The sequence below is a fragment of the Gymnoscopelus microlampas genome, assembly GCF_963454915.1.
Source record: "Gymnoscopelus microlampas genome assembly, chromosome: 3".
Classification (NCBI taxonomy): Eukaryota; Metazoa; Chordata; class Actinopteri; order Myctophiformes; family Myctophidae; genus Gymnoscopelus; species Gymnoscopelus microlampas.
This window is the reverse complement of record NC_139940.1, coordinates 13384038-13455330: the sequence shown is the minus strand read 5'-3', so window position 1 is coordinate 13455330 and position 71293 is coordinate 13384038. Positions and strand designations below refer to the sequence as shown.

The 71293-nt window shown below is 42.9% G+C and overlaps 6 protein-coding genes across 17 annotated transcripts in view; 4 read left to right on the top strand and 2 right to left on the bottom strand.

Annotated features, from left to right (window-relative positions):
• The window catches only part of chd4b (chromodomain helicase DNA binding protein 4b), a 41341-nt gene extending 30278 nt beyond the window's left edge, over positions 1-11063 (bottom strand). Inside the window, exons 1-10 of the mRNA XM_084052805.1 lie at positions 10768-11063; positions 10145-10278; positions 5709-5960; positions 4678-4793; positions 4371-4470; positions 3796-4006; positions 3234-3355; positions 2920-3043; positions 2393-2565; positions 333-587 (exon numbers count right to left, since the gene is read on the bottom strand). Coding sequence (XP_083908931.1) covers positions 333-587; positions 2393-2565; positions 2920-3043; positions 3234-3355; positions 3796-4006; positions 4371-4470; positions 4678-4793; positions 5709-5960; positions 10145-10278; positions 10768-10831 — 1551 coding nt within the window. The 5' untranslated portion in view covers positions 10832-11063. The remainder of the gene's footprint in view (positions 1-332; positions 588-2392; positions 2566-2919; positions 3044-3233; positions 3356-3795; positions 4007-4370; positions 4471-4677; positions 4794-5708; positions 5961-10144; positions 10279-10767) is intronic.
• Positions 11064-27273: 16210 nt separating this feature from the next.
• wnt4b (wingless-type MMTV integration site family, member 4b) lies at positions 27274-31342 on the top strand (the record flags this gene model as incomplete). The annotated part of the gene is made up of 8 exons (XM_084053006.1): positions 27274-27362; positions 27862-28015; positions 28678-28762; positions 29033-29164; positions 29375-29517; positions 29767-29907; positions 30572-30734; positions 31173-31342. The coding sequence occupies 8 exons, from the start codon at positions 27274-27276 to the stop codon at positions 31340-31342; spliced, it is 1077 nt and encodes a 358-aa protein (XP_083909132.1).
• Positions 31343-32768: 1426 nt separating this feature from the next.
• cdc42l (cell division cycle 42, like) lies at positions 32769-40843 on the bottom strand. The gene is made up of 6 exons (XM_084052056.1): positions 40769-40843; positions 36470-36574; positions 35537-35609; positions 35308-35417; positions 34259-34456; positions 32769-33860 (listed from the first exon to the last, which is right to left on the bottom strand). The coding sequence occupies exons 2-6, from the start codon at positions 36572-36574 to the stop codon at positions 33771-33773; spliced, it is 576 nt and encodes a 191-aa protein (XP_083908182.1). The 5' UTR covers positions 40769-40843; the 3' UTR covers positions 32769-33770.
• Positions 40844-41517: 674 nt separating this feature from the next.
• Positions 41518-49193, top strand: mlf2 (myeloid leukemia factor 2). 5 transcript variants are annotated; one of them, XM_084052101.1, is made up of 8 exons: positions 41518-41816; positions 42434-42542; positions 42668-42703; positions 42886-42951; positions 43576-43731; positions 43980-44139; positions 46947-47160; positions 48603-49193. In XM_084052101.1, the coding sequence occupies exons 1-8, from the start codon at positions 41773-41775 to the stop codon at positions 48613-48615; spliced, it is 798 nt and encodes a 265-aa protein (XP_083908227.1). In that variant the 5' UTR covers positions 41518-41772; the 3' UTR covers positions 48616-49193. The 5 variants fall into 5 exon arrangements, with proteins under 5 accessions (XP_083908227.1, XP_083908230.1, XP_083908229.1 ...); XM_084052104.1 differs by having other exon boundaries at positions 41520-41816; positions 42886-42939; XM_084052103.1 differs by having other exon boundaries at positions 41520-41816; positions 46947-47167.
• A 3142-nt stretch (positions 49194-52335) lies between these two features.
• On the top strand, positions 52336-63858 carry LOC311040427 (gamma-enolase-like). 2 transcript variants are annotated; one of them, XM_084050709.1, is made up of 12 exons: positions 52336-52451; positions 53577-53672; positions 53914-53972; positions 54967-55036; positions 55391-55524; positions 56528-56750; positions 57568-57765; positions 59649-59725; positions 60803-60927; positions 61480-61588; positions 62333-62391; positions 63732-63858. In XM_084050709.1, the coding sequence occupies exons 1-12, from the start codon at positions 52340-52342 to the stop codon at positions 63799-63801; spliced, it is 1332 nt and encodes a 443-aa protein (XP_083906835.1). In that variant the 5' UTR covers positions 52336-52339; the 3' UTR covers positions 63802-63858. The 2 variants fall into 2 exon arrangements, with proteins under 2 accessions (XP_083906835.1, XP_083906836.1); XM_084050710.1 differs by lacking the exons at positions 53914-53972; positions 54967-55036.
• A 3455-nt stretch (positions 63859-67313) lies between these two features.
• Positions 67314-71293, top strand: part of atn1 (atrophin 1) — a 15232-nt gene continuing 11252 nt past the window's right edge. For all 7 annotated transcript variants that reach the window (XM_084053114.1, XM_084053109.1, XM_084053112.1 and 4 more), the window contains exons 1-2: positions 67314-67560; positions 70964-71090. In XM_084053114.1, coding sequence (XP_083909240.1) covers positions 71064-71090 — 27 coding nt within the window. In that variant the 5' untranslated portion in view covers positions 67314-67560; positions 70964-71063. The remainder of the gene's footprint in view (positions 67561-70963; positions 71091-71293) is intronic.

Genomic DNA, 71293 nt, shown 5'->3' with positions numbered 1-71293 from the left:
ACACACAGGGAAAGGCTCTGTCTTTTTTTCTTTATCTCCTGCACGAACGTGCGTGAGATGAAAATCTGCAAGCCACATGCACTCTCCAACACGCACAGGCATACAAGGCTCACACGCGCACACACACGAGCACTCATGCGCACAAACAGAGACGTGCAAATACGCAGCCCCCACACTCGCACGCAGGCTCAAAGGCAAACACATTAAGATACTGCACATTCAAGCTCACGCACAAACGCACACTGGCACCCACCCACCCCACACACACACACACACCCACATGCGCACAGCCGCACGCTAGAGTCTTGCACGCCCCAGTGCACATCTCTCACCGTGCAGCGGGGGCAGATCCACTCTCCGTTGGGGATTTCGGGTAGGGGGGGGTTGAGGCAGTGGATATGGTAGGAGGAGGGGCAGGTGTCACAACACAGCAGTTCCCCTCCGTCCTTGCACACCCGGCAGAACTCGATGTGGTGATCATCCTCTTCTTCCACGCCGGCCTCCTCGCCTCGCCTCTCGTCCTCATCCTCGGCCTCGCCATCGGACGGCAGTTCCTCTCTGGCTTCCCACTGGATGCCTTCCTTCTCCTGGAGGAGGAAGGTATAGCATGTAAGACAGAGACGGGAAAAGATTGAGAGAGAGAGAAAGACAGACAGAGGGAGCTAAAACACTCTTGTGGCTTTAAAAAAATCTTAAGACCTCACTGTAGACAGTAATGTAGACAGATCACATCTAAGTCATTTTTTATTCAAACAATAATCCGCAAATCAACCTAGTTTAGTAATTTCCCATACTGCTCTAGCAATGTTTGGACCTGTTTAACAGACATGCCGACAGTCATAGCAATTGAAACAAGGAGAGAGGGCGTTGTGTGTGTGGAGCCGGGGGTGGGGGGGGGGGGGGGGGAGTGGGGTGCACACAGACAGGGAAGGTATGCGGAACGGAGCGCGCGCGCGAGAGAGAGAGGGGGGAGGGAGGGGGAGCTGTTGGTGCGAGGAGGTTTCAAAAGCACCGGGGAGGGGGGGAGGGGAACAGAGCAGGCACGCGTGCACGTGTGCGCGCATGCATGCATGGGCGTGCACGTACCGCAGAAATGGAATGGGTGTTCAGGGGAGGGCAGAGGAGAGGAAATGGGGGGTGGGGGGAGATGGGGGGGGGGGGGGGAGAGCAAGGCGTGTGGTTAGGAATGGGAGACTGGAACATGAGTCGGGATTGGGGGCTTCGGGGAGGGGGTGGGGGGGTGGCAGGGTATAGCAGTGAAGGACAAAGAGCTAAAGAGGGCACATGTAGAATACCCCCCCCCCCCCACAAAAAAAGGTCAAATTTACAATTAACCACATACTGTATATCCTTGAGTCCCTAGTCTGGGGGCCAACATTCTGTGAAAATAGCAGATCTACAAGATCACGTGTCGCGTTGCATTGCGAAGCGTTCTGGGCTTGTATATCAGCTATGTCCGGTAAAGAATAAAGGAGGGGGCCTAGTATAGAGCCCTGGGGGACTCCAGTCAACTAAGTATATAGGGTTTATGGTTTAAGTGGTTAACGCCAATTATCATCTCAGACTATGGTCAATTAAAGGGGGGCATTTCATCTAAAAATGATTTATTCAGAACACAGCACAAAACATCTATCCCTAACACAATTACCCATCTTGACCCAACTCAGTTGTATTCAGTGTCAATGAGCTATTACTTGTCCTCAGGAGGATGCGTGTTCCATGTTATGTTAAATACAGCTCAGTGAAATCATGACAGTGAACAAAAATAAATACATCCCGCTAAAAATAACAGCATGGCCTGAAGACTTTACTGAGAGATACCACTGGGTTAGCACTGTGACTTGATCTTTTTACACATTCAAATAATAAAACAAAATTTAACAGTCGAATGCCCAAATTAACTACTCTAATTAACTTCCAATTATAGCGAGAACCTCTCACATGGATAATCAATTACGCCACATAAATACAGATTATTATAATGACCCACTACAAGCAGGGGTCATATTATATAAGTCATGCTCTTTCATTGACAAATAGCCCAGAAGCAGATACCTTATACAGACCAACTATTTCCCTGCTTTGACTAATAGGCTTCATTAGTGTGTGTGTGTGTGTGTGTGTGTGTGTGTGTGTGTGTGTGTGTGTGTGTGTGTGTGTGTGTGTGTGTGTGTGTGTGTGTGTGTGTGTGTGTGTGTGTGTGTGTGTGTGTGTGTGTGTGTGTGTGTGTGTGTGTGTGTGTGTGTGTGTGTGTGTGTGTGTGTGCGTGCGTGTGCGTGCACGTGTGCGTGTGAGATAAACATGCCACATTTTTTCCCTTGGAAATAACTTGTTATCGGCAAGCGACGCCACCATACAACAAAAAATAAACAATTCGGTTTACGGTACTCACACAATGCGGGCAGCTCCATTTGCCCTCAGGAGCCTTCTCCATGTCAGGGTCCAGACACACCATGTGGTACGCCCGAGGACAGGTGTCACACAGAATGATCTCCCCACCCTGCTGACACACCTCGCAGTAGTCCTGGTGGTCCGTCTCATAGCCATCGCCCTCTTCTGTCTCCACTGGACGCAGGAAACATATATGACACGAATAGTCATTTTAACCACATGAACCCTAGCGTCCCAATTCTGGGGTGAACATTCGGCAAAAATAACAGATCTACAAGTATATAGCCGGTTTAAGTGGTCAAGAGACCCTTCGTAAATGCAAGACCACACACAACTGTACCACTAAGATTGACGTCTTCTTTTACCAGACCCCTAGGGTTTACAGACTCAACTACAACATTTATAATCTCTTTACACTTATATTATCTTGTATCATACTGTATGTGAGTCCAAATAACAGATATGTGTGTCTAGTATGTGCATGCGGATATGCGATCAGAGTTTTTTTAAATGTATTTCCATGCCAACCTTTCTTCTTCTTCTTGGCACTTTTGGGCTTCTTCTTGGAGCGGTTGCTGCGGTTGGAACCGTCCGACACGGAGAAGCTCCCGTCATCAAAGTCGCTGTCTGCATCTGGCTCCTCGTCATCACTCTGTCAGAGAGGATGGTGAGAATGGTGAGAACCTTTGATGGTGTTCAGTATTTTGTTTGCGTCTTTACAGAGGTGCCTGAAAGGTTCACGACCACGTCTCATACATCCTCCTGTCTAAACTCTAACCTCACTTTTAAGACCTGTTTCTGAACTGTCAGAATTAATAAGAGGGAAATAATTAGATTCTCACAGAAGAACGCTTCCTCTTGCTGTTGAAGCCTCCCAGTTTAATCTTGAGCGGAGCCACCTTCTTGGCTTTGGGTTTTGGTGGTGGTTTAGGAGTGGGCTTGGACTTTCTGCGAGCATTGGGACCTGAGTGAACACATCCAGAAGATAGGAATTCATACTAACATTCATCCCCACATCACAAAAAAACACAGAGTAAAATGGCCATTCCTACAAACCACTATGGAGGGACTCTTTACTAGTATCTATATTAAGGTCAACATAAAATATAGTTTTTCTTTTGGACATGGATCCTAACTAACATTTTGTTTTACATTGTGCTAACTGTGTCCTCATGGTATGTATGCTACCTTCACCCTGCTTTATCTTTTGAGTATGGGAAATACAATTTCAGAAAGGTAAAAATAAATGTACACAAAACATTTTAATACAAAAGTGTCTCATGTCATGAGATCTTCTGAAAGGGATATGGACATAGAATAGTATCATCAGAATAGTCATATTGTGTTTGATTAATTCATCCATTCCTGACATCCAGCATGCAACATCCAACGTGCAACATTTACCTTTGCCCTCTTTGGTTTTGGCCTTGCGTAGTGGGGGTGCGGGAGGTGCCGGGGCTGGGGGGGCAGCGGGGGCAGCAGGAGGGGGTGTAGGTGGGGTGGTGGCTGCACCCCCTTCAGCCTCTGTCCCGCTTTCTGCCCCTGCCCCGACCATGTTTTCTACAGTCGCAGCCACGTTGGCTGCTGCCAAGGCTGCGTTGGCAGTGGCACAGCCCTACAGAGGGAGACACTCAGAGAGTCAGAGACATGCATAGAGAAAGTCAGAGACACAGAGTCAGAGACACAGAAAGAGTGAGAGACAGAGTCAGAGACATACAGGGAGTCAGGGACAAAGATAGAGAGTAGGAGACAGACAGAGAGTCAGAAACAGAGAATCAGAGACACAGAGAGTCAGAGAGAGACATTCATAGAGTGAGAGTCAGAGACACAACTTTCCTTCTATGAAACCCGCCAACCGAAAAAAAAAGGGTCAAAGTATAAATTAAGCCTAAGTGTAGCCTCCTCAGGCCCTTTATTTAGAGGAAGTAGACCTCACAACCACCGCCTACTCAACAGTGATTCTACAAGTTTAACAATACCTTGAGTGGGTTGTTGGTGCTGAATTCCCTCCACTTGGCCATCATCAAGGTCATCATCTTCGATACAGCGATCTTGGGGTTCTTAGCTGCAATGAGTGGCCTACAAGCATAGCATGGGGAAGACGATAAGAGGGCTTTTGTATTTGTACATGCCAAGAATATGGTCGACATCTAGGGAGAAACTCAATGATTTAACAGTTGATGGTATTTGGAAGAAAAATAAACCGTTAACACACGCTAATATCAAATGTTAGCCAGCGAGGAGGAGCTGCAACACCTCGACATGAGTGGACATGAATGTCCGTACCTGACAAACTGGCTGAAGGCCTTGTAGTTGGTGAGAGAGCTGTAGTCCTCCTGGGTGAAGACGTGGTCGATGTCCTTCATCCCCCACGATTCAAACAGCTGAGTGGAGCTTTTAGGCTGAGGGTGGGGTGCAGAAGAAGGGGAAGCCACATTGTGGAGGTTAGCTGGAGTTTCAATTTTAAAGCTTAAGACATTTTCACTCAATGCCCACATCAGTCAATGCACTGAATGCAATCAAATGTTCCATTGGTCTTAACCCAGCGTCATAACCCATATTTGGACCCATCAAAAATAAATGTCCATTATATAATGGAAAGAAACATAACTAATATATAAGTAACTACATAAAATAAAACAACATGTACATACGAGGATGTTGAAAACACAATATAAATACTAATGTAGTATATAGTACAGTGTATACTTTATGCTTGCAGCTTTTTCAGGAACTACAGACAGTTGCATCTACATTCTAAAGAAATGCTACTACAAAACAAAAGGGCAATACACTACAACTAAGCCATTATATAAAGTGTTATAGTGTATTCTACTCAACTCAAAGCTTAAGCCATGAAAATCACACAGTGGTCCATGATCTTAAAGCAGTGGTTCTCAAACATTTGTCAAGGATCCGCAAATTATGTATTATAGGCCACTGATCCCCATTTGAAACGATGATGTACTGTAACAGGGACCCCATAAGAGAAGATTTTTATTGTTAGATTAAATATATAATTCTACAAAAGTACATACTGTAGGAGGTGGAGAGAGAGAAACCTATGATCTGAATAGTCATTCTTCTTATACATTCTCTCCTTGGGCTAACTTCTAGCCGTTTAAATAATAGTGAAATTAAACATTAAAACTGTTCCTCATTTTGCTGGGAAACCACTGGAACCACTGGAAGGACCCCTGGGGGTTCCCATCCCGGAGCACACTTTGGGAACCATTGTCTTACAGAAACCAGAGAATTCCATTTCCACAAGAAAGAGTTACTCTGTCCATCAGAGTTGAGTTATCCTTCAGTCTTACCTGACTGTCGTCTTCATCCTCATCTTCCTCTGGCTCAGGATCTTTACGTTTGCTCTTTGAGCTTGACACACTTCCTTTTTCTGCTCCCCCCCCTCCCTTCTTCTTGTCTTTGGCGGAGCTGGAACGCTTCTTCTTTTTCCTCCCGGGGGCGTAATCGCTTCCTTCACTCTCCGACCGCGCCCCTCCCTCCTCTGCATCCCTCTCTGCTCCCTCCACTCCTTGCAGGGGCTCTGGGGAACTAACTGGCAACTCCTGCAAGACAGGAGCACAAAAGAGTAAAGGTTGCTTTTAAGGCGGTTAAGATAAGATAGAATATTTATTAATACCACAGGGAAAATGTAGCAATGCTGGATCATTTCACATCACAAAGAACAGGTAGAAGAGGAGAGAGGGAAAAACGAGGTGATATGTGACACAGACACACAAACCAAATCTGAACCCACATAATCGCGACTTTGGCTGTGTCTGCACCTGGTACATTGTTCATTGTTTTGATCATTGATCATTTCACATTAGGGCTGCATAATTGCTTATTAACTAACTAACTATTACTATATACAGTAATTAGCACTACCAATATTTATAGAACACTGGCTGATTACCAAATAGTGAAACTATTTATTTCATTTACAAAGCTATACAAAATATAGTAATTAATAAAGTAATTGAATGCACTAAATCATCCAGGTTAATCCAGGTTAGGTTGATCCCAATTACTTTAGATTTATAGTTATTTTTTTCTGATTTTGATTCTATTAGCCAACCGTTGATTAGGTTGACTACTACGGTGTTTCAGTTTCCAAGGGATGTAGATGAGGACATATGGGCAGTTTTATCATGATTCATTTGACCTAACTACTACTACTAACCACGAACTAACCATACCTAAATGATTTAGGATGTTAAATTTATGCCAATAAATATATTGTTTAAAAAAAAAAGGATGTTAAATTCAATGTACTGACATTTGTGTCTGTATTTGACACGGTAGCTAGTCTGGGTTTGTTAGGTTGGCTTTACACAGTTAAACTTTCATGCAAATGTAGTTGCTTGAAACTTAGCTGAAACCAAGTTGTACTGTTCAGTAGCATAGTGTAAAGCCCTCTGAAACACAAAACTTGCAAACATCTCTACTCTGTGAAGCTAGTTTCATGCAACAGCCATTCAAAACGCTGGTATGATATACCAGGTTATGATGTCAGACTAAATGACTATTGAGTGTTGATATCACTTCAAGCGGTTGATTTTAACTCAACAACATATCTCATCTTAAAATAAATGCAAGGAATCTCTGTACGTAGTACGTACTTATGTACGCATGTACGTCTGTAATCCATGTATCTTGAGACCGTTCCACGACCGACTTCAAATTCGCCACGCACGTTACAGATGACCCGAGAGAGTGCCGTGCCCGGCGTCGAGTTGGTCGGATAGGTGGTTGTCCAGAACCGCCAGAAAAGGCTCTGGCCATGGCAACCCCAGCCTAAGCATCGGTGGAACAGCCCGCCGGCCCGACCTCTGATGTCACGCTCATGTCACCATGACTCAGCCATAACCATATAAAGAGTTCCCAATGCAGCTACGCCCAAATATGGAGTGTGTTGTCTAACCTAAATGTGTCGTCATGGCATCAGTGATAGGCCGTTGTCTAGAACCGCCAGAAGAGGTTCTGGCCAGGCTCTGGCCGTGGCCCAAATGAGAAAATGATGATTGCCAATAGCAACCCCAGCCTAAGCGTCTGTGGAACGGCCCGCCGGCTGGTCCGGCAGACCTCTGACGTCACGTCACCATGACTCAGCCATAACCATATAAGGAGTTCCCAATGCAGCTACGCTCAAATATGGAGTGTGTTGTTTAACCTCAATGTGTCATCATGGCATCAGCAAACAAATCAGTCAGCTCCATATATGGGCACAAAAGGGGGCATGTCCATATATACTATTACTGATGACATCAGGGATCTCCATCAGGCATAAAAGGGACAAGGACTGACAGATACAGAGATATCCATACATGGGCATGAAAGGGACTCTCCATATATGGCCATAAAAGGGATTGATCACTAAGTCTAATGATCAATACAATGTCCTGATGTGAAAAACAATATTTCAAAATAAGAAGATCAAAAATAATGTAATGTATATGTGGACAATCAAAATGTGATAGAAATATTTTATTTACAGGTGGTGTTATGATTAAAATTAATGTTCATATGCCACACTGACTATCAAGAAAATAAAAACATGCCACTTCATGTCAGAAAGGTTGCCGACCCCTGCCATATACTCATGTCATCAGAGAGCTCCATGAATGGGCACAAAAGATAACACACAGATACAGAAATCTCCAAATATGTGCATAAATAAAACATTGCATAACTGGGTGGGGCATGCATTTCCAACTTGCATCTTTCCCGAGTAGGTCGGTGGCCGTTGGTCTAGTTACCAAAACTTTAGCTAATTGGGACGCCTCTTTTTTTGTATTCACAGTTGACATTATTTACAAATGATTCAGGTTTTCTAGCTAGCTGACAGCACCCTCATTGTTTAAGTCCTTGACCTCTTTTGCTGCTATGGTCTCTGGGTAGCCACTAGCCAGTCTTTCACCCACACTCGTTTAGACGTTTTAGGCCATTTTCCTCTAGCACATTGACAAGCATTAGTACACTGATAGCTCTCTCTCCCATTTCCCGATACAACCATGATGGAACAAAGTGATATGACACGAATGAAATGAATCATCCAGCGTGAAAACAATACAGAAGCTGCATATGTACTGTAGCTACAATGACACATACAATATGATATCATAGAAATGATAGAAAATGATACGATGGATGAAGAAAGTAATACCAATCTAGCAACAAAAGAAAATGGAATATTATATTAAATTTAAGGGGTAATGTGAATTATTCTTTTTGAGATGATTCAAATAACTGTCATGTTGCATAATCTGCAACTAGCCAGTCCTAAGCCACACCACTCCTGTCATCCACTTACATGGTCAATGAATGATCGAACATAAAATCTAATGATAAGAGCTTCTCAAGTCGTCCCACATTTGTCAACTACTCACAACAGCTTTAAACAACTGGAATATAACCCAACGTCAGTGGCAAGTGGAAAAGACACAAGCTTTTGACAAGACAAGGTGTAGCGTGGCACAGCAAATTACAAAACGTTGTGGCTCTAGTACTTGCAGTATCATACAGTAGCAGTATCATAATCCACGATGGACTGCACGAGCAGATAGACCTGACCTAAGTTCAGGCATAACGTTAAAATGGTTGTGTTAAGGCATTGTTAGGGATACCCCTGAGACTCAGGGGTGTTTGAAAAGGTTTGACACTTAACTTAAATTTTGGGTCCTGGAATGAAGCTATATTATTCTTCCAGGAGCAGATTTCAGAGGAAGTGCCGTTCCACTGAATTCTTTCTAAAATCCAATTCTGAATGGAAGCACTCCTGACAAACTGTCGCACAGTGGCATTGACGCAATGACGTTTACCTGAATGTAAATGTCATAGCTGGTGTAGTTGTGCAGTTGATCAGGAACGGGACACTCGCACAGCAATATTCTCGCTGAGGATGTCAGTCAAATTTAAAGTAAGAAATTGGGCAACTGCACAGTCAAAACAACATGGATAATATGTATTTATTTATATAAGACCATCACCTCAGAAATGGATCTTAAACAGCAAACGGCACTTCCAGGGAAATCTGGTAATGTAAGAACATAGGCTCGCTCTAGGAGCATCAATACAACCATGTAGAACAGTTTGGGTCTCCAAGGCTATGTCAGAGTTTGTTACGTTTAGGTATATATAGTTTTAAATTGTGTTTAGGCATGCAAACAGTCCCGAGGTGAAAAAGGTGACAACATGTTGGGTTTTTTTCGGGTCAGGTGTCACACAATTGCCCTAATTGGATTCAAAACGGCTATTGTAGCTGAAAAGCTACAAGTTTGCATGTCTGCATTAGGTTCGAGGAAGATAGGTAAGTTTAGGTATGGGTTCGGTGTGGTTATAAGATCTGGGAGGGTGCACGCCTGCACGGCCAAACTCCCAGATTCTGAGCTAGTATAAATTGTCTACTGATACCCATTCAGGAGCCATGATGATCAAACAGAAACCCATCACTTGTCACTAGGGTTGGGATCCTTTAGGATTTTGACGATTCCGGTTCCGGTACCTACAGGTCCATTTGGTTCCATTTGAACACTGTCAGAGTCATGGTGGTCCTTGCAATTAAAACGTTTGAGAACCACTAGTATTGCACTTGTATAGCAGACGTGAAGTCCAGCTCTGACAAGTGTGATCAAAGCGGTTTCCGGACAACGGTTCCAAATGTGTCGGAACCGTTGGATCCTCCGGTTCCGGATACCCAACCCATACTTGTCACAACCTGTCGATGATGACATGACAGCTCCCTCCCTACCTCTCTGATGACGGGTCTCTGTCGCTTGCTGCTCCTGCTCTCCCGGCTGCTCTTCTTCGCCTTCTTCTTCTTCTTGCTCTTGGGCAGCTCCACGGCCACAGGCTCAGCATCCTCCGGTTCATCCTCCTCCTCATCTGTCAAGTGATACAGATTCATTGCTGTCAAAAACACATATATATTCTGACACTCCCCCTGCACGCTGCTGGACACGGTGCACCACTACACAGTCTGCTGTGCGTGCACCCGCACAACTTAGCAAGCAAAATGGTCGTGCGCGCGTAGCTCGCGCGCGCGCGCTGATCCACCACCACGCGCGCACACACACTCACGCACGCATGCACGACGCACGCACATACACCGTGAATGACACAACAGCGGCCGCGATACAAACTTAACAACCTTTACAACGTTCGCGTTGCTGAAAGTTTGACACTTCGCACTGTTTCCACACCATGCAGCACCGGGTTATCCCGCTGGAATGACTGTAAACAAACTATAAACACCAAGTTATAGGCTAAACTAATCTATCATGGCCGACGGCGGCTAGCATTAGCTTAGGCGAGCTTATGAGTCAAAGAGATGTAACCTTTATTTGTATTATTATTATAAAAAATCTGTCTTACCGTGGAGGAGTGAGTCTGTCGGCCCGAAGTCCAGACGACTCTCCTCATCCTCGCTGGCCGACATTTCTTTTTAGTGATTGATTCTATATCCCAGCGAAGAGAATTAATCCCCTCTCTCTCTCTCTCTCTCTCTCTCTCTCTCTTAAACCTTGCTCTCTCTGGCAGGGAGGAGGGAGAATGACGTGGGGGTGTCCAGGAAGGGAGGGAGGTGTGCGCGCGCGAGCGTGTGTGTGTGTCTGTCTGTGTGTGTGTGTGTGTGTGTGTGTGTGTGTGTGTGTGTGTGTGTGTGTGTGTGTGTGTGTGTGTGTGTGTGTGCGCGTGTGTGTGTGTGGGGGGGGGCTGTAAGAGAAGAGAATATTAATATTAATCCTCGTTCCATTTCCTTCCCCGATTCAGATAACTCAGCCTTGCTAATTGGACACCTGCCTGCTCAAACAAGTTGGTTAAATGGATTATCAATATCAACACATAATGACATAAATGGTTATTGATTTCATTTGCTGATTGAAGGAAAAGTGTGGCAGTGGGACACCCATCCATCATGTTGACAGACACTCACAATATAATAGGGAAAACTTACAAGTATTGAAACTTACTGTAGTGTGTGTGCAGTCCTGCGGTCTCTCTCTCTCTCTCCCCCCCTCTCTGCAAGAATAGGCTACAACTGTGGTGTTACCTGTTCATGCAGCTGTTGCTACTATTTAGAGAGATTATATTCCATAGGCTGAATAATCTGCAAGGTAAAAAAAAAATGACCCAAACACGTTGCTCCGTCCCCCTTCTCTCTCTCTCTCCCCCAGCCTCAGAGGCAGAGCTTAGCTAACATCCTCACACAAACACACAAAGGGGGCAGACATCCCATAATAATCCCCCCTCCCACACGCACAGAACTCTGCATAGTTACCTCGCAACGGACAGACCATAATACTCAGCCTGCCTGCCCCCACCCCCTCCTCCACACACACGCACGCATGCACGCACACAGTCACACACGCACACTTCAACCAGACGTGCACACACACATACACTCCTTCCCCTTTCCACTAGTCCCAGCCCCTTAGCAACCCCGTTGTCATGGTGACGCCCCCCCCACCCTCTCCGACAGACCATAATACTCCAGCCAGCATACATCCCATAATATACAACTCCTAAAAAGACAAGAAAGAAAAAAAATACCAGTCACATGGTCTCCAGGGAAACTCTAGTCCACTGGTGACAGCCCATAATATTCGCTCAGCGTCCACCTGGCATGTGCGCGGCTGCACCCAGGAGAACATCCAAGATCACACGCACATGACAGTCTGCACTTTTACTACCGTTACTGGAACTAGTACGCACACAGGTAGTCAACACACTGTAGTTTACACCACTTCTCAACTGGTGGAATCACAGTGGGACAGCGGTACTGACCCAAATAATGTGGGAACCCATATATTAAATATAGTGCAATATGCCTCTGTTAAATTTGTTCTTCCACAAGTGAAGTAAGAACATTTCCCAACCCAATTTTGGGGTCCTGACCCACTGGTTGAGAAAACGTAAGTGGTATACTGTGTCTCTGGGTCAGCTGGCCCCACTGAACCTAATTGGAGTAGGCTACACACCTAATTCAAGGATGCCTTGATGCTGCTTATGATTCCTATTCAGCGCTTGTATGTGGGCCAGGCCTACTGTCAGAAGAGCATATTATTACGAAGTGTCATTGTTGGATTTTGAACATATTTATTTTGATAAAGAAGTCTGGAATCTATCTTATCTTATTATTACCTATGCTGCTGCGTTGTCTGAAGGAAGCTGAACAAAAATAAGTTTTACTCTTATGTACCTGTACTAAATATGTGACAATAAAACACAACCTTGAACCTAGTCCATCCTGCCCACTCCTACCAGTCCTGAGAGTTGATTTCAAGAATTTTGTAGCCCACCAGGTTTCTAAGTTCATCACATATATTGCACCCACTAAGATAATAAGAATGCTTGATATCTTATGTTGTTCCAAAAGGCCTCACCGGATATCCAGGAGAAATCTAAGAAAAATCAAATCTAAAAATCAAAATATAGCTGCAAGCAGCAATGAGCGGTTTCGAGAATAATGGCAGACTGGCAGACTGTGACAGAGTGGCAGACTGGCAGACTGGCAGACTTTGACAGAGTGGCAGACTGGCAGACTGTGACAGAGTGGCAGACTGGCAGACTGGCAGACTGTGACAGACTGTGGCAGACTGGCAGACTGGCAGACAGACAGACTGTGGCAGACTGGCAGACTGGCAGACAGACAGAGAGTGACAGAGTGGCAGACTGGCAGACTGTGACAGACTGGCAGACTGGCAGACTGTGACAGAGTGGCAGACAGACAAACAGACAGACTGTGACAGAGTGGCAGAGTGGCAGACTGGCAGACAGACAGACAGTGACAGAGTGGCAGACTGGCAGACAGACAGACTGTGGCAGACTGGCAGACAGACAGACAGTGACAGAGTGGCAGACTGGCAGACAGACAGACAGTGACAGAGTGGCAGACTGGCAGACAGACAGACAGTGACAGAGTGGCAGACTGGCAGACAGACAGACTGTGACAGAGTGACAGAGTGGCAGACTGGCAGACTGGCAGACAGACAGACAGACAGACAGTGACAGAGTGGCAGACTGGCAGACAGACAGACAGTGACAGAGTGGCAGACTGGCAGACAGACAGACAGTGACAGAGAGAGAGAGAGAGAGAGAGAGGGAGAGGGAGAGGGAGAGGGAGAGGGAGAGGGAGAGAGAAGGTGAGAGAGAGAGAGAGAGAGAGAGAGAGAGAGAGAGAGAGAGAGAGAGAGAGAGAGAGAGAAAAGAAAGAGAGAGAGAGAGAGAGAGAGAGAGGGAGAGAGAGAGAGAGGCAGTGAGAAAGAGAGGCAGTAAGAGAGAGAGCGAGAGAGAAGAAGTGAACATGCATTAATTAACAAAGTCATGATTTTTGTTCAGTAAATTATATTTGGACCGGTTAAATTGAGGTTTGAACCAGGGACCTATAGACTTGTGGGTAGACAGTGTAAAGGATAAGGATAATTCCAGGTCCGTTCATGAAAGTCCTTGCGGTCTTGTTTCCAATGAGGGCCTGTGAGCAATTAGGGGTTAAGAGTCTTGCTCAGGGACAAATTTCATTTCATCGACACATTTGCTGGCCTGACCTGGAATCGTACCTGGGGCAACCAGGGCCTCTGGCTCCCTAGGTGGGCTCACTAACCACTCAGCTATGGCCACAGTACAGACTGAGCCATTGGATAGACAGAATTGGATTTCATATGTGGTAAGTTATCATACAGCATGGGTTGCTTATTATATACATACAAGCTCATAACGAGTCACATTGTAGATCGGCTGTATGTGGTTACTGTAGGTGTTGTATTAATAATTACATCTGCAAAGTAACAAGTAACTAAAGCTGTCATCTGCTGTAATTGCAGTAGAGTAGAGTAGTAAAGTAAAAGTACCTAAAAATTGTACTGTGCATGTGTGATTGGTGATGAGTGAGAGGGGTGGATCCAATCCATGGGAATAGGGGGAATTCCAAATGATGATCACCTCAACGCATTGTTGGGGACAGGGATCGAACCAGCGACCTATGGATTCACAGGCTGCCTCTCTTCTCATTGAGCTAGAGATATGGCCTCCCTGATGGTGTCTGTTGACACTCTCACACTCTACTGGTGGAGCTATTGAATCGACAGCATCAGATAGTGAGAAAGGAGAATCCAACAACACAAAACAAAAGGGCAAATGAATTACGTCATACATTGAAATTAACTACTTTCAAGTATGCATTTCTCGTTATCTTTAACAATTGCACATGCATTGATACAGTCATGTTGTGTGCAATGCAATTGAGTTGAGGTCTGCATGAGGTGAGATTTGAACCAGCGACCCTGTGGTATCAAGGCAGATGATTAAGCCATTGGGCCAACAGACCCGAACTGATGAAAAAGGAGTTCACACACATGACACACTTTCACGCAAATTGCTCAGAAATGCTGGATTTAAATGTTTTTCAAACTGCTCAAAATTGCAGACAATCTAAGGGCGGAGCTTACTGGTCAAAGTGATAGATATGTTCCTCATTGATACAGTCATGTTGTGTGCAATGCAATTATAATGAAGTCTACCTGAGGTGGGATTCGAACCAGCAACCTTGTGGTTTCAAGGCAGATGATTAAGCTATCAAGCTATTGAACTTACACACCTGAACTAGTGAAAAAGGAGTTCAAACACATGACACACTTTCACGCAAATTGCTCAGAAATCCTGGATTTAAATGTTTTTCAAACTGCTCAAAATTGCAGACAATCTAAGGGCAGAGCTTACTGGTCAAAGTGATACATGTGTTCCTCATGAGTCAAGGCACATGTGTAAGCAGGTTTAACGGCTGTCGGCCAAACGAGGCATGACTTTTGCCTGTTTAAAGTTTGCATTTTCAAAAAATTGCTATAGCGCCCCCCTTTGACCAATTGGAGTAAGATTGGTTTCAGTGATACTTGGAATGACCTTCTACAATATTGCAAAGTGTCAAACAAATGCGAGTCTGCATGTATGTTTTAGGGGCAGATGAATAATTGTCATAAAACTGCAATTTTCATTGGCTTATAAAAAGCTTAACGTTTTCACTTATGGAAAATCTGCTTGCTCACGTCTGTCGGCATTGGTCATTCATTGATACAGTCATGTTGTGTGCAATGCAATTGAGTTGAGGTCTGCATGAGGTGAGATTTGAACCGGCGACCCTCTGGTATCAAGGCAGATGATTAAGCCATTGGGCCAACAGACCCGAACTGATGAAAAGGGAGTTCACACACATGACACACTTTCACGCAAATTGCTCAGAAATAGTGGATTTAAATGTTTTTCAAACTGCTCAAAATTGCAGACAATCTAAGGGCGGAGTTTACTGGTTAACAATTGCACATGTATTCATTGATACAGTCATGTTGTGTGCAATGCAATTATAATGAATTCTACATGACGTGGGATTCGAACCAGGAACCCTGTGGTTTCAAGGCAGATGATTAAGCCATTGGGCCAACAGACCTGTACTAGTGAAAAGGGAGTTTACACACATGACACACTTTCACGCAAATTGCTCAGAAATCCTTGGTTTAAATGTTTTTCAAACTGCTCAATATATTTCGGAATGGAAACTAGTGGAAAATAGTCGATCTACAAGCTCACAACGCGTTGCTATCTAAAAAGGTGTGAGATTGTAGATCGTCTATTTTCACAAGAAAGTATGTCATACATAAAAAAAAACTACTCTCAAAAGCATTTCGTGTTATTGTCTAAACATTGCACATGTCTGAATTAACAGGGTCATGTTTTGTACAAAAAAAAAATGCAATTAAATGTGAACTGTAATAAGTGGGATTCGAACCAGGGACCTTTGGCACATGAGACTCACACTCTACTGGTGGAGCTATCCAATACACAGCCTTAGACAGTGAAAAGGGAGAATCCAACAAAACAAAACAAAAGCGCGAATGAAGTACATCATACATTGAAAATAACTACTTTCAAGTATTCATTTCTCGTCATCTTTAACAATTGCACATGTATTCATTGATATAGTCATGTTGTGTGCAATGCAATTATAATTAAGTCTACCTGAGGTGGGATTCGAACCGGCTACCCTATGGTTTCAAGGCAGATGATTAAGCGATCAAGCTATTGAACCAACACACCTGAACCTGTGAAAAAGGGCCTCAAACATGTATTTGACACAGTTTCATGCAAATTGCTCAGAAATCCTGGATTTAAATGTTTTTCAAACTGCTCAAAATTGCAGACAATCTAAGGGCAGAGCTTACTGGTCAAAGTGATACATGTGTTCCTCATGAGTCAAGGCACATGTGTAAGCAGGTTTAACGGCTGTCGGCCAAACGAGGCATGACTTTTGCCTGTTTAAAGTTTGCATTTTCAAAAAATTGCTATAGCGCCCCCCTTTGACCAATTGGAGTAAGATTGGTTTCAGTGATACTTGGAAGGACCCTCTACAATATTGCAAAGTGTCAAACAAATGTGAGTCTGCATGTATGTGTTAGGGGCAGATGAATAATTTAAAAAAAGCTGCAATTTTCATTGGCTTATAAAAGCTTAACGTTTTCACTTATGGAAAATCCGCTAAGTTACGTTTGTCGGCATTGGTCCAAAGTTCATGTGTATACAGTTTCGTACAGATTGCTCATAAATCCCAGGAGGAGTAGGCTTTTTACTGCTTTTCATAGAATTCGAAATGGTGGGAGATCTAAAGGTCAGAGGTCAAAAGTCAAACAGCGAAAGTTGTTAGGCATGAGGAGACGCATGTGTGTATCGAAGTTTCATGGCTGTAGGTCGAACAGGGCATGAGCTGTACCTGTTCAAAGTTGGCATGTTCAATTGAGTGCTACAGCGCCACCCTTTGGCCAATGGTTGTGAGTTTCGGGTTTTCGCCGTTTGGCATAGCCCTCTACCATATTGCCGAATTTCATAAGAAGTGACCAGGCGGTTAGGCCAGAACTGGCAAAACCGGCGGAAGAATAATAATAATAAAGATAGCTGCAAGCAGCAATGAGCGGTTTCGAGAATAATGGCAGACTGGCAGACTGTGACAGAGTGGCAGACTGGCAGACTGGCAGACTTTGACAGAGTGGCAGACTGGCAGACTGTGACAGAGTGGCAGACTGGCAGACTGGCAGACTGTGACAGACTGTGGCAGACTGGCAGACTGGCAGACTGGCAGACTGTGGCAGACTGGCAGACTGGCAGACTGTGACAGAGTGGCAGACAGACAAACAGACAGACTGTGACAGAGTGGCAGAGTGGCAGACTGGCAGACAGACAGACAGTGACAGAGTGGCAGACTGGCAGACAGACAGACTGTGGCAGACTGGCAGACTGGCAGACAGACAGACAGTGACAGAGTGGCAGACTGGCAGACAGACAGACAGTGACAGAGTGGCAGACTGGCAGACAGACAGACAGTGACAGAGTGGCAGACTGGCAGACAGACAGACTGTGACAGAGTGACAGAGTGGCAGACTGGCAGACTGGCAGACAGACAGACAGACAGACAGACAGTGACAGAGTGGCAGACTGGCAGACAGACAGACAGTGACAGAGTGGCAGACTGGCAGACAGACAGACAGTGACAGAGAGAGAGAGAGAGAGAGAGAGAGAGAGGGAGAGGGAGAGGGAGAGGGAGAGAGAGAGAGAAGGGGAGAGAGAGAGAGAGAGAGAGAGAGAGAGAGAGAGAGAGAGAGAGAGAGAGAGAGAGAGAGAAAAGAAAGAGAGAGAGAGAGAGAGAGAGAGAGGGAGAGAGAGAGAGAGGCAGTGAGAAAGAGAGGCAGTAAGAGAGAGAGCGAGAGAGAAGAAGTGAACATGCATTAATTAACAAAGTCATGATTTTTGTTCAGTAAATTATATTTGGACCGGTTAAATTGAGGTTTGAACCAGGGACCTATAGACTTGTGGGTAGACAGTGTAAAGGATAAGGATAATTCCAGGTCCGTTCATGAAAGTCCTTGCGGTCTTGTTTCCAATGAGGGCCTGTGAGCAATTAGGGGTTAAGAGTCTTGCTCAGGGACAAATTTCATTTCATCGACACATTTGCTGGCCTGGCCTGGAATCGTACCTGGGGCAACCAGGGCCTCTGGCTCCCTAGGTGGGCTCACTAACCACTCAGCTATGGCCACAGTACAGACTGAGCCATTGGATAGACAGAATTGGATTTCATATGTGGTAAGTTATCATACAGCATGGGTTGCTTATTATATACATACAAGCTCATAACGCGTCACATTGTAGATCGGCTGTATGTGGTTACTGTAGGTGTTGTATTAATAATTACATCTGCAAAGTAACAAGTAACTAAAGCTGTCATCTGCTGTAATTGCAGTAGAGTAGAGTAGTAAAGTAAAAGTACCTAAAAATTGTACTGTGCATGTGGCAGGTGTGATTGGTGATGAGTGAGAGGGGTGGATCCAATCCATGGGAATAGGGGGAATTCCAAATGATGATCACCTCAACGCATTGTTGGGGACAGGGATCGAACCAGCGACCTATGGATTCACAGGCTGCCTCTCTTCTCATTGAGCTAGAGATATGGCCTCCCTGATGGTGTCTGTTGACACTCTCACACTCTACTGGTGGAGCTATTGAATCGACAGCATCAGATAGTGAGAAAGGAGAATCCAACAACACAAAACAAAAGGGCAAATGAATTACGTCATACATTGAAAATAACTACTTTCAAGTATGCATTTCTCGTTATCTTTAACAATTGCACATGCATTGATACAGTCATGTTGTGTGCAATGCAATTGAGTTGAGGTCTGCATGAGGTGAAATTTGAACCAGCGACCCTGTGGTATCAAGGCAGATGATTAAGCCATTGGGCCAACAGACCCGAACTGATGAAAAAGGAGTTCACACACATGACACACTTTCACGCAAATTGCTCAGAAATGCTGGATTTAAATGTTTTTCAAACTGCTCAAAATTGCAGACAATCTAAGGGCGGAGCTTACTGGTCAAAGTGATAGATATGTTCCTCATTGATACAGTCATGTTGTGTGCAATGCAATTATAATGAAGTCTACCTGAGGTGGGATTCGAACCAGCAACCTTGTGGTTTCAAGGCAGATGATTAAGCTATCAAGCTATTGAACCTACACACCTGAACTAGTGAAAAGGGAGTTCAAACACATGACACACTTTCACGCAAATTGCTCAGAAATCCTGGATTTAAATGTTTTTCAAACTGCTCAAAATTGCAGACAATCTAAGGGCAGAGCTTACTGGTCAAAGTGATACATGTGTTCCTCATGAGTCAAGGCACATGTGTAAGCAGGTTTAACGGCTGTCGGCCAAACGAGGCATGACTTTTGCCTGTTTAAAGTTTGCATTTTCAAAAAATTGCTATAGCGCCCCCCTTTGACCAATTGGAGTAAGATTGGTTTCAGTGATACTTGGAATGGCCTTCTACAATATTGCAAAGTGTCAAACAAATGCGAGTCTGCATGTATGTTTTAGGGGCAGATGAATAATTGTCATAAAACTGCAATTTTCATTGGCTTATAAAAGCTTAACGTTTTCACTTATGGAAAATCCGCTAAGTTACGTTTGTCGGCATTGGTCCAAAGTTCATGTGTATACAGTTTCGTACAGATTGCTCATAAATCCCAGGAGAAGTGATTTTTTTACTGCTTTTTACTGCTTTTCATAGAATTCGAAATGGTGGGAGATCTAAAGGTCAGAGGTCAAAAGTCAAACAGTGAAAGTTGTTAGGCATGAGGAGACGCATGTGTGTATCGAAGTTTCATGGCTGTAGGTCGAACAGGGCATGAGCTGTACCTGTTCAAAGTTGGCATTTTCAATTGAGTGCTACAGCGCCACCCTTTGGCCAATGGTTGTGAGTTTCGGGTTTTCGCCGTTTGGCATAGCCCTCTACCATATTGCCGAATTTCATAAGAAGTGACCAGGCGGTTAGGCCAGAACTGGCAAAAACGGCGGAAGAATAATAATAATAATAATAATAATAATAATAATAATAATGAAAGTGTAGAGATGTAATAGGGTTCGAAGCCTTACAGGCTCTCGAAACCTAATGAAAGCCAAGGAATGTAATAGGGTTCGAAGCCTTACAGGCTCTCGAAACCTAATAATCCATAATACAGTGTGACTCCAGTCATGCTGTATATGAGGATAATATTCTGTGAGAGAAACTTGCTTGTTGCTCCCCCTCTCTCTCAGAATCACACTTTGCTTTCTCACACTAAATCTGACTTGGGCGTGGGCGATAATATGATGGGAATGGTACCAGCACCATGCTCTCCTCCTCTTCTCCTCTCTCTCTCTCACACACACACACACACACACACACACACACACACACACACACACACACACACACACACACACACACACACACACACACACACACACACACACACACACACACACACACACACACACAAACACACACACACAAACACACACACACACACACACACACACACACACACACACACACACACACACACACACACACACACACACACACACACACACACACAAACCTTCAATCTCCAAAAGATCAGCTTTAAGTGACGACTATGCATTGTTGTAACAATACTTAATTAATCCATAGGTTTCATAACTAGGAGGGACATATGACTATTTCAACTTAAAATGCACACATGTTCTTTCAGAAAGGATTATAAAGAATGCAAATCAAAACTATTGGACTATGTTTCTCCAAGGTTTCTCTCATGTTATACACATTAACTAGCATTAGTTTGTTGAAAAACAGGGTAGGTGATCAACAGCTTCATCCTTGAGTGCTTCCAAGTACAGATAAAGCGAATAGAAACTAAATTAAACCCAGCAGCACAGTAAGAGAAAATGCTTACACACGGACATACGGACATACATACATACATGCATACATACATACATGTCATTTGACCGACAGACAGGGAGGCAGGGAGGACTGAACCAGACAGGGAGGCAGGTATAGGCAGACAGGGAGGCAGGTATAGGCAGACAGGGAGGCAGGTATAGGCAGACAGGGAGGCAGAACAAAAAGAAGGAAAGCTGATCTGACACAAGGAAACAAAGATTAAACCTGGAAGGAATAGCTGTGTTGGGCAGCATGGCCTGGTATAGTAAATGTGTCCAGCTGATGCTCAGACCAGTAGCGCTGTGCTCTACTCCCTCTGCAGGTCAAGGATATTGATTGCTCTGTTAGTGCTTGTCAGCGCATCTAAGGACCAAGAAAATGGTCATATGGAATTTAAGCAAATGAATCATCAATTTGTTATCAGGTGTGCGTAGTGTTACATCTGACAGTTTTTATCCGATAAAGGATTTTATGCATGTTTATTTTTTTGTTTTGTTTTTCAAGTAGTTTTTCAAGTAATTGAGTATTTGCACAACCGTGGAAAACAACATGCTGGTAAATTGATATAAAATCTAAAAGGAATGAGTTGATTGTGATATGGATCTTCCTGGGTCTGAAATAAAGACGGAATTGGATTGAAAAACTGCTTGTCAAGGTAATACAAAATAAAACCAAGGGACTTATTTACAAAAAAAAACAAAAAAACATTTGACCTCAAAACAAAACAGTATTGTAATGTAGGCCTGAAGAGGCCATCTCTATTCCATTGCTTTCTGCACAATATTTTTTTACTCTCTCAGTGTTAATTTAACTCTGAGAGTGTAAAGAAATGTACCCACAGATCCATCTGAGTCCATTTTACACTCAAAGAGTCAAATGATCACTATGGATTTTACAGTGTGGTGAAATGGAAGCTCCATAATGTTCTCCACTGTACATGCAGATCGGATGGCAACAAAGGCCTATGTCTGGCTATTGTCTGTTACTGACGCTTGGATGGCCCACACACACACACACACATGCATGTACGCACGCACACACACTCACGTGCACTGTCGTCACAACCCCCCCCCCCCCCCCCACTCTCTCTAGCGCTCTCTCACACTCTCTATCCTATATTCACAACAATCTTTCCACCTCACGTGCACAGAAATATCTCCCCCCACCCCCCACCACTTCACCGCCCTCATATATTCTATAATATTCACGGCTCGTCCCTTCCCCTCCACGCGCACACCCCCCCCCCATGTGTGCACGCCGCTCCTCGCCGCCCCCTCTGCTGCCACCCCACCACCACCACCACCACACTTCCCTGCCTGACAACACTGCCTCCATCCCATAATATTCATGCACACGCACGCACACACACACATACACATACGCGCGTGCACTGACTTGCTCCTCACGCATTCATGCACAGCAGTGCACACAGCCCCTTTGTTGGCAGGAGATGCCTGTGCTGCGCGCGAGCGAGCGAGTGAGCAAGCCTTTTTTATTTTTTTCATATGCACAGCAGTCATGTCTCTCAGCCAAGATATGACTGTTTCATTCTCACTCCAGGTGGACAACGTATACGTGCATGTCCCCACCGGAGTGAAGGGAGGGGAGTGATAAAAGAGGGTTGGGACAGGGACATGATTTGAGGGTATGGGGGGGGGGGGAGGGCAGGGAGGAGGGGAGGAATAGGGTGGGGTGGGGGGGGTCACATCTCTATCCCATAATAACCTTGGGGAGAGCCGAGTCCATGGAGCTCATAGTTACCAGAGGCAACCATTTCAGAATGAGGTCAACGCTGTATGCGTCCCATAGCGGAGCGTTTTGTAGACCAAGTGAGATGGGCTCGCAGTCACCCCACCTCGCGAGGGAAGTGTCTCACAGTCTGTTAAATCTACACGTTGTTGCATGCCGATAAGACGCTCACTGTACCCTGTGGGCCCTCACACACACACTGCACAAAGGGGGTATACAGCATGTGGCCTTGGACTCCATCCTGTTGGTACCAATTCCTTCACCCTTCATCCTCATGTCTCTGTCACCTTTCTAAACCTCGTAAATAAAGAGAGAGAATGCAAAGGGAGGTGTATGACTCCTCCACCCTTTTATTTACTAAAAGAGGGAACTCAAGTCAGCCCTACCCTAACCCTAACCCTACCGAGATGCAATCGTAACCGCTTTCAACCTGATGTCACAGTTTTTGGGCATGTCATTATACAGTAGGTGAACATTTTCAAAATTTGTAGGCAAGATTTTTCAAGTTTTCAAACATTTTCCGAAATGGCAAGAATAGTAGATCTACAGGCTTGCAGATCAGCTATTTTCGCCACGCAACACCATACGACAAAGCAAAAAAAATAGAGCTTTAGTGGTTAATGCTTTAACGAGCATCCCATCAGCCTCTGTAACCTGGCTACAGTCAATCGGGTTTGAGGGCCATCTTGGCATGATAAAACGGTCACCAAAAAGGGGGGGGGGCAGATAGAGGGGGAAAAAAAGAAGAGGTGAAGTTATTTACGAGAGAGGGGTGAAGGGACGAAGGGATGAACATAACGGAGGCGCCGGACGTGACAGTGGCCAGCTCATCACCATGGCGTTGCCGTGGGAGACAGCGGAAGACGTCACCGGGAGAAAACGGAGGACACAAAGGGGGAGTACGACATGGAGAAGAGTGAAAAAAAGAGAAAGAGAGAGAGAGGGGGACAATGAAGGAAAACTGAGGTGTAGAGAGGCAAGTGTGTGTGTGTGTGTGTGTGTGTGTGTGTGTGTGTGTGTGTGTGTGTGTGTGTGTGTGTGTGTGTGTGTGTGTGTGTGTGTGTGTGTGTGTGTGTGTGTGTGTGTGTGTGTGTGTGTGTGTGTGTGTGTGTGTGTGTGTGTGTGTAAGGGAGTACCCAGTGAGTATTTATTCATTTGTTCGTAGTGAACTGGGTGTCAGAGAGTTCAGGTACAGACAGACAGGCTACCATCCAGCACCCAGCACCCAGGACCTGGACAGCTACAAATGTAAATGTTTGTGGTCAGCCCCACTCTGACTCATCTGATTCAACAGATGAGCTATTAAAAGAGGAGTGAAATCGTTCCAATCAGGTGTGAAAGCCATGTTGGTTGACCTTATGGGGCCTGGGGAGACTCATTGTGTTCTGAAAAACTCTTTATTAAAGTTTTAAGACAGTTTGAAGAACTGTATGGCCTTCCTTGTGGAGATATAAGGAGCATGACATGCTTTCCTCATAAGTGCAAGGAGAGATACAATTTGCCTGAAGTCTTCCTTGTAGTATAAATTCTATTCTTGGAAGTCTTATGGAGCCTCTGAAATGTTGCATCAGCAAGGGCTGCAGAAATAGAAACAGACCAAGAGCGAGGGTTACAAGTAAAGAAATTGCAGACAGTTCAGTTTAGTTATTATTTTAATTCAGGAAAATCTATTTTGCTGCAAAAAAAAGAAAAGAAAACATTATTAGGGGCCTGGTGGCTCAGCCAGACCATAAGCTCCTAGTGAGTTCAAGGACCCACCCGGGTTTCAATCTGATCCCCGTCTTGTCTCGCATGTCTCTCCTCTATCTTTGCCCTTTCCTGTCTCTCTACCCTGACCTGTCAGCTGTGCCCTTCCGTCCACAACAAGAAACCAAAACTTCATTGTCATTATCAGTTTCAATCACCCTTCTCAAGCATACCTCCCCCTTCCTTTTGGCTGAGTCTACCTACAGCCATAGTCTTCTGCACATACCTGTACACTACCCATGTGCGGAAGAGCCAATTTTAACAAGAGCTTTGCTCTGACAGTCATATGGGCTTTAAATAAGTACTGTGACATCCTCTCAAAGTTACAAAATAATTCACTCTTTCTTTATAGAGTCAATCTATGACAGTGTCTCTGTTGTGTGACCCTTGTAATTAAGTATATCAAGTGTACTTTGTCTAATTCTGTCTACTACTATCTATCTATCATTCTCAAGTCCATATTCATAAGAAAATGCTTCATATTTTTCTCAAATGCACATCTCTGACAGTGCCCCTGTTGCCCCTTAAACGCTCCTCCCTAACCCCAGTTTAACACCCGTGTCCCTTTCTACACCCATCCGCTCTCTCTCTCTCTCTCTCTCTCCTTCTTCCCTCAGTCTCTCCTATCTGCTGATTTATTTGCCTCCGTTCCAATATTTGTCAGTGGTGTGTTTTCTCCTGCTTGTCTAAATGTCACCCCTTCTTCTAAGACAATATAGGGAGTGGGAGAAAGGGAGAACGAGAGGGCAAATGCTGGGGGAAGAGAGAGGGGGAGGGGGACCTCGTAAAATGAGCAACAAAGTTTGGGAAAATTAAACATGAGGTAAGGTACTTTCTCACATGCATATACACGTATAGGTGGAAATGTGCTGTGTCACAACTCACAGCTATTATGGTATGTGAATTGTATGCAATGCAATATATACGCACGCACGCACGCACGCACGCACGCACGCACGCACGCACGCACGCACGCACGCACGCACGCACGCACGCACGCACGCACGCACGCACGCACGCACGCATACAGATATATATGTATATATATATATATGTATTTATATATATTATATATATTTAGATAAGTATGTGTGTATAAACAGTATATATAAAATAGTATATATTGAGTATAATTGATATTGTGGGGTATATCGTAGGATATTAAGGTATTAATAAACGATAACAAATGCACTGTAACACATTCACACAAACACATTATACATAAACCCATACATGCAGTACACACAAATAAAGATACTAATAGAGATAAGCAAATACACACACTTGCTTGCACACACATAATAGTATGCACATGCATCCTCACACTCACGCACGCGCACACACACACACACACACACACACACACACACACACACACACACACACACACACACACACACACACACACACACACACACACACACACACACACACACACACACACACACACACACACACACACACACAGAGAGAGAGTTGTTGCACAACATAACAATTCAGCAGAATTGTTTCTGACGCCATCTGTGGATCTCTGGCCCGGATCACATACTGTGTGTTGTGCTAAACACGCCTAATGAAGAGCATGCCATTTCTCAGTGTCAATGTACTGCAGTGTAACTATCACCCTTCACAATGTCCACCGTCCCCTCCCTTCCGCTCCCTCCATCATCCTCACATCACTCCTGTTCGCTCTCTCTACCCCCCCTCCCTCACTCTCTACCTCCTTTATAACCCATTACACCCATCTCACTGTTCTCAGTGCTTCTTTCTTTCTTTTACGAACTGGACACATCCGTTTTGTTGGGAAAGGAAACCAAGCGGCCAGTAACAAAGAGGCATAATGCTTTCCCCAGCGTAATGACATTAGTTCTACTTTGGAGCAGTTTTGGTCGTTTGAACCTAAAGTAATTGAGGAAAGAAAAAAGTACTTTGGATATGTGGATTTCATTTTTGGGTCTTTAAAGGATAACCTTTGCCGTGAGTTTCTCTTCTAAGCATGCTTTTGCAGTCAGCACAGAAGAGGAAATTGACAAACGACATTGACACAGTTCACTGAGAATTTGGATTAAATTACGTTCTGAACTGCATCATTTTGAAGACCACAGCAATTGGATATCACAGGACACAAGACGGGTAAGAGGCTTTGTTATTTGTGGCTTTGGGAAATGTTTGAAAAAAATGAACATTAATTGAAGTCATGAATAATACTTGGATAAATTACAGGTCAGTTTATTATGTTAATAAAGTGACGACTCTCGCAATGCTGCTGCTGTTTATAACAGTCCATTTATGGGTGTTTTTGTGTTTACTATGTCTTATATGTATTAACTGTGCTGACAGTACAGATTAAATATGCCTGTTGGGATGTGTGTGATCAACTTTTTCCAACAATGACTTTCATCTCTAATCTCTGCCTTCTCCTCCTATCTTTCTCCTAGGACCTTGGAGATATGCGGGGATCATCCCCAACTTCTGGTCCAGAACTATAGACCAACGATTGTAGAACGTACAGACATACGGACGGACAGCACACCCTTGGGACCGGGCAGCCTGTCGTCCAAGGACCTAGCAGCCTGACACACGGAGACGGACAGACCGACAGTCTGATGCCAACTGTCTCCGCTGTCAATCTCACGGCACCACTCCTCCTGCTGTTGCTATGGGCAACCCACCCCACCATGGCAACCAACTGGCTGTAAGTCTGGCGTGCAGGGGAGGAGGAGAAAGAGGGAGTTTTGTTTGTCATGCTATAACTTTTAAAAGATGGCGACGTGTCTCTAAATCTTTTTCTGTCGCTCCCCCCTTTTCTCTCTCTTTGTCTCTCTGCTCGGTGACCTTTTCTCTTTTTCTCTCTCGCTCTCGTCTCTCTGCTGGGCCTTCCCTGTCTCCTTTGTCTTGACAGTCTTTCCCCTCGTTTCCTCATGCTCTAAAAACTCTCCCCATCGTTACCTCCTCGTCCTTTTCTCACCCTTTTCTTCCTTTCATTGCTCTGTCCTCTTTCTGTCTCCTTCCTTGCCCTCCCTGCACTTTTTCACAGCATCCCTGCACTCCTTCGGTATCCTCCGATCTCCCTTACTTCTCAATAACACTCCCCCTGAACAGGGTTCAACAAAGGCACACGGTACAGCTACACCAGTTCCTGTGTGAAATGATGAATGTGTCTTGACTTACAACCACCCCATGTTATATCCTAGCTCCCTGGCGAGGCTGCCTCGCTCAAGGCCCGTGTCCGGCGCTGCCCCCTGCGCGCGTCTGAGGGGCCTGTCGCCGGGGCAGGTGGGGGTGTGCAGGGCGCGGGGGGAGGTCATGGAGTCCGTGCGCAAAGCAGCCGAGATGGTCATAGACGAGGTACGAGAAGAGGGCTCCACAGAGCGGAAAAGCTCAGGGGACATAACCTGGACTCATCAATATTGACATCATCATCATCATCATCATCTTCATCATCTTCATAAGCAGCAGCAGTAAAATCACTACCATCATCATCACTATTATCATCATTTTCATAGCCAGTGTCTTGTCCATATTTTAGTCTCTTCATCAGCCTCAGCATCAGTGGCAATGTTATTGTGTTGTTGTTTTTGGTAAATACAGTATGTATGCAGTACCATCAGAGCCATATTTCTTCACATCATAAGTGCAATTAATTATCTAAGAGCAATGTTCACTATTAAATTAGTTCAATAGATGTTTGTTTAATTTTGATTTCCTAAACAAACATAATAGATAAGTGGAAATCCTCAACATCTGAGTAAGTAGTTACCGTAAGTACATTTAAAACAATGTTATCAATGGCCTCAGCTAGGCTTAGGTGGGCCATTTGAAACTCATTTACACACAAATGAATGTAAATTTGTGTAAAACAGAAGTGGTTTACATTACATTATGAGGGAGATTGTGTGCATAATGAATCTGATGTGTTCTTCAGTGAAATGCTTGTTTGTCAGTAAAAGGATGCTCAGATTAGAGCCCCCTGTCAATTTGCTGTTTTCTGTGTCTCTGCTTGTTATAAGTGCCAGCACCAATTCCGCAACCGTCGTTGGAACTGCTCCACCACCCCACGTGGAATCAATGTCTTTGGGAGAGTCATGAATCAAGGTACTACACAGGATTGTGGAGTACAAAATCAAAGAGATCGCAAAGGAGTCAAAGCCATACAGTGACCATGTTTGATAAAAAAATGATATCTAAAATGGGCACAGTATTTTATTTTGTGATGCCAATGTCATGTGAATGTGCATTGCATTAAATAATTGAGTGTTTTTGGCCTCACCTGCAAGAAATTGCTATTTTTTACTAATGTATTTAAGATTTCTGTTACTGTATTTGTCGGTTATTGTGCAACTAAACTGAACTGCACCAAACCAGGGACACGAGAGGCTGCCTTCGTGCACGCTCTGTCCTCAGCAGCTGTGGCGGTGGCTGTGACTCGAGGATGCAGCCGAGGGGAGCTAGAGAGATGCGGCTGTGACAGGAAGGTCCGGGGAGTCAGCCCTGAAGGTAAAGCTGTCTCACATTTTATTATACATTTTGGAGTCACAACTGCCCTGCATAGCCAAAGAGCAGGACTATATGACTAGTGAAACTGAGGAAAATGTGTTACATTTACTGCTTGTTAAGCCTAATTTAAGTTTAACGGGCAGTAAAATTTCCTTTTCACAACAAAGCAGACCGTTTTCATCAGCCTTCATCAGTTTAATTTCCTCCCAGGTTTCCAGTGGTCAGGATGCAGTGACAACCTGTCCTATGGTGTGGCTTTCTCCCAAACTTTTGTTGACGAACCAGAGCGGGCCAAGGGGCTGTCAGCGGGTCGACCTCTCATGAATATTCATAACAATGAAGCTGGTCGAAAGGTTAGTTCAATGTTGGGGGACATCATCACTGATATTCAAGTTTGACTGTTTCACAAGACTTTCATCGTTGTTCTTTTTGTTAAAAATGAGTTGTGAGACAAGATACAATAAGACAGTGCAACATGAAAGTGCATAGCATATGCCATGAAAATATCGGGGTCTTAATTGAACACATTATGAGAATTACTGAACAGTGTTAAGTGTCCCTAATACTCCTGACATGGCTTCCTTCCATCTCTCCATCTCCAGGCCATCCTCCATAACATGCAAGTGGAGTGTAAGTGTCATGGTGTCTCTGGCTCCTGTGAGCTGAGGACCTGTTGGAAGGTCATGCCTCCATTCAGGCGTGTCGGCGCTGTGCTCAAGGAACGTTTTGATGGAGCCACAGAGGTATTAGACACAGCTCACCTCTTTGACTCCTTACACTTAAAGCCTTATGCATACTTTGTTGCACGACAGTGTCGGTGGTTTGTGTTGTTACCTTGAGAATGGGCACATTAAGGCTGTTGATGGCCACTCTAACTGCTATGAGGATCAAAACTATCAACTGACAGTCATGGGATCGTTCCTCTGATGGCAAGGCCTGGAGGCCACCCCTGTAAACATTTCTGGCTTATCCATGCAGAGGCGCCTGATCTAAAGCTCTGGAAGCTCTGATGAAGCCACTCATATGTAAACTAGACATGCACAATTACGGTTTAAATGATACAACTATATTGTTAATTGAGCTAAAGGATGCAAATTGAGTGCAAAACTATTGCAATGGTGCCATCTAAATGATATGTATGTAACGCAGTCTGCACATTTGTCCACCAGAGGGTGCTGTAAATGCATCACTAGATTGCCTTGTATTGTGATCACTGATTAATCATAACTCATGAAGTGGGCACTTACATGAAAACATTTGTGTCAACCATAGCATGCATTCTAAATTAAATTAAATCCCCAATATTACACAATTCTAAATCGTATAAATTCAACTGCGATATATATGATTGATTGTAAAGCAGCTGTGTTGTTGAAGACTGACCTCTTTTCCCAACCATCACCCCAGGTGCGTCTGACTCGAATAGGCTCCAGGCCTGCTCTCCTGCCCCGTGACCCCCAAGTCAAACCCCCCGCCGCCAGAGACCTGGTGTATCTCTCTAGTTCCCCAGACTTCTGTCGCCTTGACCCTGACAATGGTATCCCTGGGACCGCTGGCAGACGCTGTAATGGTGAGAACAGAATTGCCTTATGGCAATAGATAAAAGACTCAAGATAATTCTACCCCAGGCTACAAACTGTGTGTGAAAAGAGTCCATGAATTTAGATCAGGAACCAGTCCTGCACAGGTACCAAGCCTGTGGTATCTCTGCAGGATTGGCCCCTTATTTTAAACATTTTAATATCTTATTCAGAATGGCCAATGGTTGTATGATTATGGTTAAGGTTACAGGTCTTATCTGAAAGGGTAAATTCATAGTTTCATCACAAGATGCAACAGTATATTCGCAACAAGTGACTCCTAATAATCAAAATCAAGACGGAATGGAAACATTTAACTTTTACAAACCATAATCTTCTATTTTTTAGAGATATGATAACTAACTTAACTTCTCATTATACGTTTATTTTAAATATATCCCTTCCTCGGTTTATCTCTTCCATCCCAGGTACCTCTCGGCTGGCACCAGACGGCTGTGAGCTGGTGTGTTGCGGGCCGGGCTACAAAGCAGGCCGGGCTGAGGTGGTGCAGCGTTGCTCCTGCAAGTTCTCCTGGTGCTGCTCGGTCCGATGCCAGCAGTGCAAGAACACGGTCACTATCCACACCTGTCGAGTGTAAGGGGGGAGGGGGACAATGATCCTAAAATCCCGAACAAACTCTGTACGCAGCAGCAGAAAGACCACCAGACAGACACTCCTGAACACCAGACTACGGTTGCACGATATTGATTTTTAAGAATAAAATAAAAAAACATTGCAATAATAAGGAAAGACAGTTTATTACGCATAAGGTAAAAGAATGAAGAGTGGGGAGTGCTAATACTTAATCTTGTTCAAGTTTGAATATGATAAAAGACTATTTTCCTCTTAAGTAGGCAACAACTTGATTTTGTTTATTTGTTTTTTACATTTTTTTTGTTGCTTTTTTATGCTTTGTTTAGATAGGAGTGTAGAGACAGGAAACCTAGGGAGAGGAGAGACATGCGAGGCATGACGGGAGTTGGATTCAGACTCAGGTCGTCGAGACCCACATGGAGCATATACTGTACATGGTCAGTGCACGAACTGGCTGAGCCACACCAGGCACCCCCCGGCCCCCGCAACTTATACCTTTATTTTCTTTTGTTCTTTCTTTTTGGCAGTTTACTGTGCAACTATACACAAGACCAGCATTACCGGAATACAATGTGGTTTTTCACACCACTTATTAGCAGTCTTCAGCCCTCGGTCAAGAGTTCCAAAGCTTTTTTTGAGCTACGTTTTAAGCTGCAACATTTAGCTGAGGGCTTTTAAATAGAATTTAATTGTTAACCTGACAAGTAAAGTTAGGGCAAGAGTAAAGCAGTAAGAATGTATACATACGTCATGATGTCTTCCCTTACATTGACATAATACTCAAGTTAAAATATGTGCACAAACAAGCAGGCAGACAAGTGCATGAACACACACATATATACTGTTAATCTCACCTGAACTGACAAAGCTTATAAAGCTGAAATTAACCAGAACTAACAGGGAAATATTACGGCTTACTTTTGTTTAATGCTCGTCTGTGGTTTGTGTTAAGCATCATAGGCTAGCAATTCTTTGTACATTTGCTGTATTTATGTCTTTTTGCCTTTGTTCTGGCTTATTTATTTGTATATCTGGCATTATGAGTCTTTCCTCCACTTCTGACTCCATTAGAGACATCTAAACAGCAATAACTTTGACTTATATCAGTGTCTGTCTTGCGTTTGTCGCTCACCCATGCTTTGTAATGTCACTGTGCATCTACTACTTTTAGAAAACACTGTTTCAGAAAACTAAATTCAATCATAGTTTGTTTATCCAAAACACCCAGAGATGTATTTTAGGACTTCCTAATATACTGTGCATGCCCAAGATGTTGCCATTCATTGACATTGTTTAAATATGTTGCTGGCTGACAGCAATCTGTTTAAATGGAGCGCCTTTCTGCAAAGTTAATCTGGTCAAATAAATGTGTTTTTTTCTTTTATTTATGGTATGCCATGCTGTGCATTTAATTACAAAAAGGATATCTGTTTTATGTCAGTTAAACCATTTTATTACAAACATCCTGTGATTACAAACACCCAGAAATTTTCTAGCAAAAGGTTATCATCTCATCATTTCTATCCAGATGAAGATCTATCCAAAATATTACAGCTTAATTTGTTATCAATCACTCAAAATTGGTAGCCTAGCAATAAAAAAAGAACAGAAGATAAAATAAAAACTCAAGTTTCAAAATGAATAACTGCTAAACATTTCCCAAAAATAACAAGTCATAGAATTAATACAACATACACAAAAAAGAATAAAATATTATAAATTCAGTTCAACAAGTTACCTGCGAAAGGCAAACTGGTGACAATGCACTTGGTTTTCCCATAATTCACTGGGAGTTGGAAGAGAGTAACCGCTACCTGCCCTGGCTAACATGGAGTGAAAATAAACTTGCGTGCTGTCTTCATCCAACTCAAAAGTGGCAAAAAAAAGAAGAAAGAAATCCAGCACCACTTAACATTAAGTTGCTTTTAAGGGTCTAATAACCGTTGTCCACTAGAGTAGAAACTTAATGTTGAGTGGTAGTAATCAGTTCTTCCCCAATTTGTAGGGAAGCCCAGATTGGCCACAAAAGTCAGGCAAAATTCAAAGGAAGGCAAATGCAACCATATCTTTTCCAAAGGGGAGGAGCAATGGTGACAGGCAGGGGGGCCCGCCCCACCCAAGTTTCTGTAGGGAAAACACTGCAAAACACTGCCATTTCTAAAAGCTTTAAGAGAAAGGGAAAAAAAGGAGTGAATGTTATGTTTCTCATCCTGCAGATTTACTGCATGAGGGGAAACCACGTTCTACTTCCTCTCACCCGAAGGCACAGTCAGCATACAAGGTATTTGAGTGAGTCTTGGTGCCATTTTGTCTAACTTGCCCCATTGTTTTGTCCTTTCTTATGATGGCCACTGATCCATCTCTCTTATGATTTGAATTCATCCCACCCATATCTTACTCTTCTTCGCCTCCACTTGCTGTCCTCTCATAATCTATAGCAGAATACAGCGCTTCTTCGTTTTGGTCTCTGGGGGTTCCAGGGCTGCCAGGATAGCCTCATCAAACACATTCTTCAGTCCTCTCTGAGATAGAGATTAACAGGAAAGGTGTGAGAGAAAGAGAGAGAGAGAGAGAAAGGGGGGGGGGGGGACCATGTCAATGTCTTATAATTGAAACCCTGTGCAACCTGTAAATTAACATTGCCATGATGCCTCAGGCCACACCAGTGTACAGGTCAAAGAAGCAGGATTGTGAAGGTCACTGGGCCAGGTGGGAATGTCTGGTTGGGGAAAGGGGACAACACCCTGACCCTCCCTCTAATAAGTGCACCTGAGAAAAGCACTTCCACTGATGCTGCTTGGTGGTCAGCAGTAGAAGACTGTGGTTATACAGGCCAATGTCCCAGTTGTGTCTGTCTACACATGGTCAACTTCCCATGACTAAATAAAGGCCAAATGAAAAGAGCTTGGTGGTCCCATACCTGTGTGAGGGCAGAGCACTCGACATATTTGACAGCCCTGAGGTCACGAGCCAGCTTGTCTCCACTCTCAGGAGACAGGGGGCGCTGTTTGTTCTTGGCCAGCTTCTCCACCGTGTTGCTGTCATCTCTCAGATCCACCTGCGTGCCCACCAACAGGAAGGGGGTGCGTGGGCAGTGGTGAGAGATCTCAGGAACCCACTGGAAAATTAGAAAAAGACAGTTAACCACTTTCAACCTGGTGTCCCTATTTTGGGCATGTGATTATATAAATTAGCAAAAACAGCAGATCTACAAGCTGACAATGCACTGGTCTGCAACGCGATGTGAGCTTGTGGAAATTGTGGAACTGCTCTTTTTTACAATTATGTATAGAATAGGGCTCAAAAGAGAAGTTCACCCAGAAAATTACTTATTTTATTTTATATCAATTACACACCCCATGAAGCCTTGGATTCATCGAGATTTTTATTTTTGTCGCATTCCTAAGCCAATCAAATTATTGGTTTAGGAATGCATCAAAAACAAATAAGTCTCCATGAATTCAAGGCTTCACGTGGCATGTAATTGATAGAAAAGAAGTCACTTTTTGTGTGAATTCCAAGTGGTTAAGATGAATACCGGCGGTTCAAACAGTTACACAGAAATAATCACATCATGGATTTAAATTTAGCTTGCAACCTATATTGCACTGTCACTTCACTCTCCTTCTAAATACACTTTCTTGTCTGTCTGACTGTTATCTTTGGAATTATCATTAATTTTCATTGCTACATTGCTGTTCTTTTTTGTTTTGTTTATCTTTTAACTTTGTAATGTAATAGAAAAGGTGAGGTCCTCCTATAAGCCATTCGAGGGTTTCTCACCTCACCTGCACAACTCATTTTCTACTTGACTCTTTCTCGTGAAAGATTTTACTGTATATTGTACTTACACTCATCTTGTTGTGCAAAACAATAATAATAATCACAAATCCCAGAGAAATTCCAATAACATGACAATGTTTACAAAGAGTAGTATAAGCTGAACAGCAGTTAAATTGAGACACTGACCTTCTCTCGGACGTTCTCAAAAGATGAAGGTGAGACGACGGAGAAACAGACTAGAAACACATCCGTCTGTGGGTAGCTGAGAGGACGCAGCCTATCATAATCCTCCTGACCTGAGTGGACAATCAGAAAGATTATGGACTGCTAAATATTTATATTTGATAAATGGATTAACAGATTAAAACAGACAAATGAACAAATAGAGAAAGAATGGAGAGAAAGGGGATATTACCTGCGGTGTCAAAGAGGCCAAGAGTATAGGGCTCACCCCCAATCATAACCGTCACAGCATAGTTATCAAAAACCTGTGGACACAAAATAAAACACACAACCACAAAATGCTGAGAAAATGTGTGTGATACTGTGATTATATTTACTTTTAAGCATAGAAATACACCTAAAAGGGATGAAACCACTATATCAAATAAATCAATTAGTCAATTGACATAACATTTTAACCGAATAATCAGATTAGCGATAGACGACTGCAGTTGATTTATAACACTTCCGCTCGTGTCCTCGCTATGAAAAGAAAGGGGACGATATCACTCAAGTTCTTACATTGTTACACTGTCTCCCTGTCTGTCAAAGAATTTATTTCAAAATACTACTGCTGGTTTATAAAACATTGAATGGTTTAGGGCCAAAATATATTTGGGACAGGCTTGTTTTCTGTCCACTAAATGTGGAGACGCAGCATTACATTTTTATGCACCATATCTTGAACAAACCCACAGAAAACTGCAGGTCTACTACGAATCAACTAAATTATATTTCAATTAAAGCTGAAGACGTATCTGTATTTTACTTGCGTTGTCTAATCATTTTCTCTGCACTGTAATTTTATTCTCTTATTTTTCTGTTTCATAATTATTGAAATGTTTTATGTAGCACTGAAATGCCTTGTTGAAATGTGAAATGTTCTGTTTTTGATTGCTGGGTAAACATTTCAACATGTTTAGGTTCAAATAACTTGTGATGAGCATTCACTGTATTACTTAATTTTTATGACATTTTATGGTGTCTAAATTCAACTCAAACATAATTAAAAATGACAAATATGAAAGAGATGACTACAATCCTAGATGTAGTAAATCAGCTGCAGAAACCCTCCAATGACAGCAGTCAACATGAGCCCCCCCCCCTCCTGTACGAGTTCTCTTACCGTGGGCACATACTCTGATGGGAACTTGTTGGTTGTGTAGGAAATCAGTAGGCAGGTCTTTCCTACAGCACCATCTCCTACCACTACACATTTTATAGTCTGCATCTGTGGTGGAGGGGACAGAACATAAACATCAGGACTGTGACAGGAAGGCCAACAGACAGAGACAGACACTCACGCAGACAGAGGGGAAGTGATAGTTCTACACTACAGTCAGAACCGCATGTTTCGTTTTCCTACCCGAGCGTAGAAAATTGGCAACGCCCCCTTGTGTGACGCATGTGGAACTGCTTCACCCCCCTAGTCACTGCATAAGTGTCATTCCAAGAGGATAGCACTGGCTGGCTTTCCTCCGTATTGGAAAATAGTGCTCTGCGCTGGCACAGCTGGGGGGGCAGGTAATTTTGGATTCTGTCCTATCGGTACATAACTGGAATGGCACTGAGTCGGCTCTTGTGGACTTCGCAACGTTCAGCATGACGACTCGCGGAGCGGCGGTGCCTCTCGTTGCTAAAGGCCACCAGAGACGGCACGCCTCCGTCGTTGTAACTGTTTTTTGCCTAATTACTTCCTAACTTAATATTAGGGGCTGCTGTAGTCCGTTCTCACCAAGTGGGCCGAGTAGTCCACATCACTGGGGGCAACAAAAACTATGGCTAAACCTAACAAAATAATTTGCGACACATTTTCGATTATATAAATAAACAACAGCGTGAGAGGTGAGAGGGATTCGATCCCGGGCCACTGGGATTGGAACATAGACTGTATAAATGAGATGGACAAACCCACTCCGCTGCTTTCTACAGACCGAAAATGAAGCCGATTGTACCACGACTGTAGGTCCGCCATCTTTCAATATCGCGTCAGAATGAGACCAGACCATTATTGGTTGGGTAGCTTGTCAATCAAGAGCGGGGGGCGGGGAATGAATGCTATTGGTTATGTAGCTTGTCAATCAAATCATCCCGCCCCTCCTAGAGAATAGCCTACTTTATCGTCAATTTTAAAATAAATAGGACCATAATTTAGCAAAACGCATATCCTGATGATTGAAAGGAGACTTTAAACTAGCGACTGGAAGCATATAGAATTTATGACAATTTTTATTACAGTAAGAAAATCTAGTCTAAAGTTTGTCAAAAAACCCATTCACTTGCGTTAAAATAAATTATTTCTGACACCGCAGGTCGGCGCAGGGTAAAACAGCGCCACTCTGGCCATTTTGTCGGCCTCATCGTAAATATCTAAGACTTGCCCCTTGGATTGGAAGTCTAGTGCTTAACGTTGCATGCCACAGAACCATGTGGTATTGCAGGGGTTTGGGGGTTATTTGAAGCCGTCCGCTCATGTGACGCGTGCGTCACAGAAAGGGGTGTTGCCAAGTTCCTGCGATCAGGCAGTAACGTCAGAACCTTATCTAATCAAGGACATCTTTTAGCGTTCCCTAGTGGCTCCTTACACTAATTACGCCTTACAATGGACAACTGCCTTTCTCCGTTTGAAATTCAAGATATAGGGTTTCAGTTTCATTATTAATCACACACATAAATTCTGTTAAATGGTATTTTAATTTAACACCAATTCCTTAGGAGGGATGTGAGGAATAACTTCGAAATCATTTTCCTAATTATTCAGAGAGTTGCTGACAAGACCGTGTCGAAATGTATTTAACCCCTATGTGATTTTGTATGTTTTTGTTAAAATAATTGTTAAATAGCTCAATATTCTGATTGTTTGTTCAGTAACAACTCCCTGTCTCTCCTGCTCTTTAGTAAACAGCAGTGTTTCCCCTATATGCATTAAGCAATGGCGGGCCGCCACCCCTTAAATCCGACTGCCACAGTATGATTTTTTCCTCTTAAAAATCATGGACATATCCGTGATTGGCAGGTAATGTGTTAAGTAAGAAGTGTGAGTACTTCTTCCACCACTGTCTTTTTTGTTATGTATGACAGTTTGTCTATACTACTTGGTCTAATAAAAGTATATTTTCCTAAATCTGGAGACAATTCATATGTAAACTATACAGATATTTTCCTGCTCATCACTGTGCACATATACGATATAAGTCTTCGTGTTTGAGCACAAATATGCTTTTTGAGAGCCCCAAAATGCGCAAAGTGCGCATCCTCCCCCACACCTTCAGCTTCTGGCTAGGGGAAACACTGAACAGAAAATACATGCTCTGGTCAGGTCATACCAGTTTGTTTTCTACAATCAGGAGACAGAAGTCATACAGAAGGATACAGAATAAACAAGTGAAATTGGAAGTGTTACACTACTTCTGACCATTTTCCAAGTAGGGCTGTCACGATTACAAATAAATTTATGTTGCCAATTAATTGTCACGCAAATAATTGTGTTTAATTATGTAATTGTGTTTTTGGCACTGAACATTGGAACATTTTTAAAACAGTTTGTTTGGTTTTTAGGCTTCATAATCACACATTGCACTGGGTAGACATGACAATTAAATAATTTAAATAATATACAAAGAAATTACTGACATATTTTAATAATATACTTTCAAAACATTTTAAAATAGCAGAAATAGCTATTTCTCCTATTTTTGGAAAACGTTTGAAAATGTATGAAGATTTTTCAACATGGAAACGATTATGACGATTATGCAATAATTATTACGATTATCTCAAATAATTGTCATTAGACGATTATGTAATAATTGTGACTGGCTTATTTCCAAGTTCTATATTCTATTATGTTTTGGGGGGAAATATCCTGTATCCTTTTAACAATAACTCTAACAACATGTGAACACAGATTTAGAGGGTAGGAACGATGACAGGAGCTACAATTTAACACACACTGACTAGGATACAGAACAGGTGTGTTTAATCTTTCGAGAATAATGTGACAGAATATTGTGTTTTCTGCTGAACTTACAACACATCAATCCTTTAGCCTGGCTTTTTATCACACATGTGAGCTAGCTAGTACTGTAGCTAGATATTGAAGAAAGAATGTTACTTCTGTTTAACATAACAATGTTACATGCCTTAAAGAAATAAAACAAAATACATATAAATAACAGGATACCAACAAAATAATAAAATAGATTCAGGCTATTTAATATTCAAGTCACTGGGTTTCTTTCTGATCAGTGAACGTGCTAATGGATGTGATGCTTAATAATAAAATAAAGCTTATAATGTCACGATTATAACATAATCACAATAACTTTGCATACAGTACATACTTTGTCTGTTGAAAAGTGTTCATACATTTTCAAAAACAAATGTAAAATAGTGAAAGTAGCAGATCCACAAGCACACAACGTGTCGTATCTTTGAAGATCTGTTATTTTCACAATTTATTTTTACATATATAAAATGTGAGAGTAGAAAATTAATACAAATAGTATATTTTGGCCATAGTATACAATCTTTATTTTTGATTATTGCTACTGGTCATTGTCAGTCATTTATTTGTTTATATAAGTTATTTGTCATATCTGCTCTGTGCAATTTGGTTTTAGGAGTCTAGAAGGCAAACGTATTTTTTTCTTATATGTTCCAATAAGAACACAGAAAATCGTTAATCGCAATTATTTGTATGACAATTAATCGTCACGTAAAATGTCATGATCGTGAAAGCCCTAATAATACATGATCGATAGGGGCATCATTATTAGGGACAGATTTCATCATTATAGAGTAGACACTATGGTTAGTGGTTACATGTCCGAAATGCAGAAGAAGCACGCAGGCCCCAGAAGCCAAAGTAATGCTTCCGATGCATAACCTATCCGTCAGATAAAAGTGAAACGTTATTTCAACTCATGATTAATCACAGCTTAAGCTGTGCAATGTACATTCGGATCTGGTCTCGTTTTAAATGAACTACGATCACAACGAATGCTCATCAAGACTGAGCTGAACCAAAAAAACAAACTTCTCGTTCAGTAAACAGGTCATCATACTTCCAACAAACGCAAACCATTAGTTCAGGGTTTGCGTCGTTTTATGTTGCTTCTTAAACTAAACGGTTCTGTATCTTACAACTCATGTCATACGTTAAATAAAATAATAACATCAAAATCTAAAATGACAGTTATGACAACTTTCATTGACTGAACTGCGTTAGCCGAGTTTCCAGTTAGCTTGTTAGCTAACCTCTCTTGGTATTTTCTTTTACAGCCTTCGGTCTAACAGATAATTAAACGTTCACTTTGTGGAAAATATATATCATGTTGATGGACTATTTGTCCTTACAAATTCGTCTCAAACAGCACAAAACAATACAACGTAACAGTTTTTTTGTTAAAACTATGAAACTCACGGTTTTTCTCTAGACTGGTTAGGCGTTGGTTACATCCGGGTTTGAGAATCGGACTACTCTCCTTACGCATGCGCAATTGCAACACAGAAGAAGCTACATTCTAAACCCCATAGCTTCAAAGGACTGCCGCGTTATGATTGGCTAGTGGTCATTTCTGAGATTACACTGTAGTGTAAATCTATTAATATTTTATATATATATATATATATATATATATATATATATATATATATATATATATATATATATATATATATATATATATATATATATATATATATATATATATAAATGATTAATAGATTTGGATCTCTTATATAACTATAATAAACTATAGTAATAATAATAATAATAATAATAATACTTATTATCATACCCCAGCATGGGCGTTGTGAGGAAAGCAGAAAGGATTCTAGTATTGAGCCCTGAGGGACTCCTGACACTGTTACCCATATGGGGTGTTGGTTAAACCCCAGCATCCATATTGTAGGGAAAGCTTTCACTGAAAATAGCAGATCAACAAGCTCAATGTGAGCTTGTCCATCTGCTATTTTCAGCGAAAGCTTTCCCCACAATAACAGAAAACAGGAAATACACTAGCATTGAGCCCTGAGGGACTCCTCCTGTTAACCATCTGGGATTTAAGTGGTTAAGAGACATTTGGCATTTCTCACGCATCCTAATGCTTTTATTGTGAAAACAAACAGAGCGGAAGTGTAAACGGCTCGTTCTGATGCTCCATTGACAAAGCAATGGCTCTGTTTCTTTTGTCAGTCTGACTTCCGTTTTCATGTGTGATGCAGGTAATTGGTAAATAACTTGCCATCCAGTTGAAACCAAACCACACGTCGCTTTGATACACTTTTATTGGCATTTCGGCCAATTATTGACATTTCGCAGCTCGACAAGCATTGCGGGTTCCAGCACAATACCACACCAAGGCTTGAAGACCCGATTATTTATCTAGCTAGCTGGCTAGCATCAGCTAGCCGATTTACCCTAAAATGTTTCGATACTTGAATGACGTTGATGACAGTCCCTTCATGATGTGAGTATCAACATCCACAACACTTTACGTCAACACTGCGTTGTCTCTCTTTCCCCTTGACGAGTGAGAGAAATCTTACTACATAAATATCGCTAGCGAGAGCTAGGTTGTGTAATTGTGTCCTGAGGCAGGTAGCAAAGCTTTTAGGCCTGTCATAGTCCACCATATTGGATTGGCAGTTATAGCTGGCATCAACAAAAACATTACCATTTAATTAAGACAGTGGAATGGTCGGGCTGATGCTTACCGCCGATCGGGCTTTAAATGCCGTTCTTTTAAACCAGCCCACGTTGTTTAGAAATAGCAGTGATTGAAGGTTAGGTGTTGGATTGGATTTGAGATAGCTTGTTATCAAGCTAATACATGGGCTTTAATAGTGCTGTTCAACATGTGATGTTCACAGTCAGATCATAATCATAAATCAACGAGTATCACCCAGACTTATGTATCTGCAAATCACTATGGCAAGTTATATCCCCCTCTTTACTAAGCTTGTAATGTCAGACCCCCCCACCCCCCCTCCCGCCCCCTCCAATGTTGTGTTTGCCCGCATAGGGTTGTTGTTTTCTTTTTTTTTCATGGCAAGTATGACTGAATGTGCATGTTATTTCTTCCAGGGATCCATTTGCCACCCACAGGCAGCAGATGAGGAGCCTGTTTGGGTCATTTGGCTTTGAACCGTACCAACTTGCACCGCAGATCCAACCCCCCCGTCCTCAACTACAGGTATCTGTGGTTGTGTGTGCGTGTGTTCATTTCACAGGTTGTGTGTGTGTCTTATCATATCATATAATAATTAATTTTGTTATTGTTGTTTTTTGTATCTACATTTGTTGTGCTTTTCTTCTTAGGCTGGTGCATTGGCTCCTTTTGGAATGATGGGAATGGTAAGTAGATATTCCTCTACATCAGAATATCATCAGAATATCAAAAGACATTCATTTAAGATTACAGATTACAGCAACTGGAACTATTTTGCAGTAGTACATGCTTGAAAGACCAGTAGCTGGTTGTGTAGCTGCTCTTGCACATGTAGAGAATGTCAAAGTGATCTTTCTCGTTTTCACAGGGTGGAGGGTTTATGGACATGTTTGGCATGATGGGAGGAATGATGGAAAACATGGTGAGTACCGTAGTTCTCTGCCCTACAAAAGCTAAATTAATCTTTACGGTTGGACGCCCTGCCCCACTAGCCCACACTGTAGGAAAGAGTGACACTGAACAAAAACAATACCATTGGTGTTCTAAACTTTACATCTGTAGACCAGTAGTACTTTTTGTGGGACAGGAGGTAATACATTTTGTAGTCATTTTTGTTCCCTCAGTTCCGCTTACTCTTTCATGCATTCATTGATCGATTTATTTCTTATACAGTTAGACCAACCAGCTTCAAATGAGTGGAACATCTTTTTTCTCTATGAATTAAACCAGTGCTTACCACCAGCTCAATTACCTTGTGGTAAAGTGTTTGGCGTTCGCCCTGAGATTGGGAGATCGGGGGTTCAAGTCATACCACAGACTATATAAGTGGTACCCAATGCCTCCCTGCTTGGCACTCGGCATGAAGGGTTGGATTGGGATAGGTCCCTCTGACATACTGTTCTAGCATTATGTCCACAGGGTGTACTTATTCTCAAGCTGCCTCACGCTAAGGAGACAGGAGATAGGCTCCTGTCCAGGGCCACATTCCCAAGGCTACTTTCTACCACCACACAGCATTGTGTCACAGTGTGACTTACTGTCAGTTCTTGTCTTCCAGGAAAGAATGTCCGGCGGAATGTCCGGCGGAATGTCCGGCAGCTCACCGAACTGTCAGACGTACTCCTCGTCCACAGTGATCTCCTACTCCTCCCTAGACGCTGGCGCTCCCAAAGTCTACCAGCAGACCAGTGAAATGAGAACAGCACCTGGTGGGGTGAGAAGAACTTATCCCCTAGCTGGCAGATGCCAATAGTTCAAATAATGGTGGTGGTTGATGGTTAGGGATGCATTATTAGAGCTAAAATGATCACCTTGATTTTTGTGCCAGCCAGGTACTATGAAATGTCATTTTTTCATTACACATTTCATACCGTACTATTTTCTTTTCCTGCCATTCTAAAAGAAAGGGTGTCAAGTATGAATATATAGAAGTACCTGTCTCATCTCTTCATGTCTCCTCAGATCCGTGAGACGCGCCAGTCGATGCGTGACAGCGAGAGCGGCGTGGAGCGCCTAGCCATTGGCCACCACATCGGCGAGCGCGGTCACGTCATGGAGCGTGCACGGAACCGCCGCACCGGCGACAGGGAGGAACGTCAAGACTACATCAACCTGGAGGAGAGTGAGTAATGGAGAGGAACATAGAATAGAAACTTTGTTTCAGAGAGATACAATGAATACAGAATCTGATGGTTAAATAATGTTTTTGTAACCGATTAAACGCTAAAATTAAGGAAACACTCAGAAAATGGCTCAAACTGAACACATTTTGATCTATAAGGCCAACTATTTAGTAAATGCTTAGTAGGGGCAGCACTGAATTAACCGCATAGTCGACTAGCTGCACAGTGCACACATCCCCATATGAAACCTTGGCTGAAAGTTTCCTCAGTTATATTGTTCAGAGTGGGAGATGAGCTCTACATTTAGGAAACGCAATCCAGTATTTGTGTTAGGAAACACAAAAATGTTTGTGTCCATCCATATCCATAGATTTATTGCCAGACCCAGGGGCTAGCAGATCTAGAATAGTCAGTTTCCCTGCTTCCTAAATGACTGAATTGTTGAAATGTGTGACACGGTGACACCCACTCCCTCTTGCTGTGTACAAACAGCCAGCCATGTGCAGGTACCCCATTTACATGTTCTGCCGACCCCAACATGGACACACATGCAGCATTTCCATTATCTCATAGCTAGCCATGTGCAGGTATTTCATGTTTACTGGCTGACTTCATAAATTCAAACTGAGTTATAGTACATCAAGTAATGGGCCATGGAATGTGGCCATTCAATGCTTCTTTTTGATTTGTTTTGTTTTTGCCAGTAACATTTTTAATTAGTCCACTTTGTCTGCCCTCTTGCTTCTATATATCTGTTATTTAATTAGGGGTCTTTCCAGCTGCGCTGTCTCACCTCAGTGTTTTATGAATAATCTTCTTGGTAATTGCACCAAGGTTAGGTTCTGCAAGAAACTCATTCATCTTCATAGTTCATAGCTGGCAAGATAAATGCGTTAAAAATGAAACCTAACTGTTAACATCTGATTCATTTGAGAAGGATTGACAACATCCAGTTTACCAGTCCTGGTGTGCTACCGCAACAGAGATTAAGATCACAAGAGGGATTTAGGTTTCCGTTTCTGTATACTGTACAGTGTACCCCACTGGCTGTATCCAGGGTTCAGGTGAACTAGGCTTTCCTCGTCTTGTTATTATTAGCTAATCATATGCCCTCTCCTACTGTGTTCATTTTCAGAGTTACAGCATTTACTAATAACCAATGTCCTTTCTTATTATGCCTTATCACTAATGGAATAAAAAAAGATGTGACATTTGTTTCTCTCTGAAAGAGTTAAAAACAAAACTAAATTTGAAATACAGAGTCAGACGTGGAAGTTTATATGATGTGATGAGACAAAAGGCATGGGTCACGTCACATTTTTACCAATGAATTTCCAAAACTTTTCCAGAATATTGAACCCAATTTCCAGGCCTATATACAGTAACAATCATTCAGTGCAATAATGAGTCTCTTACTCCTATGTGCAATGTCCAAAGACAGGCAGCGTAGCAAAAATAAAGCATATTAGAATGCTATAATTCCATTCCAAATTTCATGCCAAATTTACTAACTAACTAAGCATCACGCTACAGCACGTTGTGAGCTTGTAGATCTTTTCTTTTTGTCACGTCTGGTATACATTAGGCTGCAATCAAGCAGCCTGTTCGGCGAAAAACTACTTATGTTACATATAACGTGTAATGTTATACAATTTGTTTTGGAAAATGTTTTTATTAACAAAATCAATAGCCAAAAACAATGCATTGCAAAATATTTTTCCAGGACCCGTGATAAATTCCAAACACTATCCAGAACTGGAAACGTTTTCTAATTTCAAAATATTTCCAGGAATTTCATGATCGTGGGGACCCTGTTACACACATGAAATGATTTAGAAAAGATCATTAGTAATGTGGATATGATGACTAGGTAGAGAGATTTGTTGTCAATTTCAGTCATCTAGAACAGTCTAATACAGAACATTCTATCGCTTGACTGTAATGCAGTGGAGTAGTTCATCCCAAAATTGTCTTTATTCTATTGTTTACTCGCCTTGTGATGTCTTGAATACAAGGAGAATTATTGTTTGTGCAAGATTGAATGAAGAATCCAAAAACAAAGAAAATACTTAATGAATTGAAGTAAATTGAGGGCAAGATTAACAGCAGAAAAACTATATAAAAAAATCAGTTTGTGAACTCCGAAACAACGCTTACAGTGTAATCCAAAGCCTCTCGTTTCGGCTTGTGGTGTTTACCTTTCCAAAATATAATAACCATATAAGAAGAAAATAAGCTTTTTAAACTACTTCTGGGCTGAATCGTGTCATGCACGAAAAAATGGTAAATGTTGCATTCATATAGTGCCTTTATTCAAAGCGCTTTACAATGTGCATTACATTCACCCATTCACACACCGATGGTGGAGGAAACCATGGAAGGCACCAACCTGCTCATCGGGAGCAGTTAGGGGTTTCAGTGTTTTGCTCAAGGACACTTTGACCGTAACACAGGGGGAGCTCAGTTTCGAACCCAGAACCTTCCAATTTCCAAGTGCCCTCTCTACCTCCTGAGCCACTGCTGCCTTGAATGAGGCACACACTCCTGTTGAACCCAGTACGGGCACGCACCGGCACGTTCTTCGCTTGTGCATATCACGGTTTGAACCGGAAGTGAATTAAAAAGTACAATTTCTTCTACATTAAGCGATGTTTTGAATGTAGTGAAATATGGCTGGAAAGAAGACACTGAGGCCGTTGTCTTGGAGTTTATAACCAGATTTCTGATATAGTTTCGCTGCTGGATTGAAGTTATTAGCCATTGGCTAGCTGTCTGACCTTTGACCTGTTGTCTCCATTCCTCGCAGCTGAAGCCGCTGCTTTTGACGAGGAGTGGAGGCAAGGGGTGGGGCGGTACCCTCCCCCAAACGCCCGGGGTCTGGACTATGGCCGCGACCGACGGGCAGGGGGGCAGCAGCTGGCCCTCACCGCCCCTCCCAGCTCCGTCAGCCCACCGGCAGCCCATCGACACGAGTCTCCCCGGCACCACCCCCCACCCCCTACTCGTCCCCGCTACGACTGGTGAGAGGTAGGACGACGCCATAAGCACATGTATGTGGTTTTTGTTTGTTCAGAATCATAATTGTACATACCCCAGATTACCGCTTTTAAGCTATTAACCACTAAAGCCGTTTTGGCCAATTTGATAGACAATATTCTAGCTGGTAGATTTGAAATAAACAAAATAATGTTGCCTATAATGCAGGGACGCAGTGGGGGGGGTTTTAGACGTATGCAGTTCCATTGGGATATCCCCCCCACTTCTGGGACGAAGAAAAAAGAAAAAGAAAAAACCTTGGACGAGCTGGAGGAAAACGGAACGCTCGTCCTAAAACACACTGCCCCATTTTTTTTTCGGACCGAGGCCGCCGGATTAGACCCGGGGCGAGGGTGTTTTAGGACGACGGTTCTTGTTATCCATTTCTGAATGGAGAAGTGCGTGATGGAGAGACGTTTCCTTTTTGCCACACATCTACTCTTCATGGAGTAAATTTGTTTTGTACACAATTAACCAAATTAAAGTAAGAAAAACCTGAAATGAAAGAGGAAAAAAACGCAAAAAAGCTGGACACGCTGCGCGCGCACACGTGTCCCCCTTGGTTCTCAAACCTTTATTTACCTGGTGTTCCCACATCTAAATTGGTACCGGATGAGACAGACCATGAAATGACAACGGATAGTTTTAATTGTAAGACAGGGGAACTTTTTTTAGAATTTACTGCACAGAACTTTGTGTTTTAGATTTATATCATTGGAAACAACAAAGTATTATGCACACCTGATCAGCTCAGAGAAGGCTGCGTTGGCAGGGATCAGACGTATAGAATGAAATAAAATTACCAGCACACCGTCTACACTTGCACAATAGGCAGGGGTGCACATAACTGGTGCGCAGGTGCGCATGCGCACCCAAAATAAAAAAATGCGCACCACATCAGAGGACGCGAGGCGCTTTTGCGCACCAACAGCTGGGACAGGAATTTCCAAGCTTTTATTTTTTAGCAAAAATAAAAAATAAAAGCCTGGAGATCGAGGCTAGGAATTTACTTCCTGAAGCCACACTCACACAATCACTCTAAAGCACCCGTCGGCCCCATGTACAGCCATTAGGCACAGGGGTAGAGATATGACTCGCGTCGCCTCTCATCGCCTCGCATTGCCTCGCTGCGTGCACGCAGCCAGCAGCGGCTGTTAGAGGCACTCGTCACCGATGGTGAATGCACCGTAATGGTGCAAAATATGCCGTGAACGTCCCAATCTGGCGGATAAAATCAGCGCAGCAGCACAGGGCACCAACCTTGGGGGCTTTAACTAACAGCGGGCGAAAATCGGCGGAATTTAGAAGCAGAGCGTCCTTTCCCCCGTCCATTTGTCCTCAGTGTCACTTCTTGTGCAGTGAATGTTGCTTGGCTTTGTGGGTTTTACTCCTTGTTATTAAATCAACTCTGTGAATGTCTCACCAGGGGCCAAGCATGAGGAGGGGAGCAGAAGGACGGACTGATGGAGATATTTCCCGATGCTGTGAACCAAGATGAAGAGGGAAGCCAGTCAATGTGACCGGCCATCATAGATGTTTGATATGACTGGACTGTCTATATATAAACTATACATTAAACACACACACACACACACACACACACACACACACACACACACACACACACACAGAGAGAGAACCCAACACTTAGTAGTTGCATTTACTTATGCGGTCAGTGTCAACACACACACACAGACAGTGTGCTTCCTTACACACACACACACATACAACCACACATGCACACATATTCTCTGTTACACACACACACACACAAACACACACACACTGTATATAGACACATTCTCAGAACTTGACATGCGTTTTTTTGTTTATTATTTTTTCATTTGCCTCACTGCACTATAAAAGTATAAAGACATTGCCACACTACAGTACATACAGCTGCTGTACAGTCCATTTTATGTTTTGTGAAGGCACTAGTGTGTCTGTGGATTGAATTGTATACTGTTGACTAATTAAACTGATTAGAAAACCATTAAACATTGGTAGATAATTGCAAGCTGAGCTGTGAATTATTTTCTCTGTTCTGAAAGTATGTTAAACGGTTTTGTTTTTACGTCTTTGAGATTATGTACCTGAATTATCTGACTATAACGTGAATATTCTGTGATTTATTGTCTATCAAGAGTCCCTTTTGATGAATGCCATTAAGCTACTGTGTGTATATACATGCTATGCCACCAGTGTTTTTTGTTTGTTTTCTCATTACTTTTTTAGTGGTAGGAATGAATCACTGACTGCCCAATGCCCATGCTGACTCATGTACTACTGTGTTTCATGTTCACTCTTGGATGCACAAAGTAGATGTGTGTGTGTGTGTGTGTTGTGCGTGCGTGCTCTCCACTGTGTCAGAATATCTGCAGATGGTCGTGACATCCAGATGGAACACACCAGTGGATCAGCCAATCAAAATCACTCTCTTCCTCACATGCACAAACACATCCAGCACGTTCTCTCGCTCTTCTCTTGCATCCGTTGCTGTCATTTTATTTCCCTCTGTCCAGCAGCCTTTGCTGTTCTGCGCTGCTGTCATCTCCCAGCTCTGTCTCTCCATCTGCGCTGGTTCCCTGACACTCATCTCCACATCTCTACAAGCATGTCCCATATCCATTAGTATCCCAATAGAGAACTAGAATATCTACAGTTACAGCATATATCATCATTTTCGTGTGGAAACCTTGAACTGTATGTCCAAAAGCGTTCCTTTTTTATTATTTTTAAAACGAGTTGAAAAAGAATGTATAGCGAAAATGGCCAATCTACCATTAAGTTGTGTCCTTGTAGATCTGCCTTTGTGTGACGCTCTTGTATGATGAAGTTTTGATTGATTGAATAGTTATTAGGCAGCAATGTAAAACAGCACATAGTACAGTCAGACATTAAGGCTAAAAGGATTTTTTTTTGTCCTGGGGACTTGTTTCCATTGTGGTCCTATGTATTAAATTCATCAACATAGCATGAAAAATGTACACAATAGTGCATGTCATCAACAAATACAAAACACTGTACAAAGGAGAAAAAGGGAAAACCGAGGCAGTGAATTACTTCCTTTCTATGGGAATTTGCATTTACCTCCCCTTGAGATCTCCTGATTTTTCAGGCCAATTGTTAGGGTATTAATTTACCAAAAAAACATAAAAAGTTGAAATATGGAGATACAAGGATTCTGCCTGACAGCACTAGTCAACTAAATACCATAGATTTTAATAAAGTCCCCAAACTAGGTTCCCTTAAATAATAGAATATCCTTCTCCAACATGTAGTCTACACATGACATCTGTACAAAAAAATATTGTCTCAGCAAACAGCATACATGAATAGGTAATGTTGGTGGCAGCCGGCCAAGGCCGGTCATTCATTGCCACCCTGGGGGTCTTGTGCTGTGGTATGGTATGATGACATAAGTGGCTGAAAAACACTGGGGATTTGGGGGGAACATGGCCTGTTCTGTCTGACATCTTGCTGGTGCATCGCAAGAAGAATTAATTACAGTCCCTCTTTTGACCCCAGTGATTTTTTCTCCATCAATATACCAGGTATTTTGATGTCCTTGACCTCATCTCATTCCCCCTTCTCTCTGCGTCTTCCAGTGACTCATGAGTTCACCCTCCCCCGTCTGTCTGTCGCACGTATTGACCCCCTGCTGTGCTAGCCAATCTCCTCCAGTGTTGCCATGAATTATCATAAGAGACCGGGCTTGTTTTTCTGTAAAGTTGCTTGTAAATATTGGTAGTTGCGGGTTGCGTTTTTTTGGGGCTTGTTTCTAATCTAAAGTTGCTTATTTTGGGCTTGCTGTGTAATGTTGTTTATACCATTTCCATGCCAAGGTCGGACCATCTGAAAATATTTTATGCCAGGGACCCCCATACAAGAAAAAATATTCCAAATTGTTCTTTTTGAAAATAGCAGATCTGCAAGCTCACAACGCGTCTGTTGAGCTTGTAGATCGGCTATTTTCAAACAGCCGACGCATATTATGTTTAAAGTGCTCATGTGACTTATTTTGGACTTGTTTTCATAAACCTGATTGCTTATTTCTCTCACACGATCTGGCAACACTGCTCTATCTTTCTCTCCGCTCTCATTCGCTCTGAATCACTCACTTCTGTCTAACGGGGCTTCACACACCAGGCTGCAGGTAAACCATATAAATGAGATCAATTGATTTCTCCTTCCATCATTCCTTTCCGATAGGCTGGGTACCTCCCTCCATATTCTCCTCATCTCCCGTCATTCTCTCCATCCTCTTCGTTGGAGCAAATTTGTTCCCCTCTTTTTTTCGTTTAACAGGCACACAGTCAGGTAACATCGTAAAAATTCAAACGTGCTTGTATGGGGCGGGATGACAGTCAATTACATTATGTTTTAATGATATTATTAGCAGCGCTTGAAGAATGTGTGTGTGCGTGGGAGTGTATGCAGTGAAACATATAGATACACTGTATCTATATGTTTCACTGCACTCGCTCGGGTTGCATCTGTGTGCCACATAGCTTTAGATCATGCAATGGATGCGTTAGCGTGACTACCATCAGTTTTGCTGCTTGTTCAGTGGTAGGAGGAAGAGTTTGTGTCATGGGAAGTCTTCATCATCATCACCAACATGCCACCAAATCCATTTAGAATGGAGTGTCATCATAGTCACAGTTTGTAGCCTATATATACTTGACATTAATAGAGGTCATTTTCGGTGTCTCCTTTTCTGTCTCTTCTCTCTTTATTTTTCGTCGCTCAGATATTTGATGATTCCAATCCTGCTATTATTCTGAAAGATACAATGTTTATTCGTGTGTGTGTGTGTGTGTGTGTGTGTGTGTGTGTGTGTGTGTGTGTGTGTGTGAGAGAGAGAGAGAGAGAGAGAGAGAGAGAGAGAGAGAAAGAGAGAGAGAGAGACACACACACACACACACACACACACACACACACACACACACACACACACACACACACACACACACACACACAAATACACACACGGTGTGTATGTGACTCATGATGTTTACTTGCCCCCCGTGTGCATGTGTGTCGTGTGTGCGCGTGCGCGTGCATGCATGCATGCATGTGTACTGCAGTAATGTGTATTATGTAGGCTGGTAAAAAATAATCTTTGTGCTGTGACATGTATATTATTTATAATATCTTTCAATGAGGCCTTTACGTGTTTCTCACAGAATGTCCATAGTCAACATTGTTGCCAGGGAGATCCTAGACTCCAGGGGAAACCCTACTGTGGAGGTTGATCTGCATACAGGCAAAGGTAAGGTCAGGACCACAATGGAAACAAGCCCTTAGGACCCTTTGTGTTATGCATTTAGCATTATTGTATAATTGTACCTCTGTACTATTTTGCAAACTGTTAATAAAGTATTCAATCAATCAATCAATCAATCAATCAAGGTAAAAAAAACAGGGGGGGTGAGGGGGCATTGTTCAGTGGTTCTCAACCTGTGGATGTGAGGCTATTGCAAGTGGGCGCCCACATAATTGGTAAAAGATGATTGATTGATTGATTGATTGATTGATTGATTGATTGAATACGTTATTAACATGTTTGATAACAGTATGGCATCGTGTTCCACTAAAAACAAACATGCTCTGAAATTGCACGCGGCCCACCCATCTGACCACACGGCAGCCTATCGTGTTCAGATGGGTGGGCAGTGAACGCTTTCAATATTTTCAAGTGGGCCCTGATCCAGATAAGGTTGAGAACCACTGCATTAGACGAGTCCTTTTTAAACGTTGAATCATGTTATTTTAGTGTTACTTGTTAACTTCATCATTCACAGACCCAGGGACGTGAACAGATAGACTCTAGGTGGTGCTAGAGCACCTGCCCTTTGCCCTCTTGACCAGAAGTGCCCTTTTTCAGTTTACAGCAGGGGTCTTCAACAGGGGGTCCGGGACCCCTAGGGGGTCCTCAGAGTTACTACAGGGGGTCCGCCAAATCTTTATGTGATATGATTTTTCTTTTTACCATAACCACTCGAAACCTAGCATCCCTTTTCTGAGGAGAACTTTAGCCAAAAATAGCAGATCTACAAGCTCACAACGCCTCGCGCTGCGAGGCGTTGTGGGCTTGTAGATCGGCTATTTTTGGCAAAGAGGTATAGGTGTAGAGGGGAAAAAAGAGCAGACCAAGTAAACAAAAAAAAGTATAATTTACTTGAGCACCTGCCCCTCAAAATGTCTGTGCACGTCACTGTTCAGACCTTTCCTAAATATTATGGGGATTTGAAAGAGAGATGGTCTGCTTCTCCGACATGTGGACCAACGACACCATTTTGTGGTGGTGGTGTCTGTCAAAACACATCGTGATACGAAATGCTTTGAGCTTGTAGATCTGCTATTTTTGGTCCGCCACCCTCCTGTCCGTCCCCAGGTGTTTTCAGGGCAGCAGTGCCCAGCGGAGCATCCACTGGTATCTATGAAGCCCTGGAGCTCAGAGATGGAGACAAGCACCGCTACAAAGGCAAAGGTCAGTGCCGCTAACATGGTTGTGTACTCGCTCTGTTACTTCCCAATCTCTCTCTCTCGCTCTCTCTCTCTCTCTCTCTCTCTCTCTCTCCTCTCTCTCTCTCTCCTCTCTCTCTCTCACCCCCCCCCCCCTCTCTCTCTCTCACCCCCCCCCCCTCTCTCTCTCTCTCTCTCTCCACATGGATTTTGAGACTTTACTGTGGGATGGCAGTTCTGACATGCCTTTACCTCTGCCCGTCAAGGTGTACTCAAGGCTGTTGGTCACATCAATGACACCATTGGTCCGGCTCTCATCCAGTCAGTAAGTTGGCGTTCATATGTATAGATGCACTGCATTTACTAGATTATTTTAAAGCTGCAATGCAATGCATAACATTTTTATTGAATAAAATGTAATGTTGACCAGTCTAACTAACACAACTGCGGTGGTTGTAGTTGGTCTACCTGCTCTTCTATCAAGAACTTTAGATCCTGTGGTCACATAGGACCACTGCTGGTTTGACATGTGGTATTGCATGAAGGTCAAATCGCATTTTATCCTCTGCACAGACAAGCCTTCTGGTATAGGTCAACAGTAAAAATGTTTCAGTTCAAACTAAACTATGATGGTGCGAGTAGGTCTGGGTTAGATACTGCAGGATGTTTCCAGTATTGTCTGACTAGGGAGACAGTTGTGGGCCATTAGCTTCTGATAAAATAACCGGGATAAGATGAGACAGGCAAGTGGTGTGCCGCCTGGGAGATGACCTGGGAGTGTCGCCTTCAAAATCTCAACGTCCCTGGTTCGAATGCGACATGGTTACCATCCTCCTCACTGAACTTGCTCAACTGTGTCTCTGCATTGTCCTGTTTACGTTTTTTTCTTTAAAGCAGAAGCCTGCCTTAAAGGTTATATTTACAAGGACAACATGAGGCCAAGTGGATACTTTATATCGATGACATCCTGTCTCTCGACCTTCATCATGTTACACAATGTGGACAAGTGACACATACTGTATATACTGTATACACATTTCTGGTACACCCGAGCATGTGATGGTGGTACTGGGAATTAAGTGTAACATTTACATGGATAAAATAACTCTTATGGAGAGGAGAAAAAAGGCACACTGCCTTTCTGATAGGCCTAGGAAATAGGCCATAAGGCTCCTAGAAAGGAGAGGAGATGAAAAGGATGAGACAGGGGACAGGGCTGTCTAATTTTAGGTTAAGTATGATAGAAATACAGCAAAAGGTAAGGAAAAGAGGACAGAAGGTTGTGTATCGGCCCTGTGAAATATTTTCTTTTCTTTCAGGGGATAAGTGTGGTGGAACAGGAGAAACTGGACAACTTGATGATCGAAATGGACGGCACTGAGAACAAATGTATGTATTGCAAAAATATACATTTTCATAGTCATCTTACTAGTTCGGGCTGAAACCAATGTGGAGTCATACGTAATAGAAATGTCATAGGTGACATAGATACTGACGTCACAGGTTGGCCACATGAAGTCTGACATCCACATTTGGAGCCATGCCGTTCCCATGTGGATCCCAAGATCCACATGATTTGATTTTCTATGTCATGTGCACATCCTAAATTGCACGGTAGATATAGCTACTAACTAATATGCTGTCTATCAGATTGTGCCCAACCATTGTGGAAGTATCAGGATTAACTAACATTCAAGCAACACCTGCTGTGATGACCTGTGTCTGTTTATGTACATCCTCCAGCCAAGTTCGGGGCCAACGCTATCCTTGGTGTATCACTGGCCATATGCAAAGCTGGTGCAGAAGAGAAAGGTGTCCCTTTATATCGTCACATCGCTGACTTGGCAGGAAACACAGAGCTGGTCCTTCCTGTGCCTGTGAGTCAGAGTTTGTATTTTTCAGAATTAGGGACACACGAATATCATCACAGCACTAGCCTATAGCTCTGACCATCATACTTGTTGAGAGCTTGTAGATCTGCTATTTTTGGCCCACCATTCTCCTGTCTTATCTCTCCTGGTCCTACTCTCTTGAATTCTCTGCCACTTGTATTAAGGTCTGCTACAACAGCTATGTTTATGTTTGTGGTCATCTTATTCATTTTTTGTAGTACTGTTGTTTTATTGTAATTCATTCATATGTTTTCAAGTATCTACTGTATATGTAATAACCACTATTTTATGTTTTGTAATGTTTGGTCTTTGCTGTTTTTTATTTATTTATTTTGAAGCACATTGAGTTTACGCATGTTACGAAATGTGCTATATAAATATATTAGACTTGACTTGTTATTGGTTATGTATTAATAGTGTTCTAGAAATGAAAGCTTATTTTATTGTTTGATATGCTCTAAGTGTGATAAGCTAATGCCTTAAGTGTAAAATGTAATTTGAATGAAACTACAAGAGCTGAAATTATTTTTATTGCCAGGTATGTTTCCCCATATGAGGAATTGGTGGAAATGGTTGGTGCATTACACTGAAGCAACATTTTAAAAACATTGTTTTTTATTTACACAAGTACACATCAAATGTACTCACACATGGTAGCAGCATATACATTGATATAATGTAGCAGCATACATTCACTTGTAAACAACATAAACCCTCTGTACTTACTGTACAGTAGTAAAACGGAACTGAGTTGCAACTGTGACAGAGTTCTAGTCTTCTTTGTCTTGTCTAATGTTTTCCCTGTCTTTTCTCTTTCTCCGGACTGCGCCCCGGGCCAGTGTAATAACTGGATGGGGGCACACTACAAGCTCACAAGCTTGCAGATCGGCTATTGTTGGCTTAACGTTCCCCCCAGAGTAGGGGTTCTGGGGTTCAAGTGGATAGGCTTAACATATTCTTCTATTTACCTCTACTGTCCTTCCCTCAGGCCTTCAACGTGATCAACGGGGGTTCCCATGCGGGGAACAAACTGGCTATGCAGGAGTTCATGGTACTTCCTGTCGGGGCGGAGTCTTTCCGTGATGCTCTGCGTGTGGGGGCAGAGCTGTACCAAACATTGAGAGGAGTGATCAAGGAGAAGTATGGTCAGGATGCTACCAATGTAGGAGATGAAGGGGGATTCGCCCCAAACATACTGGAGAACAGTGAAGGTACAGTAAGACACAAAACATCCCACCTACCCCGAGATGACCTACCTATGGTATTACCGTACCTTTTTCTGTGGTGGGTCATCTAATAACTGTCTAATATCGTAATAACTTTTGGTTTGCTGGTTTGACCCTCTCTTCATGAAATGCATAATGTCGAGGAAATTTTAATATAGGATGTGACGTATATGTGAGATAAGACACATTTCTATAGAGTACAGAAGTCCTGACGTCACTCGTTCATCCCCTGGGTCACGGAAGTAATTTATCTATGGAGAATAACATTGGGTCTTCTTAGAATCGTCTCATATAAGAATTATGGTCCAAAAATAAACAAATTGTCCCGACGCTATTGTCAGGGAGGTCGCTCTGTATCGTTTACCACCTCCCTGACAATTCAGGTCATTCATATTTGATACAGTGTGTTTCTGGCGCTAATTAATTCGGCGGCGGTAACGTTATCGTTTATTTTTGGAACACAGTTCTTATATGATGCAATATTAAACACGTCTATGGGAATTCAGAATGGGGGGGGGGGGGGGCGTGACCCAGGTAGGATGCGTAAATTACGTCAGACTTCGGTGCTCTATTGTCTGTGTGATTTGACAATCTGTGTAAATTGACAATAAAAGAATCTCATCTGAATCCCTAAAATATGACCTCAAGCACTCATTACCTCCACTACCTCCAGTGCCCCTATATCCTAATTTATACTTAGTTGAGAGCCGTATACGTGAATGTAATGGCATGAAGATTTGAATTGCCTTAACTAACAATACATTTGTCTTTCTCCTCTCCCATTTTCTGGCCTGTTACATAGCCCTAGAGCTGATAAAGACGGCCATAGACAAAGCAGGCTTTACAGACAAGGTGGTGATAGGAATGGATGTCGCTGCCTCTGAGTTCTTCATTGAAGGAAAGTACGACCTCGACTTTAAGTCTGTGCCCAATGCTGCCCGTCACATCAGTGCCCAGGAGCTTTCTGCCATCTACCAGGACTTTGTCAACAACTACCCTGGTGAGAGCAGCTGTATGATACTGTAGGGTGGTAAGGTGACTTGCACGGCTCTGTATGTCTCTTCTCTTCTCTTCTCTTCTACCCTCTCCTCTTCCATCCTGTAATGGTGGTATAAAGGTAATTTAATTGCACAGAGGATAACAAAAGCATAAAGGGTTTAGGGAACCACATCACATCATGTATCATAATTGGCAACTGAGGGAAAGAAAATTCAGCCAAGCAAAGTTGTTAAGGATCTACACACACAGCACACAGCACACACTTTGTCCCTTAGGGACAGGTTCTTGACTCAAAGTGTCAGTGTTAATGGTGGTCTCAATTACTGGCTGTAAATGGACACATCAGCCCATCTTTCATATTTCACTTCTCATAGAGGGAGAGAGAGAGAGAATGAGGGAGTGAGAGAGATGACTGTTCTCATCTCCCTCTCCTCTCTTGCTGACACTTGGGTGCTGTTAAAGAGGTTTTAATTATGCGCTACAGTGCACATTTGGCAAGATGAGAACCACTCTGATATCGCTCTTTACCCCATCAATGGTCCATTTCCCTACTTGTGTGTGTGTGTGTGTGTGCGTGCGTGCGTGCGTGCGTGCGTGCGTGCGTGCGTGCGTGCGTGCGTGCGTGCGTGCATGAGATAGAGAGTGTGGGTGTGAAAGGCTTTATGAGGGACAAGCACTGGCCTCCCAGCCCCATTAGCCTGCTGGTCAGGAGGGTAAATAATGAAAGAGTGCAATAAATGACTGTGTACAGACAGACGCACACACGCACACACGCACGCACGCACGCACGCACGCACGCACGCACGCACGCACGCACGCACGCACGCACGCACGCACGCACGCACGCACACACACACACACACACACACACACACACACACACACACACACCTGCATGCACATGTCTTACTGTACTAGGGGTGTGCAATTAATGTTTTATTAATTGTACAAAATGTAGCCTGAGCCATTAGCATAGCATATAGGTGATATTGAAAGCAAAGTGCAATAAAATAATTTAGAAAAAAGTGTCTCCAATACTAATAGTTAGTAGTAGTAGTCAGTAATAGACTGAGCGAACACACACACGCACATACACGCACACACGCACGCACGCACGCGCACGGCCACGCGCACACACACACACACACACACACACACACACACACACACACACACACACACACACACACACACACACACACATTTAACATCTTTATCTGCGTAAAAAGAAAAAACTCAACAACAAGTATTTCAGGATACAGATCACGGGTACAGGAAGCATCGCCTCCTCCATATATGGCAACTGCCAATTATTACAGACACTGAACAGAATTTTGCCAATGCCTTAGCTCTTGGCTTGGGCATTCCTGCAATCTGCAAGCCTCTCACAACTGATTTATGGACATTACTGAGGCTTCCAAATATGAACACAAGCAGTGCAACCAAGCTGTATAATAGTATCCTTAAGACGTTGGTACTTAAGCACCTTGGTAAGGAATGCCTCTTCCAGACTGTGGTCAAATGTACATGCCACTTCCAAAATGGTCACTTCTGTCCTCATCAACAACAACAACAACAACCACATCAACAACAACAACACACACACACACACACACACACACACACACACACACACACACACACACACACACACACACACACACACACACACACACACACACACACACACACACACACACTTTAACCACTCTAACCCTGGTGGCCCTATTTTGGCCATGTCGTTATAGCCAAACATTTTTTAATAATTTGCTGTGAGTTTGTAGATAGACTATTTTCAAAAAACATTTTCAAGATTTTTGAAAATAAAAATAAAAATAGGGCTTAAGTGCTTAACAACCTTCTCCATCTCCCTCCCTCCCTCAGTGGTGTCCATTGAAGATCCGTTTGACCAGGATGATTGGCCAGCTTGGACACAGCTCACTGCCTCCGTGGGCATCCAGGTACTGTACAGCAACAGCTTCTGATTGGCTGGGACTGTCTTAGTTCAGCCTGTCCTCAAATGACATTGGTTCAAAACAGAGCCATTGAAAAAGAGAGTTACGACACTCCCATAGACTAACATTCTAATGGGAGAATATTTATATAATATTCAATATTCAATCATATATTGCCCAAACCAACTTACAGTTGATTCGGAATTTGTTTCAGTGTGCTCAGAGATAACAACAAGAACAAGATGAATGCAGAAGTAATGCTTGCCCTGGGGCGACCAGTTGTTCCAGACACTACCGTGTAGTTCCAGCTTTGAACCCTCTTAATGAGTGTTTATGAAGCATGCTTGCTACATGAACCACATGATGGCATTGTGGGCGAGATCAGAGAAACTCTCTCTTTCAACAGGTCTGGCACATACCACTGGAACTTGTCATGTAGTCAGAATGAGTAGAACAGGCTCTATGCACAGCAGCCATATTGGGAATGAATTGGGCCCCTTCCTTACTTCCTTCTCAGGTGTTACTAATTAAGGCTCTGTTCCATTTAGTGTGGCATAGTGGTTGTCTTATTTTCAAGGACACCCATAACTCTGAGAGTGTACAAATGGAACCAAATGGACCCACACCCACCATAAGGGGCCATTTGGGAACCAAAATGGAGTGTTTCTAGTGAGCCAACATGCACAATATCAGCACCCTGACCAGAATGGAACAGAGCCTTCATTAGTATCATTGGTAACACCTGTGAAGGAAGTAAGAAGAGGCCCAATTTCTTTCCAATATGGCTGCTGTGCATAGAGCCTATCGAACAGCTCATGAAGAGACATTATGTTACATTATTAGATTTTAGATGACCACCAATGAGATAGATCTATTCTTTACCTTGATCAATTATCAGTAATTGGTTTTGTTAGAGGTATTATTTTTATTTGAATGCCGTATGACACCCTGGAATTTCACTCTAGAGTTGCCTTTTCATACACAAGAGGACAGAATGTTTTTGATTAACCTCAGATGACAGTTTCTGTTGTACTTGAAAGAACTGACAGCTCTCTCTCGTTCTTTGCTGTGTGAATGTTCCAGGTGGTGGGGGATGACCTGACTGTCACCAACCCACGCAGGATAGAGCGTGCCCTGGAGGAAAAGGCTTGCAACTGTCTTCTTCTCAAAGTCAATCAGATTGGCACTGTGACTGAGTCTATCAAGGCGTAAGTTGAAACCAAGCTTTGTCTGTGTTCTGTGTGTGTGTGTGTGTGTGTGTGTGTGTGTGTGTGTGTGTGTGTGTGTGTGTGTGTGTGTGTGTGTGTGTGTGTGCGTGTGCGTGCCCACACGTTGAGTTCGAGTCCCAGTCCCGATGATCTTTAGCGGTCCGGGCTCCAATGTAACCTGACAGTGCATCGCAGGTTTGAGTCCCGTTCCGGACGATCTTTACTGCATGTCTCTCCCCATCTCTCTCTTCCTGTTTGCTGTCCATCTTCAACTATACCTAAATCCATATAGAAAAAGCCCTAAAACGATATTTAAAAAAATAAACACCATCAATAATGAACAGAATATACAACAATAGACACCCTCAACAGTGCATGCATATAATAATGCAGGACAAAAATAAATAATAAGAGTGCACACAATAACCATGTCAGATAGTGTCCTGTAATTAACTGTTGTTACTACCAAGCTAATTAGTCTATTGTGTGGTATAAGTGTGTTAATGATGTAAGTAGCACTATGACTGAGTATGATTATTGCAATGCTCTCAGATGTAAGCTTGCTCAGGAGAATGGATGGGGTGTGATGGTGAGTCATCGCTCAGGAGAGACAGAGGACACTTTCATTGCCGACCTGGTGGTGGGCCTCTGTACTGGACAGGTAGGCACACAATACAGGATCATGTGCACACAAACAGTTAGAGAACACAAATACACACATACTGTACACAATACACATGTGTTTGCTGGGCTTTGCTGGTCACAGCCTCTGCAATTCCAGTGCCCTTTGAGTTCCAGGGCTGATGGCAGGGTGAACACACACACACACACACACACACACACACACACACACACACACACACACACACACACACACACACACACACACACACACACACACACACACACACACACACACACACACACACACACACACACACACACATGCACTCAATATGCTGCTATGCATGTATTAGGACAAAAATAGTCCAATACATTTCTATACTCAGATCAGATTCAAAGTTAATCTATGTGCAGAGCTCATAAAACAAAACAAAACACCCTCCACTATCTATAAATCACAATTTGATATTATTAGTTATTTTTCCTGATGTTAAATTCTGTGTTTACAGTAGTATTTAATACATTACATATACTTTAGTAACAATGTGTAACCCTTGACTGCAGTGGTTTTACTCTACTATTGCAATTGTCTTGTAAGTCACTCATGAGTCGCCTAAAATATGTCAAATGCTATCATTGTTTTAATGTTTTACTCTCTTGCAGTCCTGATTATATTATATACATTATATTATCTACTGATCATAGTCATCCAGCATTCAATGTAAAATCTATCAATATTATTCCCTTATTTGTTGCATTTTTTGAATGCCACTCACTTCAGATCAAGACCGGGGCTCCATGTCGATCCGAACGTCTGGCCAAATACAATCAACTCATGAGGTTGGTATTGTTGCCATGCTGCAATGTACTACTGGACCTATACTGTATGTAGACAGGTTGGGAAAGTTATACTCTATGTACTGTAGGCAGAGGAGGAGAGTTGTACTGTATGTACTGTAGGTAGGTGAGAGAGTTGTACTGTATGTAAGCAGGTGACGAGCGTTTTACTGTATGTAGGCAGATGAGAGAGTTACTACACAAATCTCATACATAATGTCTTGAAAGAATAAGGCACCTGTGACAGAGAGTATTTTATATGTGGCACTGTGTCTCGTTGGTTAACCCTGTTACCTCACAGCAAGAAGGTCATAGATTCAAATTCCACTGGGTGCCGACTGGGGCCTTTCTCCAAGCCCCCTACCCATTTTCTCCCCAATTTAATCATTGCCAATTTCCACCATGTGTGTCCCTGTTAATGCCAACCCCTACTGTTTAGTCTGGGGAGGGTGTATACAACCACATGTCTCCTCCATGTCTCCCCCTACACATGGAATCAAGTCGCTAGCTGTCAGGTCTTTCCACCTGATAGTGAGGAGTTTCACTGGGAGGACGTACTGCGTGTGGAGGAGTGCACTATCCCTCATTCCCTCCCTGATGAACAGTGCCAACCAACCTGTAGGAGTTACTAGTGCAGCGACAGATAGCACGCTCCCTAACCGGCTTCCCACCCACAAACACGGCCAATTGTGTTCTTTGGAGTGCCCGGCCAAGCCGGAGGCACCAGGCAGCCTTTCCGTGTGAAGTGTACATGTTCTCTGTGTTCACGTAGGGTTGCTTTGGTTTCTCCCACACCAAAACTGTATGTTAGGGACAAAAATGTATGTTAGGGACAGACTCCTGCCAGAGCCCTTGACCAAAAAGGCACAAGCCTTTGGAGCTGGTCCATGGGTGTTGCTCAGTGGCTGACCACTGCTACTAATAGTTAGCATGGGTTAAATGCAGAGGGTGTACTGTATGTAAATGTATTAGGCAATAAATATCATCAACACTTAACACAGTGTTTAACCTCTTACCCTAGCATCCCTAATCTTGTCCCCCTATATAATCTCTAAATATATTGCTATTTTCTGCAAAGAGATTTGGTGTAGACTAGAGGGAAATACTGGTGGACCTATATAGAGCCCTGTGGGACCCCGGTCAAGGGTTTAAGACGTCTCAGTAATGATGTGAAGGGTGGAGGGCCAACATCTACAGGTTTTAAGTCACTTATCTAATTGTACGCATCTTTCCTCCTTTCTTCATTGTTCCTGTCTCTTCCCTATTTTTTCACCCTCCTTCATCCACTGTTCTGTTTATTTTCTGATCATTTTTCTTATCTGTCACATCCCACTCCCTCTCAGGATTGAGGAGGAGTTGGGTGACCAGGCGCGCTTTGCTGGGCACAACTTCCGCAACCCCAGTGCCCTTTGAGTGCCAGGGCTGGTGGCAGGGACACGCACACGCACACGCACACGCACACGCACACGCACACGCACACGCACACGCACACGCACACGCACACACACACACACACACACACACACACACACACACACACACACACACACACACACACACACACACACTTACCACAGCATGAGATCCTCACAAACAGATCTCCCCCTCTCAAAAAACTGCTCTAAGCACACTAAACTATCGTAAATCACATTAAGATAAATTACTTTTAAAATCACAGAAATGCTCTCACAGCTTGTAGTAGATATACTGAGACTTCGATGGGTTGCTGCACAAACTGGCTACAGCTGATTATAGCAAAACCTGGACACAAATACTGGGGGACAAATGAGTGTTTCTCCTCACTGCACACACCAGCACTTTCCTCTTTCCACTGTTCAACTTCTTTTCTCTCTCTCCCTCCCTCCCCTGATCCGCCTTCCGTCTACGTTTGACTCTTCAGAAGTTTTTTTTATGTGTCCTACAGTTCTGTTCTCTTTGTCCTCTTCTCCTGCTCCATGTGGGAAAAAAAAACTCAGTAACTAGTCACTGGACTACAGTATATCTGTTGCTACTAATGTTAAAAGTCAATAAAGAAATGGAATTCTTAAATGCAAACCATAATTACATGTGTATTTGTTCTGCTGAAAAGGATTTCTCCCTCCTTTCCTTTTTTTTATATCAATCCAAACCATTCAAGTCTTTGTGTAAATCCAGTTATGCGATTTGTGGTGGAATTAAAAGGATTGACTGTAAGGACATCAGTGCAACAAGACTAGTTTGAGGCTGATTGAGTGGAGAGTGACATCCTGAATGACACAGGACTGAAAAAGCAATAGACGCCTGGAGCAATTTCAGCTGAAATGAAATGATCAGTCTAGCAGTTGCCTTGTAATAGTCTGCACCCTATAGGTCTGTATTTACAGTAACATTGCCTAGATTAGCTTGTGCCCTTGAATGCTGAACCACCCCCTTTACCTCATCAAACATCACCACCACCAACAGACAGGTTTATAAACCACATTTGTCATATAATCCTATGGCATGTAATAATAATAATAATAATAGTCTAATAATAATTATAATAATAAAGCACCTGATAATCATTTTCATATTCTAGGATACTCTGAGCAACATATTATGTGCTCTGGTGTTAGAACTGTGATTATATCTCACAACAAGTGTTTATTTTTATTTTATTACGACCATGCAGTCTTATGCAAAGGTTTAGCCTAAATGTAATTCAGATAGCATGTTATTTAGACAGATGCCAGGTCCATTTGTTGACCTGGCATCCTATAGTTTGTATAGTTTCAATGTACAGATTATTATATATTTCTTATTATACAGTTTAGAGACTGATGCTGGGTTCTTGGTTTTGATCCTAGATTATTGAGACACTACACTGTTTCTATGCATTTGATTGTTGATTGTTTGATTGTTTACCTTGCTTAATGTAGCCTAAATCGCTCTGGACTAAGAGCGTCTACTAAATGCCTAAATTGTAAATTGTATTATTATTATTATACTCTGTGTACAATAATTTTGTTGTCAAAGCAGTAGCCTAAAAGCCTTTAACTTGGAGCCTATACTAATAATTACTATAGTGCTATAAAAGCATGTCAAATGGGAGCAAAGAGCTGCCTTTTGGAGATAAAGGTAACAGGCAATGGTGTAAAGTAACTAAGTACATTTACTCAAGTACTGTACTTAAGTAAACTTTTGAGGTGTTTTTACTTTACCTGAGTATTTCCAATTTTCAGTACTCAGAGGCAAATATTATTATTTTACTCCACAACAATTATTTGAAAACTTTAGCTAGGCTGCTATGTAGTTATACTTTGTAGATTTTGATTATTATTACAAAACATACATTACCCACTTCAGCCTATATACATTTCGGTCATTTGAAAATAGCCGATCTACAAGCTCACAATGCATACTTTTGGTATTTTTAAGACTTACATTTTGATGCCAATACTTTTGTAGGCTACTTTTACTCAAGTACACTTTGAATTCTGGACTTTTACTTGTAACACAGAGTATTTCTATATTGCAATATTGATACTTTTACTTAAGTAAAACATTTTTGATTACTTTTTCCACCACTGCTAAAGTGCTATAAAAGTATGTCAAATCAATTGATGGGAGCAAAGAGCTGCCTTTTGGAGTTAAAGAAGGTAACAGGTACCTTATGCACCGGCCGTCTGCTGCACGTAGCAAGCGTGGCAGGCTGGCAGCAGAGGGAGCACGAGCCGTGCTCGTGGTGTCTGTGTGAATGAAGAGAAGGAAAGGAAAGGAAGGTAGACGCGCAGGCGCTCTACGTCGATCTTCACCACCACCGTTGTCATGGTTACTACACAATAGGAGCCGGGACAGGGGGCTGTGTGAAGGGGAGAGGGCGAGAGAGAGAGAGAGAGAGAGAGAGAGAGAGAGAGAGAGAGAGAGAGAGAGGGGCAAAGGGAGGAGGAGGTTTGCAGACCCGCTTGACTGGACACACCGCTGCAAAAGCTTTTTTCTCAGACTGACTCAAGTGTAGTGGCCTCGTCGTCTGGAAGACAGACAGACAGACAGACAGACAGAGACAAACGGACAGACAGGACGTTTTAGGTAACGTCAGACCTGCACACGGACAGAAAGAGAGGTGTATTCATTATATTAAGGTGTTTTTAGGCTACAGATTAAATGAGGTGTCTTTACCCCCAGATGAATTCGGATTTAGATGGTTTGCTCATCATCATAAAACAAGTCTCGCATTATTATGAATTATTAGATTGCATTTAATCCCTATCACCAACCACATTTTAGCTAAGACTTTAGGCCTAGACTATATTATTTTAAGGCCATATAAGAACAAAGAACGACTGTCTGTGTACGACTCATGGTTCATCACGAGAAAATATCCTATCCTAGCCCACATAGCTTTGGCCTACAGACAGAACCTTCCCCAGCAGCTAGCTTTAAGGTGACTGGAGGAGGGAGAAGACTGGCCATCGCAATAGAAAGAAAAACCCCTTCTCTCTCTCTCTCTCTCTCTCTCTCTCTCTCTCTCTCTCTCTCTCTCTCTCTCTGGTCCCCTCCCTCTTCAGAGTTGTGGCCCTCTCTCTCTGCACCTCCTTCTCCTCCCAGCTCCCTCCCTCCTTCCCCCCCCCCCCCCCCCCCCCGACTCTCTCTCTCTCCGAGCTCCCCCCTTTCCTTATGCAAATCACGCCCTCTTCTCGCTCTCTTTCTCTCACCCGACGTGCATCCCTCGATCCCTCCTCTCTCTCCTCTCTCCTCGCTCACCCCTCCGTTAAAATATTGCGAGTGACTGTACCGAAAGGAGGGAGGCGGAAAAAAAAGTGCAAGTCGTCTTCTGCTCTTTCGGTAGGAAGAGAAGGGACGAGGGGGGAGTGGGGGAAACAAGGAAAGGGGCGAAGGGGGGTTGGGGGAAGAGGCGAGCGTATACGCATCAATTTGTACAGTCTCTCTCTCCACTGGCACCCCGTTTTACCTCCTCCTGCAACGACTTAAAAGAGAGAATTCTTCTGCATTATTTTGCTGGAGGAACCGTTATTACAATGTGAACCAGCAGCACCGACCGGGCTCTTGTTTACAGAAGCGTGCGCTTCTCCGTGTGTGTGTGTGCTGTGTGTGCTGTGTGTGTCAACGTGCAATATAAAAGAAAAAACAAGAGGAAAAAGGGGGGAGAATGAGAGAGAGAGAGAGGGGGACACGCATCGCTGGATATTATAGGTAAGGAGGAGAAAGGGGGAAAATGGATGCGATAAGTCTAAGAATTTGAAGCTATTCCTTTTTGGGCCACGTTTGTGTGTTGTGTGTGTCTCTCCCTCCCCTTTCTTTCTTTGTGCGTTAATGATCATGCCCGTGCGTTATGGCTAATTTATAAGCTCCCCGGTAAATTAATGTTAATGATGTAAATGCCCAAGGCGCACTAAAACATTCCAAACCGAGAAAATAGGGGAACCGAGCCGGTGCTAAATGCCAGATCGCCATTCTATACCCAGCATTCGGTTTTTTTTGAGACGTGGAATTTGATCAAGAAAGAAACTGTGTGCTTTGCTGTGCTGGCATCCATTCTTCTGGCCGACAACATACATGTATATGTGCTGCTGCTCAACATGGTGATCTGTCTCGTCCTAAGGTGGCAGCAACCCTCTGGCATCATGCTATAGAACAGCTTCCAGCCAGTTCCCCCTGCATGTGTATCAATAACATTCAGCAGGAAGAAAGAGAAGAAAGAGTGGTTGCAGTGCCTGCCTTGCTGCTTGTGCCTCGATCGGTGATGTAAGCAGTGCAACTGCATGCTGCTTTGCATCACATGCAGTGGTCGATTTGTTTATAATGCATGGACCCTGTGCGTGTGTGTACGTGCGTGCGTGCGTGTGTGTGAGAAAGAGAGAGAGAGAGGCCAGTGCTGATATATACTGTTGTATGTTATTGCTGTGTTTGCGTTCTATTTGTTTATGGACCATAACATCCATGAGACCAGCCTGTGAACCCATAGATAGACTAATAGCTGCCACCTGTAACTAACATTCACTTCCTATGCAGCAGGTCATTCATTTGGGCAACAACAGATATTTTCATTGCATATTAGGCTTATACTATAGGTATAGGCCATATATCATAACAATAGACCCTTATGTACATTAGTTAGGCATTTATATACAATGCTTTGTAATTTGTCTTTGAGACAAAACAGAGGTGTGCAATCAATGTGTCAGTCAATGTGCTTACTTGCTTAAGTATAGCAGTTTGTTTTCATTTTCACTCTTTGAGGAACTGCTTCAAGCAAGGAGGCATACTTATCTTTATTGCATGACTGACAATAAATATCTGCGTCCATTGTATCTCTCAAGAAGTGTTTACTATATGTGATGTGTACATAAATCTATATATGTAGTCCTCTAAATGGGCATGGGCAGTGCACCATGTACAGGCATCTCAGGTGATTGTAGCACCTTGTCTGGACTGTAGATTCTACTATTATGATTGATTGAATCAGTCACTGCAGCATGCACTAATAATTAATGCATGGCCATGTGTAGTAGAGCTGCCACAGGATTCACTAACTGTATCTGCTATGAATCACACACACACACACACACACACACACACACACACACACACACACACACACACACACACACACACACACACACACACACAATCACACAATCACACAAGCAGTGTCTAGCTATTTACTGCCTGCTTGGTGAAGCATGCATGTGTTCGTTTGCTGCCCTAACTGTTCAGCTAAATATATATTTTATTTCACCCATTGTAAGAGCACTATTTATAGCCTCATTTAATATACATGAGTCCAATTTATTTCCACCGTAGTGGTACATGAATGAATGGATTAAAATGGGCCTTTGTAGTGGCTTACCTATCAGGGCACACCCATGTGGATATAAGGATGTGTGTTCTAATGACATGGCGGAGGCTGGCTGTTTGGGGCGAGTAGCACTCGGTCTGTGTGAATCCGCTTGGTCATAACCAGGTCATGTGGGTTAACCACAAGTGGCTGCGGGTTTGGACTACTGTGGTGGAGGTACTAGAGGGAAAAAGGGGCTCTGATTGGTCTTGATATTTACAGTAACGTTTCTTGAGGTTCATTCAGTCTCCTGCAGACAGCCATGCTAAAAGAAGAGTTTTCTGTTCATCAATATGTTTTTGTTGTTGTTTTTTTAATCTCACACAGAGTACACTAGAATAAAATAGAAACTTTATTGTCCAATGTCCACATGTGGAAATGTATCTTTGGCTTCAGTGTGGCACGGTGCAGACACTCACAGATGAATACAATAAAGTCACAACAATTCAGCACCACACTAGTACAATTACAATAGCATAACAGTAATCCATAACAGAGCTTGCAGTGTCTACCCCAGTTCACATCCGTCTATTCTCTGCAATTCACTCACTGCAATAGGGCCCAACTAAATAACACACATACACACACATGTCCAAAACCACAGTGCATTCTGCTGGCCATAGCCATGTGGGTTAGCCACATGTGTCTGTGGGTTTGAGTTGCTGTAGTGAAGGTGGATGGAGGTACGGGAAATTTGTATTTTTCCTTTTTTAAGTCGTTTTTCTTAGCTAAGAGAGTAGAGTAGTGACAGGCAGCAAATGGTCCGGCCAATATCAGGAATCGAGCCAGTGACTAGCTGTCAAGCATTAGAGCCCATGTGGTTTGCACCCTAATCATCCGGATATCGGGTTGCCCCCGGATGGAGGTACGGAGGACATTTAACCACATGAACCCTATACTTCTTTGAATGGAGTCCCCCAGGGATCCATATTAGGCCCCCACCTTTTTTCCGTCTACACAAATATCTTTGCCGGAAATAGTCAATCTACAAGCTCACAACATACTGTGTTGCGATGCACTTGTAGATCTGCTGTTTTCGCTGAATGCTTGCCGCCAGAAGGGGGGTTCATGTGGTTAAGGCTATTGTATACTGGTTTGGTTCTGAACTTCTTCAAAGTAGTCATGTTGATGGAAAAAAATAGTCTAAAAAATGCTATAAATTTAAACTCCCAACCAAAAAAATGTTTGCTGTAGCGAAACTTATATGCTTTAATATTGAAGTCTTTCTTGTATTTTTTTTTTTAAGGAGTGACGTCATTCCACTCGCCTTCATGGTTATACTTTATTGACATTGAATAGGTACGCTTAAGATGGTATGCCCAGGAGGAAGGCTGTGGGGAGATTCAGTCCCAGAACAGCATGGCGTACATCTGGTTGTGGATTCAAACATCATTGATGGACAGTGGACACACAAAACAAAAAATGTCTATGACTGACTATATTATTCTGCACACACTTGTGTCCCTATTCTGGGTTGAACATTCATCAAAAATAGCAGATCTGCAAGTTCACAATGCATCGGAACGTGACACATTGTGAGCTTGTATATTGAGTATTTTCAGCTAAGAGATTTGGTGTGGACTCTAGTCTACACTGTAGAGGGATAAATGAGTGGACTCTACTATGTATAGGGTTTACGTTGTTAAACTCAATATTTCAAAACAGACTCTTGGAAAAGAACATTGATTTCTATGTGGGTCTCCCATGCAGGTAAAGATTGTGCAACTTTGTCTTATGTTTGTTTGTTTCTTGTTGCAGGTTTTTAGTAAATCACATGGACTAACTCTCAGCCTGCACAAAACCAGTTCACTCCCCTCAATGGCATGTGTTATAAAATGGACGATATAACGGAGCAACGATGAAAACGCGAACACACAAAGAATCGGTAAGAGCCAAACCCACGTCATTCTTCTGTAGTGATGTCAGAGTTCTTTTTGTCTGCCTTTTGTAGTCATGAAGAAAGTAGAATTGTGAGATTGTGAGTAAGGTGACTTTATTATATTACTTAAGAAGTATATTTCTTTTTTTGCACCTCTACAATGGATTTGTGCACTTCCTTATTGTACATACTAATTGCTTTTAAGCAGT

Coding starts and splice junctions, on each gene's coding strand:
- cdc42l (XM_084052056.1), bottom strand. CDS start 36,574: ATGCAGACTATAAAATGTGTAGTGGTAGGAGATGGTGCTGTAGGAAAG. Junction 35,418..35,536: donor TGGCCTCTTTGACACCGCAG/GTAATATCCCCT, acceptor TTGTCCACTCAG/GTCAGGAGGATTATGATAGG. Junction 33,861..34,258: donor AGTGCTCTGCCCTCACACAG/GTATGGGACCAC, acceptor TCTCTATCTCAG/AGAGGACTGAAGAATGTGTT.
- mlf2 (XM_084052101.1), top strand. CDS start 41,773: ATGTTTCGATACTTGAATGACGTTGATGACAGTCCCTTCATGAT. Junction 42,543..42,667: donor CCCCCCGTCCTCAACTACAG/GTATCTGTGGTT, acceptor TTTTCTTCTTAG/GCTGGTGCATTGGCTCCTTT. Junction 42,704..42,885: donor CTTTTGGAATGATGGGAATG/GTAAGTAGATAT, acceptor TCGTTTTCACAG/GGTGGAGGGTTTATGGACAT.
- LOC311040427 (XM_084050709.1), top strand. CDS start 52,340: ATGAGGCCTTTACGTGTTTCTCACAGAATGTCCATAGTCAACATTGTT. Junction 52,452..53,576: donor TGATCTGCATACAGGCAAAG/GTAAGGTCAGGA, acceptor GTCCGTCCCCAG/GTGTTTTCAGGGCAGCAGTG. Junction 59,726..60,802: donor CTGCCTCCGTGGGCATCCAG/GTACTGTACAGC, acceptor TGAATGTTCCAG/GTGGTGGGGGATGACCTGAC.